Source organism: Gadus morhua, chromosome 8 (assembly GCF_902167405.1).
Source record: "Gadus morhua chromosome 8, gadMor3.0, whole genome shotgun sequence".
In the NCBI taxonomy this organism is placed as follows: domain Eukaryota; kingdom Metazoa; phylum Chordata; class Actinopteri; order Gadiformes; family Gadidae; genus Gadus; species Gadus morhua.
Window position 1 is genome coordinate 17810092 of NC_044055.1, and position 71374 is coordinate 17881465.

The 71374-nt window shown below is 46.6% G+C and overlaps 2 protein-coding genes across 4 annotated transcripts in view; one reads left to right on the forward strand and one right to left on the reverse strand.

Moving 5' to 3' along the window:
• The first annotated feature begins 4640 nt into the window (after positions 1–4640).
• Positions 4641–37299, forward strand: fgf12a (fibroblast growth factor 12a). 3 transcript variants are annotated; one of them, XM_030362933.1, is made up of 6 exons: positions 11839–13017; positions 15143–15190; positions 19694–19804; positions 24731–24834; positions 33706–33904; positions 35785–37299. In XM_030362933.1, the coding sequence occupies exons 1-6, from the start codon at positions 12819–12821 to the stop codon at positions 35898–35900; spliced, it is 777 nt and encodes a 258-aa protein (XP_030218793.1). In that variant the 5' UTR covers positions 11839–12818; the 3' UTR covers positions 35901–37299. The 3 variants fall into 3 exon arrangements, with proteins under 3 accessions (XP_030218795.1, XP_030218793.1, XP_030218794.1); XM_030362935.1 differs by lacking the exons at positions 11839–13017; positions 15143–15190 and adding an exon at positions 4641–5061; XM_030362934.1 differs by lacking the exon at positions 15143–15190.
• A 12073-nt stretch (positions 37300–49372) lies between these two features.
• The window catches only part of LOC115548346 (collagen alpha-5(IV) chain), a 28843-nt gene continuing 6841 nt past the window's right edge, over positions 49373–71374 (reverse strand). Inside the window, exons 12-52 of the mRNA XM_030362892.1 lie at positions 68862–68906; positions 68579–68656; positions 68254–68307; positions 68105–68167; positions 67803–67847; positions 67622–67675; positions 67123–67164; positions 66950–67025; positions 66761–66796; positions 65989–66153; positions 65616–65705; positions 65155–65232; positions 64927–64997; positions 64647–64835; positions 64345–64528; positions 64040–64123; positions 63237–63344; positions 62864–62967; positions 60819–60969; positions 60553–60651; positions 60033–60200; positions 59793–59879; positions 59426–59560; positions 57571–57669; positions 57108–57206; positions 56883–57022; positions 56120–56243; positions 55950–56030; positions 55596–55694; positions 55175–55219; positions 54895–55074; positions 54585–54715; positions 54399–54471; positions 54212–54286; positions 53865–53990; positions 53554–53649; positions 52984–53193; positions 52395–52572; positions 51966–52080; positions 51034–51206; positions 49373–50520 (exon numbers count right to left, since the gene is read on the reverse strand). Coding sequence (XP_030218752.1) covers positions 50430–50520; positions 51034–51206; positions 51966–52080; positions 52395–52572; positions 52984–53193; positions 53554–53649; positions 53865–53990; positions 54212–54286; positions 54399–54471; positions 54585–54715; positions 54895–55074; positions 55175–55219; positions 55596–55694; positions 55950–56030; positions 56120–56243; positions 56883–57022; positions 57108–57206; positions 57571–57669; positions 59426–59560; positions 59793–59879; positions 60033–60200; positions 60553–60651; positions 60819–60969; positions 62864–62967; positions 63237–63344; positions 64040–64123; positions 64345–64528; positions 64647–64835; positions 64927–64997; positions 65155–65232; positions 65616–65705; positions 65989–66153; positions 66761–66796; positions 66950–67025; positions 67123–67164; positions 67622–67675; positions 67803–67847; positions 68105–68167; positions 68254–68307; positions 68579–68656; positions 68862–68906 — 4341 coding nt within the window. The 3' untranslated portion in view covers positions 49373–50429. The remainder of the gene's footprint in view (positions 50521–51033; positions 51207–51965; positions 52081–52394; positions 52573–52983; positions 53194–53553; positions 53650–53864; positions 53991–54211; positions 54287–54398; positions 54472–54584; positions 54716–54894; positions 55075–55174; positions 55220–55595; positions 55695–55949; positions 56031–56119; positions 56244–56882; positions 57023–57107; positions 57207–57570; positions 57670–59425; positions 59561–59792; positions 59880–60032; positions 60201–60552; positions 60652–60818; positions 60970–62863; positions 62968–63236; positions 63345–64039; positions 64124–64344; positions 64529–64646; positions 64836–64926; positions 64998–65154; positions 65233–65615; positions 65706–65988; positions 66154–66760; positions 66797–66949; positions 67026–67122; positions 67165–67621; positions 67676–67802; positions 67848–68104; positions 68168–68253; positions 68308–68578; positions 68657–68861; positions 68907–71374) is intronic.

Below are 71374 nucleotides of genomic sequence, written 5' to 3' on the forward strand. Positions count from 1 at the left end.
ATTGCCCTTAGTTCAACTAGTTTTGACGACGCACTTAGCCTCGTTAAAACCACATCTGTAACCGTATCTTATTGCTGTGTGGCTGTATCCAGAATTCAATCCCATGTTTGCAGACAAGTATATTTTCTTCTGGTTGATTTTTGGCTACTTTGGTAGATGCAAACAGTTACAGTTCGGCAGAGCTTCAAATAGGAAACATATGCTTTGCTCTGCAGGAAACATGAAGAGCCTTTTTTCTGGCACTTCAGCAAATGGGTTTCTCTCTTGCAGCTGTTTTCTGTGTGCCATGCAAACATGAACTGTCAATGTGTTTGTGGTGAAGTGATGTGTGAATGTAGACACTAAGGCCAATTTGAATGTTTGCATCTCAGAAGTGACGTTATGCCAACATCATCCCATCATATGAATGGAAAGGATGGAAAGATAGCTTGATAGCTCGGAGGCTCCAGCGGATTTGACTATTTATCAAGGCCTTCCAGGCTGGGCGTTAAGTTACAAGGTGAACGTTGTATATTGGGCTCTGTTGCTCCTGTTGACACATGGCGAGGTGAAATGGGAGAAGAGGGCTGTGCATGCGTTTGCCCACAATGTCACCACAGAAACACCTTAGTCAGCCCAAAGACACAATGAGCACTGTGACCCAGAGAGCCATGGCCGACACAAACATGTCCGCCGCTAAAACCTATGGAGGCCTCTGTTTTTTTTTCATGTATGGCAAATAAAAGAGATGCATTTCAATACCGGAATAATACCCGGTATTTTACTGCAACGGAGATCATTTAAATTGAAATTATAAAAACAGGTTATACAACTCGCCAATTTTTTTTAAAAGAAGGCTTTCGATTTGATTTGCAAGACATGTCTTTTGGATATGAAATCATGACTACAATGCTGTCAAAGGTAGCATATGTGAAGTAGTTCTACACTATATTTAACATGTGGCAACTCATCAAGTGCATTACTGTAACTATGAACATGAAATGGGTTTTGGCCTGTAGTTATGTATATGTTGAAGTGATTATGACTCTATGCTGGTAAATATTATTGCCAAGGATATTTCAGATGCATGAACATTGTAATGTAGAGCCAATTTGTGGTCATATGTCTGTTTGAAAATAGCTTCCTACACTGTGTCTCTTTATTAATTGTACTTTCCATCCGTCCTCCTATTTATGAATCCATCTGTCTAGATCTCATTCAAAAGCTTCATAAGGAAGGGTGTTTTCAAAGGCATCATTATCAAGTGTGACATTAGGTTCTCCTGACTGAAGCATATTCTGTGTACTCTCTTTATCCTTAAAGAGACATATTTTCTAGTTTGTCCCCACCCATACCTTGATACACAAACACACACACACACACACACACACACACACACACACACACACACACACACACACACACACACACACACACACACACACACACACACACACACACACACACACACACACACACACACACACAAATGCACATGCACATGTGGTTACACACACACACACACACACACACACACACACACACACACACACACACACACACACACACACACACACACACACACACACACACACACACTGTGCACTCTTTATATATTATATGCATTTCAAACGGGATGCGGTTTCTGAATGGGAACATCAGTCTGAGTCAGAGTATCCCTTTCTCTCTTCCTCTCTCTTCCTGCCTCTCTCCACCTCTGTCTCCTCCCCCCCCCTCTCCCTCTCTGTCTCTCTGCTTCCCTCTCTGCCTCCCTCTCTCCCCCTCCCCCCCCCCCTTGGCATAGAGGTGATAGAGGCGCTGCAGTGGGACAATACGGGACTAAGACAAATACAGCAGCACCCCTCTATTCTCCCTCCCCGGCTCTGATGCCAGCTCCTGCCACACCTCCACCTCCTCCTCCTCCTCTCTTTTCTCTCCATCTTCTCTGACCTCTTCCTATTTGCATGAATGCTGTTCCCAAGGTATTTTGCTGACTTCACCCACCCCCCCCTCCCCACGCCTCTCTCTATCTATCTTGATATATGTTTGACATTGTATATGCTATACATTGTGTATGGTTTACATTGTGTATGGTATACATTGTGTATGGTATACATTGTGTATGGTTTACATTGTGTATGGTATACATTGTGTATGGTATACATTGTGTATGGTATACATTGCATCATTGTATATGGTATACATTGTGTATGGTATACATTGTGTATGATATACATTGTGTATGGTATACATTGTGTATGGTATACATTGCATCATTGTATATGGTATACATTGTGTATGGTATTGTGTATGGTATACATTGTGTATGGTATTGTGTATGGTATACATGTGTATGGTATTTTGTATGGTTTACATTCTGTATGGTATACATTGTGTATGGTACTGTATACATTGTATATGGTGTACATTCTGTATGGTATACATTGTGTATGGTACTGTATACATTGTATATGGTGTACATTCTGTATAGTATCGGTATGGTATACATAGTATATGGTATACATTATGACATATTTGACATTGTATATGGTATACATTGTAAATGGTATACATTGTGTATGGTACATTGTATATGGTATACATTGTGCATTGTATACATTGTGAGATGTTTGACATTGTATATGGTATACATTGTGATATGTTTGACATTGTATATAGTATATATTCTGCGGTGGTAATATTCAGAAGTAGAACCACGGTAATGTGAGCCTGAATAGCTTAGAGGTTACCCGGGGGGTCAGCCAGAGACGGATTTGGAGAGAAATACATATTGCATGTCATCACTGTACCTGACCGCTATTGGTTGAGCACAATGCTTTGTTTAAGCCAGGGAAATTTCAGAGCATGAAGAACAATAGATATTTTTTTCAACACCCTTTTATCAACACAACTGGAGGTAATTCATAGTCAAGGTAATTTAAAGTGTAGCTAGTGGGCGCACACACAGGTTCGTAAGCTCACACGCACTCACACGCGCCCGCAAAACCTCTAAATACTGAATGTAAGGGCTCCATCTAGTGTACAAAGTGGAGACATCCTCTCAGCACCATGTATTAACATCATTCACTGCCATAAAGCCATCAATGACAAGAACGACACGGGAATAATCGATAACCACGTTATTACACATCAACCATATAAAGGAGCAGTAGGCCTACAGTCAATTTAAAGGGGAATTGACTGACCTATGAAGGATAAAACCTCACACTTCCTGAACATTTCGTTGAATCAGACTTTTTCTTCAGTCTCAGTGGGCATTATCTCGAATATCTTGTGAAGATATGTCACTGTAAATTCATGGCTGTTTTCAATTGATCCAAACGGTTTACCCCAGAACACAATATATATTCCCAACCATCTCCTCCGTGTCAATGCAACACCTACTGGTTAGGAATGCATCAGTATTGATGGTCGGCTTACAGTACCCAAGTTAAACGCAATCCAACCCAGTGCACCACAGAGCTATTAATAGCCAGGCAGGTAGCCTAGAAAAAGAAAAAAAAACGTTGAAAAAGTTCGAACCTCTTCTTTTACTTTTATTTTATTTTCTTGCTGACGTATGCCCCGTTCAGGTTGGCTAGTTATAGGTGCTCTGCCTATCGTCATCGACAACTCGATGACTCTTTTTTTATGTTGTAGCCTATAACTTTATTTCTCTGGGTGTCGATCGGCTTCTCTGTGGATTGCGCACCGGCGTCTTTAAACACTGTTGCTGCTGCTTCTGACGTAGTGCGCGCGTCGCCCGCGTGCTCACAGTGAATCTGAGGAACAATTGGCCAACGCCGGGGTCCACCACATCTGGGCGATGTGACCGTCAGCTCGAGCAGCCCTGTCGCCTCGGAACGTCAGCAGCAGCAGCAGCAGCAGCAGCAGCAGCAGCAGCAGCAGCAGCATCAGCAGCATCAGCAGCACGCGCCGCATTACCTCACCCGTGGACGGCCCGCCGCCACTTACCCCTGCAGTTTAACTTTCGCGTGCACGCTCCCACCGTAGCGTTCCCCACTCCTAAATCCATAGCTCTCTCCCTCTCTCTCCCTCTCTCTCTCTCTCTCTCTCTCTCTCTCTCTCTCTCTCTCTCTCTCTCTCTCTCTCTCTCTCTCTCTCTCTCTCTCTCTCTCTCTCTCTCTCTCTCTCTCTCTCTCTCTCTCTCTCTCTCTCTCTCTCTCTCTCTCTCTCTATCTCTCGCGCCCTCGCTCTGTTCTCTCCCCCTCCCAGGTCTTTCTCCCCCCCCCCCCCCTCTCTCTCTCTCTCTCTCTCTCTCTCTCTCTCTCTCTCTCTCTCTCTCTCTCTCTCTCTCTCTCTCTCTCTCTCTCTCTCTCTCTCTCTCTCTCTCTCTCTCTCTCTCTCTCTCTCTCTCTCTCTCTCTCTCTCTCTCTCTCTCTCTCTCCCTCTCCCTCTCTCTCTATCCCTCTCTCCTTCTCTGTCTCTGTCTCTCTGTCTCTCCTCTTCTGCTATACGTCCGCTATGCTGGTATACAAGGCGCGGGGACAGGGGATGTACTCCAATTAAAAACACACACACACACACACACACACACACACACACACACACACACACACACACACACACACACACACACACACACACACACACACACACACACACACACACACACACACACACACACACACACACACACACATTCTCTATCGTCCTTGTGTTGTTCCGCCGCGGCGACAGAGAGGAAGTGTGGCGCACGCGAGGGACCGCCGTCTCGGAGAGCGACCAGAGGAACGCGCGAGGAGGAAAACAGTGACACAGAGAGAACAGAAGTCAAGATGCTTCGTTCCAGCGTCATTTGTCCTGCAGACTATGCCCTTCCGGCGTTCTGAGGGCTAGATGAGAGCCTATAGGAAGCGGGCTGCTCCAGTCGAGGTGGCTGCTACGCAATGCTACCTGACCCTGCTGTGTTGTGGTAGCACCGCCGTCCGATTGCTTGGATTGAGGAAGGCTCCCATCAACCCAAATCAATGAGGATTCTGAGGCCATTCCTTCAGAAAGGAGCGCATATGCTGCAGTGTTTCTGTGGACAGCGAGCGAAGTCGTCCAGTATCAACAACGGTGAGAGGCACAGCGCTGTAGCCTGCACGGCTACATGCGCTTGCATGCTGAGAACCCCCCCCCCCAAAAAAAGACCTGTGGTAGTGGTGTGTGTGTGTATGTGTGTGTGTGTGTGTGTGGGGGGGGGGGGGGGGGGGGGGGGTATGTTGGTGTTCGTGTGTTGTGGCTTAGGGTGGAGGGAGGGGGGGGGGGGGGGGGGGGAGGGGGGGGGGGGGGGGGGGGGGGGGGTGTACCTAAGTGTATGGGTAACATCTTCCGAGTATGCAGCAGTGAGGATCTCCTTGTCCTGAGTTTTGTCTTTCGCCGCCGCGGAGAGCGCGGGGCAGTGACGGCACGGCTGTGCGCGAGACTCGTCATTCCTGCACTAATAGAGGGAGAGAGAGAGAGAGAGAGAGAGAGAGAGAGAGAGAGAGAGAGAGAGAGAGAGAGAGAGAGAGAGAGAGAGAGAGAGAGAGAGAGAGAGAGAGAGAGTGAGCGAAAGAGAGAGATAGAGAGATAGAGAGAGATGGCGAGGGAGAGGAAGAGAGAGAGAGAGAGAGAGAAGAGAGAGAGAGAGAGAGAGAGAGAGAGAGAGAGAGAGAGAGAGAGAGAGAGAGAGAGAGAGAGAGAGAGAGAGAGAGAGAGAGAGAGAGAGAGAGAGAGAGAGAGAGAGAGAGAGAGAGAACAAACTCGAATACTTTGCAACAAGGTGCTGAGATATTTGCTGACGAACGGTATTGCAACCGCAAAACGCAGAGATCGAATGAAAACAGTTGCCCCCACACCCCCACACACACCCAAACGTCAGCATAGCTTTCAGCACCACGGATAGCGCTATAACAAGTTGGTACAGCAGCCGGTGCGGACATCATCAACAAAACATATACGCGTGGCCAACGTTTTAACAAACAAATAAATAGTAGTTATATTTGTCTCCCAATGAAACATCTAAACATATTGTGCACACACACGCACACACACACACAGACACACACAGACACACACTCACACACATCCCACAAACACATACACACACAGGCACGCAAACACGCAAACAAGAAACATCAACACCAAGCAGTTCCCTTTCACACTGCCCTGCTGTTTTCTGCCTTGTTTAATCACTTAAGCAGAACCTCCATTAACTTCACTGGAGAAAATTCAGGCCAGGGACAATTAGAGGCTCCATTAAGCCCAGCCGGCTCCTCTGTGGGTTGTTGGACCAAAAGCAGTGTGCGCAATTGGTGCTCTGGGAACCGCATACAGTAAGACTGACACGGCCATCACACCGCTGCCTGGCTCCAGTGCCATGAACCTCATGACCCAATATAGGGTGCACCTCATGACCCCAGACACTGGCCCACGAGGAGGGGAAAGGGAATCTCTGCTTGGTTTCATCTTTCTACTCTCCCATCTTCCCACCTCATCAAACCAGTGTCGGTTCGTGGTATATTTTGTTTCACTTTCCCTGTTGTGTCCCTTTAAGGATCCTCTTTGGAGGTCGGGCTGCTTGAAATACAGTAATGTCAGCGAGCCTTGTGCTGTAACCACATTACACCTTGAAGAGCCTAGCATGGGCAGTGGCCTGCATGCTGAAAGACAGAGTGACAGAAACATCCTGAGTGAAGCTGTTATCTGTAGCCTCTTCACAACTCGCCTGCAGTTGTTTTGATTGTTAAATGGCGTAGTTGTTGACAAATTAGTTATATACAGTGTATCAGTTATAAGCCACTGAATACACCAGTAAATCAAGGCATCCATCTAAAACATCAAACATGAGTTACTCGTCTTCTACAGTCCTCATAACAAAAGGGGATAGAATGCTTTAAAGTTATGCGGGGCGAAGAGACATTATACAGGCTGAAGGCTCTGAAACTCTGAAGCTCTGTACTTTTGGTAATCTAATTTAGCTAGGGTAGGCAATTTGGAGAAAACAGCCAGAGTAAGCTTTTGAAAGTATCTGATTGAAAATAATCCCACCCCTCAGTTCAAGCCAACCGCCCAAGTCATTGCCCCAAATCACATGAATAGCTCGCTAGTGTTAGCAATAGCTCTGCCTAGCCTTGAGGAAGACTCTTGTGGAAGATGGTCATGCACATTGGCTGCAGGGCAGAGTGCCAAGGTAGCCCAATGAAATGATAGGACAGGCTATAATAGGCTTGCCACAGATACAGCCTTTTTGGGAAAGAGGAGCAATAGATTTATTGATTGCTGTCTGGATTTAAAGAGGATTTCACAAATATGACAAGAAAGTGCATTGATAATAAATTGCCTACTGTAGCTTTAATGGACTGCGTTCTGCACTGCCTTTGCGGTACGGGAACAACAGAATATATGTTTCAGACGCAGTGGCACACTGACTTTTCTGGGCATTTCCAAGTCTCTCTCTGGGAAGTAAATGTTTGCACCTGCCGTCTGCTGTAGTGTAAACGCTGGCACACCTGCGTGGGCTTCCTAAAGTTCAGCCATGTTCCCCGGGGACGCAGGGAAGATGAGGATGAGTAATGTGGAGTAGAATCCAAGACAACACATCCCTGGTTAGCATACTGCTCTATGTTGTTATGGTCCTTTGTTGGAATAATGTTTGAATGTTGAATTTTTCGTGGAATATCCAGCCAAAGCAATCTTATATTTTATATATATTGAAGACAGGTAAGCCGAGTGATTTTTTTCAGCCACAACAGATAAACAGATAAAGCACAGGGAGATAGTGGGGAAATACATGTTGATCTTTGTCCTTTTCGACAGCGATATTGTTTTGGGCATTTCCTGAAGTTTAGATTAATCCCTTAAGAAAGTATTTGTTTTACATAAAGGATTTTTATATACTGGTTGGTACACAAAGAAGAATGATTTGAACTGCTGAAGCTGTATATAATATTCATAACACCATTCCTGCTATGCTCCTTTTTTCATGTAATTTATGTAGGCTATTTGTTGCATGATGACTTCTGTCAATCTATTTTTCCTTTTTCCTTTCTTTTTTACGGAGCTTTGTGATTTACCTGAAATGAATCATGCTGTTTTCATGAATAGCTGAGGTTCAATGGGACAAGCAGCATCCATAACAGATTTCTGAACTTGGTGATACAATGTGTATATGTCCACAAGGGGGCAGCAGACATAAAGAAATCAAGCCCTGTCTCGGCGTAGCCTCTAGCGCTCCAAAGGCTGCAGACAGTTTGCTAGTAAACTATCTTTTTGAATTCATTCTCTTGATAGAAAATATTGACATGGTCTAAAGTCGTTTTACACTGCTCCGTCTGTCTTCCACCCATCTTATCCTCAATCCTTAATTATACCTTAAATTATACAATTGGCACATTCAGCCATACAAATCAATCTGAACTAAACACAAAGCACCATTATTGGAATTGGTAGAACCAACACTAGTTGCTATATATTTTTAGCTACAAGAAATGCAATTACTTATTTAAGTTTCTTTCATTGCTTTTATTCAGTTGAGTTGCTTCCATTCTATTCTATGTAAATGCTCAAAGACATCCTCAAATAACAGCATAAATCACGGTGGCAGTAAATAACAGCTTGCTCGGTAGGGGGAAAGTTTCAAAGGAAAGTTTTATCATTTGCTGACGGCTCCGATGGTACAAAGTGGAAGTCGTTTGTCTTGGTTTATATGAAGGACATGGGGCAGGTAGTCGTCAGGGAACAGCTTAACGCTTTCAGACAGAGATGTATGGTCCTTACCCCCGCTGGCTCCTCCCCCCAGTCACCACCCCGGAAGCCCATTCGTGTTTTCCCATGACAATTGGTGCTGCTCCAATGCTAAGGGATCTATGCTGCAATGTATCAATATATCACATTTCATAGGGGAGGATGCTGTTAAAGTGATTGAATGTAGTAGGCACATGGGATTTGTTATCGATTTAATAATTTTCCAGTGATGAAAGGTTCTGATTCTTTTTTCTACATACTTGGGATGAAAATATAGAAGTGGACCTGGAGAGGGCTTGGCATATGGTAGTATAGTACGGCATGGGACTTCAACTAAAGTCATACCCTTTCATTACGCCCCTGTCTGGGTTTCTCCCTCTCTCTCTCTCTCTCTCTCTCTCTCTCTCTCTCTCTCTCTCTCTCTCTCTCTCTCTCTCTCTCTCTCTCTCTCTCTCTCTCTCTCTCTCTCTCTCTCTCTCTCTCTCTCCCTTGCTCTCTCTCTCTCTCTCCCTCTCTATATATTTCTCTATGTCGTTCTCTCTGTCTCTTTCTTGCTTCCTGCTGTCCATCCCACATTTTTCTGTGTCATTGTCTCTTTTGCTCTCTATATCTTTTTCTCTTTCTCTCTCTGCCTCTCTTGAACCCTCTCTCTCTAACACTCATACAGTACACACACACACGCACGCACACACACACACACACACACACACACACACACACACACACACACACACACACACACACACACACACACACACACACACACACACACACACACACACACACACACACACACACACACACATACATGCCATAAAACATAGTTAAAAGGAAAATGCTGGAGTAGAGTGGTGGTACTTGACATGCAACCGTTGCATCCATTACTCTCTAAAGCTTACGTAAGGGCCTGACATGGAGGGGAGAAGGAGAGACAGTGGAGGCAGAGTGACAGGGGAGGCAGAGAGACAGGAGAGGGAGAGACAGAGGAGACAGAGATAGGGGGAGAGCGACATGAGAGGGAGAGTTTCAGTTGGGGGGGAGAGTCTGGGGATGGAGATACAGGGGAAGGTGAGATAGGGGAGGGAGAGAGACAGTAGAGGGAGAGAGAAAGGGGATGACTACACAGGGGTAGGAGAGACGCGAGACAGGGGAGACGGAGACAGGGGGGAGAGAGTAGGTGAGGGAGAGAGAGGGGTTGGAGATACAGAGGAAGGAGGGACAGGAGAGGGAGAGACAGGGGAAAGAGACAGGGGAGGGGGGGGGGAGAGAAACAGAGTGCAGTAGAGGATGTCAGCCTGAGCGCTACGATAATCCCCTAAATGCTTCGTGCTGTTTCATCAGAGGAGAGGAGGCCAGGCACACTGTGTAGACGTCTCACATGCACCTTCTCCCACAGCTTGCACCGTGGAGCGCCTCTGATCCCCCACACCCCGCCTCACACCGCGTGGGTGGGCAGCACCCAGATGGACACACAACACACACACACACACACACACACACATACACACACACACACAAACACGTGTGCACACACGTGCACACTTGCACACACCTTTACACAGACACCTTTTACAGGGACATAAACAGCGTACACACCGACACGCAAACAGACAGTATACTGCTACAGTCGGACACGTGTGCACGCACACACACACACACACACACATTTGCACACGCACGCACACACACTTGCAGAAGCACACACGCACACTCACGCGTGCTTGCATCTAGGCACACACACATAAACACTGCTCAATAGCGAAGGATTATAGGACAAACAAACACACGCTTGCACACGCACACACACACACACACATAAACACTGCTCCATAGAGAAGGATAAGAGGACACACACGCACACGCACATTGGCGCGCACACACACACGTAATGCAGCAAGGTGGGAGCTGCCAGGTCCGGGAGAGGCGCCCGGGCAGCTCTCCAAGCCCCGGGGATGAATGGCGTATCCATGATTACACTTTCTCCCCTCTTTGCTTACAATGGGAACTCAAATAAATGCAACAACAGGAAACACAATCATGCTGATGCATGGGGCAAAACAAATCAAGCAATCTTCTGTGGAGAGGTTGCAGGATGTTTTAGCAGGGGGGGGGGGGGGGGGGGGGGGGGGGGGGGGGGGGGGTGGGGGGGGGGAGAGAGCGCCGTAGCGTTGCTCCGCTTGAGATGACGTCTTTAATGAGTGGAGCGCATTCATATCTTGTCCGTCCTCTGGGCATCGACATTGGCCGCTGTGGTCCGCTGTATCTGGAAGCCGCTGTGCTTTTGAAAGACGGGGGGGGGGGGGCGGGGGGGACTTGTTGATGAACTCCCCAGGGGGGTCCCTGGCTCGGGAACCTGGATGTGTCATTTCAGTCAGAGACCTCCTTCAGTCCGTCCCTCCATGTCTGCTACTTCTCACTGAGAATACGGATCTACTGGTGAACCCCGGAGTAGAAGGACACATCCAGACCACTCTCACGTATTACTGGGAGAGAGAGAGGCAGAGAGAGAGAGAGAGAGAGAGAGAGAGAGAGAGAGAGAGAGAGAGAGAGAGAGAGAGAGAGAGAGAGAGAGAGAGAGAGAGAGGCAGAGAGAAAGAGAGAGGGAGAGAGAGAGAGAGAGAGAGAGAGAGAGAGAGAGAGAGAGAGAGAGAGAGAGAGAGAGAGAGAGAGAGAGAGAGAGAGAGAGAGAGAGAGAGAGAGAGAGAGAGAGAGAGAGAGAGAGAGAGAGAGGGAGAGAGTGGGACAGAGAAAGGGAGAGAGAGGGTGTGAGAGAGAGGGGAAGAGAGAGTATGCAGGGAAAAAGCGGGAGGAGGGGTTAAGAGAGAAAAGCTAAGAGAGAGTAAGGGAGAGAAGAGAGAGAGAGAGAGAGAGAGAGAGAGAGAGAGAGAGAGAGAGAGAGAGAGAGAGAGAGAGGGTGTGAGAGAGATGGGAAGAGAGAGTATGCAGGGAAAAAGCGGGAGGAGGGGTTAAGAGAGAAAAGCTAAGAGAGAGTAAGGGAGAGAAAAGAGAGAGAGAGAGAGAGAGAGAGAGAGAGAGAGAGAGAGAGAGAGAGAGAGAGAGAGAGAGAGAGAGAGAGAGAGAGAGAGAGAGAGAGAGAGAGAGAGAGAGAGAGAGAAAGAGAGAGAGGGAGAGAAGGGAGGGTGGGGAATCGTAGCGGGATAGAGCAAGATTACAACAAAGCTCATTCACACGCTGTCTTGGATAACACCTGACATCATCATCTCGGAGCGCGCTCGTCGGGTGAAGAGTGTTTGATTAGTGTGTGCTGCACACACAATTTAGCAATTTGCTCCTACCCGAGATGGTTTTCTCGCCTGCATTTTGGAGGGAACCTGCATTTTGAAGGAGCAGCTGGCGAGTAACTGCTCCGCTGCTCTAAACGCTGGCCGGTGAGTCGCAGCCTGCGGTCGGCCGTCTGGTGGACCGATCCGTGGGAACGGTTGCAAGAAAGTGAAAAGTTCCTCGTCCATGAACACCCATCGCAGCAATAAAATCGCTACTGGTTTTGAAACAGAGCACCGGATGGTGGCCCGCAACAGAGGATCTGTAGGACGCGAAGGAGTGACGAGTGGTGCGTGACAAGACGCGGCGCCGCTCACCTGAACTACCTGAGACCCACCGCGGCGCGGACACACTCCCGCGGGGCGCGTTCCCTCTGTGGTGCGTCGCCATGGCCCACGTTCCGGCCGATCGGGTGGTGGTATCCCATATATATGTTTGATGTGAAATCAATCGACGGTGATTTGAAGCTTGTGTGCGGGGTGGGGGGAGGGGGGTACCACAGCTGTAAGAACTCTCGGCGTGGTGACTACCTGGTGGAGGTCCGGCTCGCTCTCTCCCGAACAGAAGAGGATGCTGACCGGAGCGTCATTATGCTCGGGACTCGGGAGGACGGTCTCTAAACACGAGGAGCTACCATAATGACATTTGGTTAACAGACGCTGGCCCCTTTATAACACAACCTCGATAATTTCAAATCGGATATATTTTTTATAAAAAATTAAAATAAAATAAATCTCAACGAAGAACCTCCAACCGGACCGACATCCGACCGACGGCAGACGGGTCCTCCATCCTAGGCTCGGTCCGGCCCGCCCGCCGGGGAGATGGCTGCGATCGCCAGCTCCCTGATTCGCCAGAGGCGCGCAGCACGGGAATCGAACAGCGATCGGGTGTCAACCTCTAAACGTCGCCCCAGCCCGAGCAAAGACCCGCGCTCCATATGCGAGAGGCATTTTTTAGGGGTGTTCAGCAAGGTCCGCTTCTGCAGCGGGAAGAAACGACCCGCGCAGCGGAAAAGAACAGGTCAGTGCTGTACTTTGGATTTGGATTTCCCCCCCGTGTGTGTGTGTGTGTGTGTGTGTGTGTGTGTGTGTGTGTGTGTGTGTGTGTGTGTGTGTGTGTGTGTGTGTGTGTGTGTGTGTGTGTGTGTGTGTGTGTGTGTGTGCGTGCGTGCGTGCGTGCGTGCGTGCGTGCGTGCGTGTGTGTGTGTGTGTGTGTGTGTGTGTTTGTGTGAATGTGAGAGTCCACTGAGTTGCTGAACCCCTCTATCAACCCCTTAACCCCCCGTCCTCTTCAGTCAGGGGCTTGCGTTTGAATTGGACCTGGAAGATCTTTTCGTTTATTTTTGTATTTTTCACCGCGGAGAATGCGATGAAAAAAGCCACCTGTTCCATGAGCTCAAGCTGTCTGTCAAACCTCCAACGCGGGAAATAACAGCCCCCCCCCCCCAATCGCCCTGCATCCCACATAACATCATCAGCCTATAGCTGTGGGGAAAATACCATGTAGGATACACCATAACGCTGCACTTTGTTAATGTTAATATTTTTGGAGACTTGTATGCATTGTAACCCCATGAATGCATGCATTCACACCTGAGTCAATGGATGAGGCTATTTAATCTTAAAGAGGCTATCTCAACTGCCTCTGTTTTGAGCCCCCCCTGCCTCCACACACACTGCCCCCCCTGTTCAATAGCCTGACTGAGGCTGCTTTATACCGTCTAACTCGATATTCATACAGATTGCTTCTTGGAGGCGAGTTAAGTTGCACTGCAGTGCACCAAAGCTCTTTTAAGATGAAATGTTTAAATGGTAAATGTTTATTGCGGTGGGGGGGGGGGGGGGGGGGGGGGCTGGGAGTTTTACTGCAGTAAAGGGAGGTAGCTTCGGTGATTAAAAGCTTCTCCGGGTGAATTGATGGGCACAGGTTTGGGGGGCGCGCGTCGTCCGACGCTACAGCGCTCTCTCCCCTCGGCTCCTTGAGCACAGAGGAGCCCAGAGCGAGTCCCACAAATCAGACCCCCCCCCCCCCCCCCCGCCCCGATCCCCCCGCCCTCCCCCCCCCCCCCCCCCCCCCCTTATCCAGACGATCCTGACATCCTGGGTACCGCGACGAGCAGCTATCCCCCCACCGAGCCCAGCATACAAACAGCCGGACAGACGGACAGACAGCTGGACATATGACGAACGGACAGAGACAGACCGGTGCACTGTACACAGATAGGGAGAGAGAGACAGACGCACAGACAGACCAAGGAAAGGACGGACAGATTGATAGACATGGAAGGAACAGACAGAGAGGAAGACAAACAGACAGACACAGCGAGAGAGGCAGAAGCAATGTAAAGCAGTCAGAGAGAGAGAGAGAGAGGGGGAGAGAGAGAGAGAGAGAGAGAGAGAGAGAGAGAGAGAGAGAGAGAGAGAGAGAGAGAGGGAGAGAGAGAGAGAGAGAGAGAGAGAGAGAGAGAGAGGGAGAGAGAGAGGGAGAGAGAGAGAGAGAGAGAGAGAGAGAGAGAGAGAGAGAGAGAGAGAGAGAGAGAGAGGGAGAGAGAGAGAGAGAGAGAGAGAGAGAGAGAGAGAGAGAGAGAGAGAGAGGGAGAGATAAATTGAGGGAGAGAGCGTAAGAGACAGGCAGAGAGCGAGAGAGTGAGAGCGAGAGAGAGAGAGAGAAAGGCAGAGAGAGTGAGAGAAAGAGATCCTGCAGAGTGCCTGCAGGTCGCTGTGCAGCCTCACAGACAGACCAGCTCAGGGAAAAGACAGCAAGGCACCAGGGTACCAGCTCTGACCAGTTCTCACCAGTTATGGGGCAAAGAGAGGCAGGCAGCAATATACACCTACAGACAAACATACAGGCTGTAAAACACACAAGGCCCGAAGCATACGTGTAGATCTTTTTTTTTTTTGGGGGGGGGGGGTTTGGGGGGGGCGGGGGCACGCATTCTTAATACAAGCCGACAACAGGCAGAGACCCTCAAAGACATACAGGTTCTATGTATCCTGTGATTCATCATGGTTTTCCTCACATATATATTACCTGATTCACTTTATATGTGCATATGAAGAAAGCCGATGCACTGGGCATCGAACAATGCATTGTGTCTGTTAAAAGATTGTTGTTTTTCCCCTTTTGTCCCCTTCCGCGTAAGATGCACCCTCCAAACCTCCACAGGTGTCCCGTAAGGGCTGCAGGCTAGGTCAGTAGCTCAGCTTCCATACGTGTGTGGTGTGTTCCTCCTCCTCCACCTCCTCGTCCTCCTCGTTCTCCTTCTCCTCCTCCTCCACTTCCTCCTCCTCCTTCTCCTTCTCCTCCTCCTTTTCCCTCTCCTCTTCTTCGTCCCACACTCCATCCCAACACCCATGTCAATGCTTCTCTCGGCCAGGGGCGGGGGGGGGGGGGGGGGGGGGGGGGGGGGGGGGGAGGGATGGATAGACGCTTGATAATGATGATGATGAAGTTTTGGGGAGTCTGCTGGGGTGCCTGCCCACCCTCTGACCAGCGACAAACCCTCTCCCTTTCCACTCATACTTCGCTTTATTTTTATTCTTCTTTTTGGATTGTGTGCTGGTGCATGCACGTCAGTGTGTGTGTGTGTGTGTGTGTGTGTGTGTGTGTGTGTTTGTGCGTGTGCGTGTGTGTGAGTGTGTGTGTATTTGAAGGGTTGTCTGCGTGTGTCATTTTGGATGGTTTGCTTACTTTCAATTTTGATTCGATTTCTTATTTCCTTTCAATTTCCTTGTAGCTAACAGCTATCCTTATTTACCTCACTTGCCTCTTGCTTCTCTGGAAATCCTGCCATTTAAAGCCCCCTAATAACTTCATATTTACCAGTTAAAGATATGGAAAATTATATGAAAATGTATATACATTTTTATTATAATTATATACAATTATTTGGTAATTACCACTGTAAATATATAGGTTATAACAGAGAACGTACTTCTGAAATACTGCAGAAGTACGTCTTTTATCCATGAACTCAACTAAGTAACGTGTAGCGGTAATCGTTTTGACTGGGTAATGTGTCAGATATAGTTGCATACTTCCTTGGAAAGTAGGCAACTAATTCTTAGAGACACCTCCTCTATTACCTATCAAAGGTTTATGTTGGGTGAACTGTCCAAGTTCAATTATGTATCTAGAAATTAGGATGGTCTTACAATAATTAAAATACAATAAATGTCTCAAAAATGTGTTGTTCATGGCTCCACTTATTCTTAAAGGGTTTATTCGATTTACTGTAGAAACTACAGACTCGTTTTTATTTGAGATGAAGAAATACATCAATAGGCTACTTGGTCACATCCCTCACAGGAAGTTTTCCTCCAGTGTCATGGTTGATCTTTTTAAAAAAAGGGGTACGTTCTGAAATCGGTACTATACTTTTAAAGGAAGCCTTGTTTCTGTCCGTGTTATTGACAGGCTCTCACCAGGTCCCTTGTTACTGGTTATTCCTTTCCCATGGCATAAACATGCCTTTCCAAGACATGAGAATTGACTCAGGAAGTAAGCTGAAACTCTACTGTAAAAGCACTTACCATTAACTGGATCTATCCTTTTCCAGTGAATAAACACAGACTTTTACAAAATAAACAATGCCTCATTTTACAGTTCGGTTCCACCTTACCTACTGAATAAATTGTCAAAACATCTTCAGCAACGTACATAAGAAAGTACCCTGTCTGTAAAAGGCTGTACCCTGACAATGGAGGAAAACTATTGCTGTGGAGGTTGCAAGTATTGATGTTATGCTTCAACTTCCATAGTACACGGTTTCTATGGTTCATCTAATAAACCCTAAATAAATGGGTAGAGCGATGAACAATAACCATTTATGAAAGTGTAATGTATTAGACTCAGTAGACACACAATTATCCGCAAACATTGGATAACAATAATTGTAACATCCATGATGGATAGCCTAGAGGAGGTGTTTCTAAGAATTAGTTGCGATGGGTAATGGTTGAGGTCTTTCTCAATATTTCAGATGTAGTTTCTCTGTATTTATCTAGTTATTTACGATGGTAATTACCCAATGATATGAATTGAATTGACCATACATTTAGCTGGTAAATACTTAGTAATGAGGGGACTGTAAGAGGAAGGGTTGCCACTTATTTTACATCCGTTGCTTCTCCTCTTGGCTCTCCATTCAGTTTTCTCATCGTTCTCTCCGTCAGTTGGTGTCCAGTCGTCTCCTCCCTCCCACCTCTGCTCCAGCAGGGTCCTAGTGGGGCATCTCTGTCTCTTAATGTGTCCTTGAGGGTCTCTATATTGCTGTGTTTTGACATTGTGTGTGTTTTCGTTGTGTTGACTCTATATCCGTGGAGGTGACCATTTAACATTTCACGGTCATAACGCCATTCGTCAGTGTATCTCACTGTGTATGTCCCGATGCGTCAAGTCGAAAAGTATGAAGTCATGTTTTCAGACTTTGTCCATCACGCAACACATATGTGTGTCTGTGAGGTGCCAATAGAAGCCATGTTGGTCAAGCAAAGACACGGTTGGAAATAATGAGTAATGGTAAGAGTTTCACACTAAATGTGCTTAAAAATATATACACAACATTAAAAGTACCATACAAACACGTTCACACACACAACCACACACACACACACACACACGCACACACACACTAAAGCCCCCTCTATCATGCATCACTGACAAGGGTGTGTTTGTGTGGGGGTTGTGTTCAGGCATGTGTTTGAACACACGCACACAGTGTGTGTGTGTTTGCGTGTTTATGTGTTATCAAGCACATGACTAAACCCCCTTCCCCCCCCCACACACACACACACACACAATCACACGCACGCACACACACACATACGCATGCACACACACACACACACACACACACACACACACACACACACACACACACACACACACACACACACACACGCACACACACACACAATCACACGCACGCGCACACACACACACACACACACACACACACACACACACAGACACACACACACACCCACACACACACACACACACACACACACACACACACACACACACACACACACACACACACACACACACACACACACACACACACACACACACACACACACATATCCTTGCCATTGATGCATGATACAGGGGCCTGTCCTATAGGAATTGATGGCTCAGCAGCAGCAGGTGAATTGCAGCCTGATAGCCATATGCTCCAAAGACAAGAGGTGTGAGAAAGCTATCCATCCATCACTCTTAGGAGCTGTATTTCACCCTGGAACATGTACCTGATGCAATTGTTATTTAAGAAATGCCAAATATTGGCGAAAGATTCTGTAAAAAAACATCCCTGTTCAACTCACAAAATCCAATCATCCCCATTATAAGCATTTAAGTGCAAAGTCAACAAATCAATCGGGCCGACCTCGATCACTGTTCACACTTTTAAAAGCACATCTTAGAAAGATAAAATGAAAAAAGCCACAGCGATGGCCCAGGAGATTACTATTCTCTGCTCCAAATAACCTAAACCTTATTCACAAATAGTTTCCATATTTCTTTTCGCCCATCAAACCTTTCTGGTGGAAGGCCTTGGGCTTGCCGGCTCCGGTTGCCAAGATCTAAGTGGTGGTTTCCATCAGCGGTTCCTGAGGTGTTAAGTTCATCTCCCGGCCCTCTGGCCTGACGCCAGGCCTCCATGTTGGAGGTCAGCTCAGGGTTACCAGAGAAATAATGATGCACACTTTGGTTCGGTCTGCTCATGGTCAAACGCTGACTTTGGTGAAGCACCCACTGGAAACGTAGCATCAGGTTATAAATGTACCGGCTCACGGTTTTGTCGGCCCAAAGAGCTATAGATTAATTGGATTGAGAATAATTTGTTGTAGGTGAAAGCAGACAAATCTGTCCAACAAATGTAGCACTTATTAATAGAACTGTAGAGCTGGCAAAGCAACAGAAATCCAATTGATTTAGATTTGACACAGAGCACTTATCAAGAGTCAAGAGTCCATATCCGACAGAGCATTTTTTGGGCCTGTGAGGAAAAAAAAATAGTGTCTCAATATTTTCCTGACTATCAACAAAGCATTCACAACATCACTGCTGGCAACATGACATGGGCAGAGGTGATTCATGGCACACTGCCGGTTAATATTTGTATACCTGGCAGGACTTGTTTCCTGTTTCTTTGGTTTGAAATAAAATGCTTATCCCTCTGACGGTGTGTGACAATTTATTTTCTTATGATTGGTTTCTTTGAAACAGTTGTGTGTGCGTGTGAGACCAGGTAAGGCATAAAGGTGGAATACATGAAGACAGATGTATACGAATATTTTAAGGCCAATATAAAAATGATTTTTTTTCTCTCATACTATAAGAATATATTTCTGATATGGTCTTTGTTGGGGTGGGGCTGTGGCTTGGCCAATGGCCGGTGTGTGTGTGTGTGTGTGTGTGTGTGTGTGTGTGTGTGTGTGTGTGTGTGTGTGTGTGTGTGTGTGTGTGTGTGTGTGTGTGTGTGTGTGTGTGTGTGTGTGTGTGTGTGTGTGTGTGTGTGTGTGTGTGTGTGTACTCATTTGTCTGTCTGTGCGCTTGTTTGTGCATATGTGTGTTTGTGTCTGCGAACATGTGTGTGTGTGTGTGTGTGTATGTGTGTGTGTCTGCGTGTGTGTGTCTGCGTGTGTGTATGTGTGTATGTGTCTGCGTGTTTGTGTGTGTGGTGTTTCAGAGCCACAGCTGAAAGGCATCGTGACACGGCTGTTCAGCCAGCAGGGGTTCTACCTGCAGATGCAGCCAGATGGAACCATCGACGGCAGCAAAGACGAGAACAGCGACAGCAGTGAGTAGGCTGGAGCACGTTATGAAAAATACAACTCCCAGCATGCAATATTGAACAGCAATGACTCACTTGGTTATATAACACATGACCCCATTTTACATGCTGCGGGTTTACAAGGTACCATTTTCAAGTCGATAATGAGAATGGTTAAAGACCATTCTGGAAAGTGCTACACAATCCATTTTCAATGTAATCTTTATTCATAAATATTCAGGATTCTATATTTTATAATTATTATGATGATAAGGATGATGATGATGAGGGTGATGATGATGATTATTATTGTTTTTATAATAATAATTAGTATTATTACTATAACACCTCTCTGTGTTCAACCATGCATGTTTTATAGGTTTACCACACTTGTTAGTAAGAAATAAACAATCAATAAAAAAACGATCAATTAAAAAAAAAGCCATCAAGCTCAACGTTATGAGGCGTTAAAAGATGTGCAGAGTGCAGAATATGTTGTGTCTCCGACTCGCTGACCCAACAGAGTGACTACGTTCTAGAAACAGATGTGGGCTAGAGGACTACAGAGCCCCCAGGGAGTAATGACCAAGCCTCCCCACCTCCTGCACCCCCCCCACCTCCTGCTTCTTCCACCTTGGAGACACGCCAAGCTGAATGAAACCTAGGGAAAAAAAGGAAGGGACATCTCGACCTTCTGTCCGTCTTGAAAGAAGCATTGTGCCGTCGAGGGGGCAGAAGAAGGACTTTGGCAGGCCACAGGAGGTGGATTAGCACATGCTGGGAGGGTGACATTGTTGACATAGCATCTTGGGAGACGTAAATGTGAGTGAAACTAAGAAGGATCAGAAAGGTGAAAGAAATCGGGAAGAACTTGGAGTCGGTACCATTCACACACGGAGTGTGAAAACGAAAAGGAACTAATAGTCCCCGATATAAAGTGTGAGGTGTGTGAGATGGTCTTCCTGGTTTATCTGGGTTCCAGCAGATGTTATAGCAGAGCTCCTGGGGGGGGGAGAGGGCTCAGAGGCTGGGCGGGGCACCCAGCACTGAGTGGGGCCTTGTGTCCTCTTTGGTCACGGAGATATTCTACCGGACTTCACACGAGCGGAGGGTCTCATGAACGCTTTTTAAAAAGTGTGTTTCTTCCTGTCGGCAAACACACACACCTTAACACACAGAGCGCTGCTGGCCCAGTGTTTATTGTTCGTGGCCAATTACCCGCTAACACAACCTGTCTCCGGCGACACGCTTGCTGTGAAAAGTTCTGTGCACCAAGATTTGCTAGTTTGATATCAGACTTTAGATTATTGAGCCAACATCTTATTAATGAGACAAGGTATACGGAAAGCTTTTTGGTGGTTCTTCCTTTTGTGGTCGCGAGGAAGTACTTTCCTTGTAACTTTGGGTTTCCTTAACTCCAGGCAATCCCTCTTGCTAAGCACTCGCCACAGGCCCAAGAAACACAGTGAATAATTCAGCCTAAAGTCACTAAAAATATCCCCATCTCCTCTTACCCAATGAATTATTCTCTGTATCTGATGCCCCATCCTGAAAGGGAGAGGAGAGGGGGGGGGAGGGTACCTAGAGAGCTAGATAACAAGAGATCCAGTGGGAGGATGTAAAAAAGAACACAGAACAGAGAAAAGAGCCAAAGTTAGAAAATGGAACGATCCGACGGAGTGAGCCGAGAGCCGTTGGAGACGTTGACCGGGGAAGAAGAACCGTTGAAGAACGAGGAGAAAGACCCTGGACTGAGACGGTGGAGGCTTAGTATTCAAGCCCGGCCCCCTCGCCTATTGATCGCTGTGCTGTGCGGTGATCAGAATAATAGATGAACCCCGCCCCTCCCTGTCCCCCCACCGTCCCGTCCTGAAAGCATGTGACAGGATCGTTGAGCTCCGAGTCGTGGTAACGGGGGGGGGCGGGCCGGGGGCCACTGTACTGTCTGCATACTAGGTGAGACCTTTCCTCGCTTTAAACCTTAGGTTATTTAGTTCCTCTGTTTACACCGATTCCACACGCTACGTTCACCAGACAACCTGTGCCGAGCAAGCATTACATGAAAAGACAATAAAAATACACTTTGAACCATGCAGTTGTAATGCTCCAAGTGTTATAAATAGATGCATAATCTATGTATAGATATAATGCTGATTAAATGACACGGGTACACGTTTTTTAACAATGCACTGGAACAGAATGTCCCTTGGAACAGCTCAGCTGCAACACATACACAGTCGTAGATTTAATGCTCTACATGGGTACCTGGCACGATTGGCAGTTAATCAAAGGCAGACTTGATGGAACACCATTATATTAATTAACATCCGTGTACAATTTTGAGTCAGCAGCCCATAATTTAATTCTGGTCCGTCGGTTGATCCCCTGCAGTAATCACCTGCACAATATTGAAGCCGTTGGAAGAAAATAAATCCATGGTACATACCGGAAGACTGCCCGGCCAGGGGAAGTTCACGCTCCATTTATGACTCAATGTTTGATGGCGAGAAATTAGGCTCACTCACTCACTTCATTCCCACCATTTACTTAATAACTAGAATCCCCGATTGCAGGAACCTTGTCCTTTACCCTGAAGGAGAAGGAGAGACAATTGGGACACAAACACATGGTGAACACATCCCACACGTGGAGCCATCTCTGCGACCTGGCTGAGAGGTGCCTTTGGCATTTGCAGAATGCCACCGTTTTTCTTTCCAGGCTAAAGCCTCCTGCAAGGGATAAAACGGCTAATCAGGCCACATATATCCCACATCAAGCAGCCCTGCTTTACCTTCAAGAATTCCTCCAAGCCGATTAGCGCTCCTTTGAAGTAATTGGTGTTGAGGGGGGATTTGATGCGGTTTAACACCATTCGTCTGACAAAATAGAATCTCTTAGCTCCGTCCACGTAAGGGGGCTGTGGAGGCAAGTTCTGGGCAATAGACTTGAATTATTATGAAGGACTCGCCCTCTTCCCTCTGAATATTCATCAGCTTAACGACGACTTTTCTCCTGTTCTGCTCACGGCTCCTCCTCCTCAAGTTGATGAACGGCTGGAGCCGCACCATTGAAAGGTCCGGACGTTTGCGGGGTGACCTAGCTGACGGCTCGGGTCCCCTGTCTTCAGTGCATTGACTGGGAACTGTGAAGGGCTTCAATCTCCCCCTGCACAGAGTCGTGCAGTGCATTATGTTTCTGTTTGACTGCGACTCACCCAGAGTGGCCATTACGCCACGCTGTTCTTTGTTGTCCGCTTGACTGGTGAGCTCAGCGGGCTTCATCAATAAAGATGATTTTTCTCTCTGGCGGTGATGTTGTTGCTGCTGCTGCTGCTGTTGTTGTTGTTGTTGTCATAAGGTCGACACCGATTTATTTTTCCAGCTGCCGCAGTACAAATTGCCTTGTGGACTCGCTGAAGAGACGGAGAAATCCACCGGGCGAGAGGCAGAGAGAGAGCAAGAGAGTCTTAGCTGGACGAGCACAGACTGATCGATGACAGAACAGACTCTCATTAATTGATAACAGAATGAGAGATGGCGGTAACGTCCTCATGTACATAAAAGACAACAATAAGGGCAGGGGGTCGGGTGGGCTGGGAAGAAGAAGAACAAAAGAACCAAATAAAAGGTATTAATAGAGCACCATTGAACTCACTGTCCCCTGCCTCAATGCTACATAAGAAGATCTGCGGTAGAAGCAACGCACTCAGAGCTCCACTCCACTCCGCTCACCAGGGGCCAGATTTACAGCCCTCAACATGCCAAAGCGCCACGTCGATATTCATTGCTTAAGAATCGAATTGGCCCTTTGAACCCTGTATCTGACCCCCTTGCTTTCTCACCCCCTCACCGATGTCTGTGAGAGACTGAGATCTGAAGCCCCTGTCCCCCGCGCTCCGTCCTCATCCACCACCGAAGGGGCCGGTGTTCCCACAGCGGCGGCACTATCAGTTCTGTCGGCCCGCCTTGTCACCCCGTAATGAAGAGAACGGGGTGTTACCTCGTGACGGCGCAGTCACCCAACCGCTGACTCCCGCATTCTATCGATTCACTGACACCCGAGACACACATATCAGACTGATGGTGGTTTTGCAAAAACTGTAGTTGAAATGAATGTCTTATCTGCTTCTTGTAACTCTCTGTTGCTATGTGCACTTCCCCTCTGTCTGGTATATGGTTTTGACCGCAAGTTCTCCTGACTGACCCGGGGGTCTCACTCTTCCCCACTCTCTCTATCCCGCTTTCCTTCTCCATCACTATTAATCTCTTCATCTCTCTCTCTCTCTCTCTCTCGCACTCTCTCTCTCTCATTAACCATCACTGCCTCTCTCTGTATCTCATTCTCAAACACTGTCTCTCTTTCCCTCTCTCATTCTTAATCCCTGTCTCTCTTTCTCTCTCTTCCTCCCTCATTATCCATCACTGTCTCTCCCTCCCTCTCTCATTCTTAATCACTGTCTTACTTTCTCCTGATCTCCCACTCTCATTCTCCATCACGGTCTCTCTCTTCCTCCCTCATGCTCTATCGCTGTCTCCCTCTCTGCCTCTCCCTCTCTCATTCTCTATCACTGTCTTTCTCCCCCTGCCTCATTCTCCATCACCGTCTCTCTCTCTCCCTCCCTCATTTTGTATCACTGTCTCTCTCTTTCTCCCCCTCTCATTCTCCATCCCACTCTCTATCTCTCTCATTCCCTCATGCTCTATCACTGTCTATCTCTCTCTCTCTCCCTCCCTTATTCTCCATCACACTCTCTATCTCTCTCCCTCCCTCATGCTCTATCACTGTCTATCTCTCTCTCTCTCCCTCTCTCATTCTCCATCACGGTCTCTATCTCTCTCCTTCCCTCATGCTCTATCACTGTCTCTTTCTCTCTCCCTCTTTCATTATCCATCACGGTCTCTCTCTCTCTCTCTCCTTCCCTCATGCTCTATCACTGTCTCTCGCCAACTGCAGCCCTGTTTAACCTCATCCCTGTGGGTCTGAGAGTCGTGGCCATTCAGGGGCTGAAGAGTGGGTTCTACATCGGCATGAACGGGGAAGGCATGCTCTACAGATCGGTGAGTTGGCTTCATAAAATGTGTGTGTTTGCGTGTAAATGTCTGTGTGTATTTGCATGACATGTGTGCGTCTATGTGTTAATAAGACTATCAGTATAGGTGTGTCTCAGGGTGAAAATGTTAATATACATTTAAAATTATATATATTTCCGTTCTCTCTTAATGTTCCCCTCTGATAACTAACAACCACTGCAATATTACGAACACCCTCTTGTCTCTGAACACAAAGTGTGCTGTGTTTGTGACGATGATGAGGATGATGAGGAGGATGATGATGATGGTCTGCAGTTCTGAACGCAGCAATAATCGCCCACCCCATTGTTCTCTCCCCAGCATTAACTTGTTTGGATTTGACACCAAAGCTAAGCGCTCATGCTATTGAAACAAATCCTCATGTCCACGTTCAGCACAAAAGAGCTACAGGGGACTTTTTTTGTCCACATTATAAGCAGATACCACTCCTGATTCAATTATATTACATTCAATCAGTCTATATTATGTAATGTGAACTCTCCCCTTTACTCTGTATCTCATTTCCTCAAACATGACAGATACCTCCGAGTAAAACAGGAAACGCCGGAAGTTTGAAGGAATGTCATTTGTTCCTTTAAGATCATTTCACAGTTCTTTTTTAGCCATGCTTTGTTGAATCTGCAAATACGTATGGGTAAATGATGGTCCATTTGAAGACGCCAATCCTCATCCGTGTGGTGTCTCTTAGGATAATGGCCTCCAGAAGGCAGAGCCGGGCGGCTAGGGGCTGGGTGGAGGGAGCACGTGGGCTCCTGAGATAGGATATATAATGCTGCCCGCCATAATGACAAGCACATAAAAAGGCCTGCAGCTGCAGAACCTGGAACTGGTTTACATTAATGTGATGCAATGCAAGAGGGGGAGAGGTATTCAGCAGAAAGAGGGGGAGAGAGAGAGAGAGAGAGAGAGAGAGAGAGAGAGAGAGAGAGAGAGAGAGAGAGAGAGAGAGAGAGAGAGAGAGAGAGAGAGAGATAGTGGGAGACGGAGAGAAAGAGAGGAAGAGAGAGATATGATGACGGTGATGAAACAGGGATCATAGAAACAGACTCAGTGGGGAGGTTATGCAACCTCAAGCCTCAGGATCCCTAATCCAGTTACAGACAAGTCACGCTTTTACACAAGTAATACAGGACTGAAAAAAATCCACATTTCGCATAAGGATTTGACAGCAGGGAGCTGCACTAGTGACATAATGATCCCAAGCCAGCTATTGGGGCGGGCTTCAATGAAGCTACAAATCAACCAAAACCCATAACACTTATTGTCAAACGAGCTGTCTCTCTTAAAATAGAAATTAGAATTATTCATAGTGCTGCGAGTTATCAAAGCTGGTCTCGGTGTAAGACTGCGACACGACCGTCGTCAAACATGTCAGAGCAAATTATTTGCTTGCGAATCGGGAGACGTTCAAGCTTGAAAGGCGAGCTACGATTTAAATAACCGTGTTGAAACAATCTCTCAGAAGAGCCAGATCCCCCCACCGAAAGCACAACAAGATATTGGAAATAAACTGGAATGAGTGCAGCGCTGATGAGCTTTCCAAGTCAACAGAGTCGTACTTCACCAAAGGCAAAGTGAATCTACTTTATATTTCTATACCGTTCTGTACAGGGAGAGAATAACTCTCCACCACCCAGTTCTCTCTCATTAAAGTATAATTATTTTAATCGACCAAGCTGAATCACATTTGTGGGTGTAGGAAGTGCTAGGTGTGTCTTGTGTTGTGTTGCATAGCATCCTGACACACTTAAGCACACGGCATAATGTATAGGACTGTTTTTAATTGTATTTATAGGTCTGGCTCAGTCAATAAAACCAAAATGAGTTGTGCCATGTTGGATTGGTCCATTGGTTTATAGCTGGGCACTGCTCCCGGTCAGTGACAAACACCACTGCTATGGTTATGTTTAACTGGTCGGATTATCTATTGTTTGTGGCCTGACTGACTATTTACCCAATTATTGTAATTAGCGTCATTATCATCATCATCATCATCATCATCATCATCATCATCATCATCATCATCATCATCATCATCATCATCAACATCCTCATCATCTTCCTCGTCCACGTCATTTCCATACAGGCCTTAGATTAGAGAAGATCTCTTGAAAATATAAATAGTAAAATAAATAAGCAGAAATAAATACAATATCTATTGATAATTAGTGAAGTAAACAACAATACCTTTATGCATATACCAAAAGCTGTAACACTTGGGGCTTAACTAAATGAAAGATTCAGCCATTGTTGCATGAACTTACCTTGACACATTAGTTCATTTGTGGGTTTCCTTCTAGAGATGAATGTCTGGATTAATGCTCTGCGACCCACTCAGAGTTCTCCACCCACCAGGGGAGAACCCCTGTTCCGGATCATCGTATCGACAGGCAGGACCGGGAAACATTGATTACAAACAGTCAGCATGAGTGAGACAGTAAGATGGATGAGGGACTGTCAAATACACATTTCGTTACTGTGACGTTTCCACAGTAACGGGCCACTTTAATTAAAACCAGGCAGGGTGCGCTCAGCTTAGGGTTCTCAGAGGTGCACCATGGGAAATTAGCAAGCCCTTTCTGGCACGCCACGTGTGGGCGGTGGGACGGGTTTGCAGGGATGGGAGGGGGGTGGGGTGTTGGCTTACCGACCTTGTAGAGACATTAAACAGGTTCCTTTGATATTTAGTTTATCCTTAGCCTATAGTTGACGGTAAAGAGGGAAAACATACTTTATTTTTGCCCTACGTCATCATAATGGTTTTATCTCCTCTACTGATCTTGCTTATACGGTACTTATATTTGCAGCTTTATGTTGATGTCGGCCTTGGGGAGGTTGTCCACATACAGTTCTGTTCTTTTTTTAGCAAGTCCTTTTTGCATAATGTCCGTGTGAAGGTTTGACCATGTGGTGGTTCTCGATGTGGCAGTTGTCCTGTAATACCTCTTCTAACAATGTCATGATCTCACCGCTTGTTCTGCAGCCGGTCTGGTGCTCTCACATCTCCATCTCTCTCTCTCTCGCTGTCTGTGTCCCATGAGAGGTCATTACTGAGGGATATCCTTCCCTTCCACCTCACAGAGCTTATAGACTCTAGGAACAAGCTCTCTCGTGTTTGTTTGTAACTCATGCAGGCAGGGTGCTTTATCCTGAATGCATTATTAAACATAACCTTTTTTGAGTGAAAACATAAATCTGGAGATATGATTTTGTTTCCTTCGGGGATTAAATTTCACTTTGATGTACGCTTCGACAGTTACAAAATAGTGGACTTTGTACATTATCTAACGATAAAGCAGGAGAAAGGACTACAAAACAAGTTGAGTAAATGTTGCGCCCTCGCTGCAGATTGAGTTCCTCACTTAAATCCCAAACACAGAGTAAAACGTTTTGAAGTTTTTCCGTGCCGGTGTTGCAGAGTGGTTCGTGTCTCTCCAGTCACGAACCAGCGGGATGATAACGGATCAGCGATGGGTTTGGAGAGGGAATGCGTGGGGGGGCTCAGCTTCTACTGAAGTCTTCTTCTCCATTATTTATAACACTCGTCTAACCGTGACCTAGTTTACAGCACAGCAGTAACCACTGTTGTGTCTCTCTGTGTCTTTCGCTGTCTCTCTCTTTCTTTCTCTCTGTGTCTCTCTCTCTCTCTCTCTCTCTAGGTCGGTCACTTTCTCTTTCTCTCTCGTTCTCTTTCTCCACTTTGGGGCACAAAACACTAGAATCGAAAAAATCGACAGGGCATGTTACACAAGATTGCCACAAACACACATGGGCACACACGCATACACACACATGCATACACAAAAACACACACTGTGTCACACGCATAAATACACACAAACCAACACACAAACCAACACACACACACAAACACACACACACACACTCACACAGCTGCTTACAACGGCATGTTACTTGGCAACGTGTCCTTAGAGTCACACACACACCTTCAGAAGCAAGTTTTAGTGTACATACACAAAAACACACCGCGTCTCTCACACACACACACACACACACACACACACACACACACACACACACACACACACACACACACACACACACACACACACACACACACACACACACACACACACACACACACACACATATACTTTGCCAAACACACACACCCACAAGATGCAAACCCGTGGTTTTACATTGTCCCTAGAACCCCATGGCCCTGGTTTCTCCCTTTCAATCATGCACTCATTTTGCTGCATCTTTCTGATGTCACTGCTAGAGTGTAACGAGTGGTGCAGTAGGAGCCCTCAGAGCCAGCGATAGGAGGTGTGGAGAGGGGAGGAGCGCAAGAAAGAGGACAGGCGGGAAGGCTGTAAATTACTAGAGGATGGATTTAAAATGCTTTTGGGGTGTGCCAACTGTGTGTGTGGGTTTGTGCTTTCTGTATGTGTGTGTGTGGTTGTGTGTCTATGCATGTGTGTGTGTGCGTCTGTACGTGACGCCGTGTTTGCAAAATAGAAAGGGGACCAAGGGATCAACAGAGAGAAAACGACAGAATGAGAAAGCGGGAGTGGGATTGAAAGAGAGAGAGAGAGCGAGAGCGAGAGCGAGAGCGAGAGCGAGAGCGAGAGAGAGAGAGAGAGAGCGAGAGAGAGAGAGAGAGAGAGAGAGAGAGAGAGAGAGAGAGAGAGAGAGAGAGAGAGAGAGGGGAAAGAAGAGTTTTGTAGTTCAGACAGGAGCTGTCTGAGCCGGGGTCTAGACCTCCTCCAGAATCCTAATGAAGGCTCCTACAGTGTGCGGGTGTCTGGGGGGGACGTTTCCAAACACTAGAAGATTGGACCCAATATTGACAACAGGCTGTGATGGAGCTCTACCAGGAAGCCATGCAGAGAGTACACCAACTGATAGGGATTCCCACTGTTTGCTCTGTTGCTTTTCTGGGGGGGGGGTGTTGTTTTTATTTGTTTTGCTTCATAAGCCTGAAACCATACACCGCCTCCAATTTCAATGTACTAGTCCAACATGCACGCACGCACGCACGCACTCACACACAGACATGCACACGCACACACAAAAAAAACACACACACACACACACAAACACCCACGCACACACAGACATGCACACGCACACATATGCTCACAAACACACATACAGACACATGCACAAACACAGACACACACACACACACACAAACACAAACACACACACTCACACACACACACACCACCAGGCTGTGTATCATTGTGTCATTTGAAGTCAGCGGGCCCCGGCCTCCAGGGCCTCCACCAGCCGTGTTCCTCTAGCCTGACTCAGCAGGAAGCCGTTCTTTAATCATTAGCGGCACTAACGATCCGCGGCCCACCTCCACACCACCTCCTTGTAGCCTCGTTTCAGGTTCGTCCGCCGGTTCAATGCTGGGCTTTTGTTTGCAAAATGGATGACGGATGATGGATGACGTCAAACACGTTGGCAAGGAACCAGCGAAGGTTCCCTCCCAAACAGTCTATCTCTCTCTCTCTCTCTCTCTCTCTCTCTCTCTCTCTCCCTCTCTCTCTCTCTCTCCCTCTCTCTCTCTCTCTCTCTCTCTCTCTCTCTCTCTCTCTCTCTCTCTCTCTCCCTCCCTCTCTCTCTCTCTCTCTCTCTCTCTCTCTCTCTCTCTGCCCCCTAGTCTCTCTCTATGTCGCCCGTCCCCTCCGGGAGCTCCTCACCACAGCCCCCCAGCGCTCCCCGGGGCCCCCACTCCTATATTTGCCTTTCTCCTTCAGATCGCTGAGGAATACAAATCCTCTCCCTTTTAATCTGTTTACCGTGGCTAAGTACATCCCGTTACCTCTGAAAGATGGGCCCACGCCGCCTCCCCCAGCGTTGGGTTGGCAGACAGGGGTCCGCCTCATTACGTATTCCCCTGTTGTGCACACCGCCCTGCCTGCCCTCATGCATACTAGCGTGATCTCTGCACGTGCGTGTTTGGGTCGGACTGCGTCTCCTCCCCTATATGTATCTCCATCATGTCCCATGTGTGTGTGTGTGCGTGTGTGTGTTTGTGTGTGTGTGTGTGTGCGTGTGTGTGTTTGTGTGTGTGTGTGTGTGTGTGTGTGTGTGTGTGTGTGTGTGTGTGCGTGTGTGTGTTCCTATGTTGCAGGCGTGGTCCATTAAGGGCGGTTCATGAATCACAAGTCACTCCGACCCTGTCTCTGGAGGGCCCAGGCCCGCTCAGTCATCAGCCAAACAAGGCACTTTGTCAAAGTCTCCAAAGTCGCTTATATGTTCCTCCCCTCCGTCTCTGCAGGACCACAGCCCTACCCTCTAGCCTCTACACGCACACACCCACCCTCACACACATGCACAAACACACTCACATACAAGTCCTTGTGGGATTGTGTGTGTGTGTGTGTTTGTGTGTCTATCGTGTGTATGAATGATTAAATCTGGGCTCGGTACACACAGAGGAACCTTCAGGTCAATGAAGTACACACCTCTTCATAAATACAACGAAAGGTTAGCACAAGCGTGCAGGGACACACGTGCACAACACACACACACACACACACACACACACACACACACACACACACACACTCACACACACACACACACACACACACACACACACACACACACACAAACACACACACACACACACACACACACACACACACACACACACACACACACACACGCACACACACAAATTCCGACAGGGGGCATGGTGACCCACAGAGAGAGTTAGAGAAAGACAGTAAGAGAGAGAGAATAAATAGACAGGCAGACAGAGAGAAAAGAGAGAGACACACACACACATGCACACACACACACACACACACACACACACACACACACACACACACACACACACACACACACACACACACACACACACACACACACACACACACACACAGAAGGGCAAAGAGAGAGAGAGAGACACGGTGCAGACAGAGAGAGAGACAGAGACAGCAGCTGTGGCGGTGTGTGAGCAAGGCCAGCTACCTGCCGAGGTCCTGGTCACCCCTGCAGACCAGCCTCCACACTGTCAAAGTCCAGACAACCCCCCCCCCCTCCACACCGAGTCCTTCACACAGCCTGCCACACCGTGCTTATTAATGAGCACACCCACGGGTACTGTGACCTGCCCTCCTCATGAAAGTGTCATGAGTGTGTTCACACACATAGCTCCCAAGACACACAGATATTGTTGCGCACAGACGTGACTACACACAGACCCCCAGACAGAGGAATGCAATCTGCCTGCCTGTCTACCTGTCAAATACAGGTTCAAATAGTTTCACTGTTCTCTTTCTCACATGCACAAGCGCACACCTGCACAAACAACCCCCCCCCGAACACACACACACACACACACACACACACACACACACACACACACACACACACACACACACACACACATGCACACACACACACACACACACACACACACACACACACACACACACACACACACACACACACACAAAGGTATGATAAAAAAAGTTACATCGCTCTCAGTGTCACCCACTCTCACTCATGCACAACATCACACATCTCCAGACACACACACATCAAACATATACCCTCGCACATGCTCACACACACACACAAAAACACACACACACACACACACACACACACACACACACACACACACACACACACACACACACACACACACACACACACACACACACACACACACACACACTACACACACCAACACACACACAAGCAAACACCCCACACCTCTTCTATGTCAGTTGACCTTCAGGTGTGTTAACCAAACACTATCAGCAGCCAATCAGAATGCACACAGCAGGAACAGGTGTGTATCTGTGTGTGTCTGTGTGCGTGTCTTGGTTTTCTGATTCTGTGGACGGTGAAACTTTCAGAACAATTGACGAACTCTGTACTTTTCCAAAGTGTTGTCCTCGTTATAAGTTATGTGCCACTCGGATGGATCAGCGCGGCTGCTCAAATGAGATAAATTACCCAAGAGGATTGTCCTGTTGCTATGGCAACAGGATATCTCGGGCCAACAGTTCACCTCCTTTGCTTCCATCAACACAAAAACAAACACTGAAGTGAAAGCTGTCCCTCTCACCCGGTGCTGTCGCTCTCCTCTCTCACTTTCTACTTGGAGACCGATCAGAGATAACGAGAAAGGCCCTCTCGCCCCACTTTCAACTCTTTCTAAACAACCTGGTCATTGGCTCAATTCATTATAGAAAAGCATGTGTGTGCGCGTGTTTGTGTGTGTTCGGTTCTCTGTGTTTGTGTCTGGCGGTGAAGTGGTATGCTGTGACGGGGCGGGACGTTTGGAGGGTTAAGTGCGCGGCTCCCTGCTTCTCCTTATTTTCTTCTCGGAAAGTAATTCTGATCGCACAAACACATTGCACGCAAAGAAATCTGCCGCTGCAATGTGAGGCGTCAACATTTTGTAAACAAAATGTTGTTCATGCGCTTGAAGAGTGGTGTAAATATTTAGGGCTAGCAAATGCATTTCCATAGTCAGTTCATTACAAGTCATTTCCATGAATGTTTTGCCACGATACAGACGTTATGTCACACAAGACCCGGACACTGTTGTGTAACACGTCTGATTCCTTAACGACGGCATGCTCTTTAAAAGCACAGAGAGGGATGGCATTGTGCTGTCTGGTTCTGTGTCGAAAAGCAATAACAGCATAACGCCGGTTCATCTTTGCGGCAATATGGTGGGATCTCTGTGTAATTGGGGCTTACGTCTCTGTGTGCGTTTGTGTTTGAGTGCGTGTGTCGGTGCGGGTGGCGTGATTGGGTGTGTTTGTGTGCGTCTGTGTGGGCTTATCTTCACCACACTATGCCCTCTGCTGCTCTCCCCTCCTCATGTTGCAGGAGGTGTTCACACCAGAGTGCAAGTTCAAGGAGTCGGTGTTTGAGAGCTACTACGTCATCTACTCGTCCACAGTGTACCGGCAGCAGGAGTCGGGCCGTGCCTGGTTCCTGGGCCTCACCAAAGACGGACAGGTCATGAAGGGCAACCGCGCCAAGAAGACCAAGCCCTCCTCACACTTTGTCCCCCGGCCCATTGAAGGTACGGTAGGCCCATTGAAGGTACGGTAGGCCCATTGAAGGTACGGTAGGCCCATTGAAGGTACGGTAGGCCCATTGAAGGTACGGTAGGCCCATGGGGGAAGATTGTCAATCACTGGTTCACTGGGCTGATGATTGAATGATGATTCACTGAGAATGCATGGGCAAGCAAACGGTACAGTTAGAAGCTTTTGAACGCTACTGACCTAAGATATCGACGATTTATTTTGAATGCCAACAACACCTACATACTAGCATTGGCTTCCAAAGACTACAAAAATAACTTTTGGCTTCCAATGACAACTAAAGAGAACTACTGGCTACTATTGGCTACAAAAGATTAGTACTGGATACTAAAGACTACTAAAAAGGACTACTGGCTACTAAAGATTACTAAAGAGAAGTACAGAATACCAATGACCACTTCAGAGTACTGAACTTGCTACTTATGACTACTTATTGGTAATACTGGCTATTAAGGATGATACTAAAGAGGACTGTACTGTTCCAACTATGTGTTGACTTGTTCAGTGTTTACATAACTCAGGCCAGCCAAACTTTGGCATCAGCCAAACTCAATTCATGAGCCAGGAAATGAACGCCTCGCTCCTATAATCAAATATAGTCCAATGATTCTCATGACACGTATGAATACAAAGGTAAAATAAATGTGTTGAACGCAAGGAACTCATACAAACAAAATGAATGCTAATATAAATGTAGTTCTACTAGCTTCTTGATAAAAAATAAAAATAAATAGAAAACTGCTAAACCAGTGAATAACAAAATACACACACAGCTTTTTGAGGCCAAACAAAACCTTCTTGAAAGCCAAATCATTTATGTCACATAAAGTTCCCTGTTATTGAAACTATTTTTGAATGAATCACCAAATAATAAGTACCGGTGATGCTTCTTTAAGCAATTAGAAAATGAACAAAATTTGGTTCAGGTCAGAACTGGCTCCTATGATTACTACTGATCACTGATAAGCATAAGGATTCAACCTAATACTTCCTAACTTGGTAACAATTAATAATAATAAGGATTTTCACGACAAACGACAACTACTAACGCTACTGACTAAGACTGCACCATAGTCTGACTATTAACACTGTTGACGGCAACGTCGATAAAGCCTCTTCAGTATTTACATGGCTGTTTAAAAGGGTTGTTTATGCCTCCCCATGTCCTCTGTGTGTGCCATATGAGTGAGTGCAGTGTCTCAGATGTTTTTGATGATAACAAACGCGCGGCCCGGACAGGACGGGAGATGCGGAGGTGACCGAACACTCGAGTAGTGCTATCTTCAACGCCGCAGCTTAATCACCTCACCTTAATCCTGACCTTGTTTCTGTCTGCCCATCCATCTCCCCAATCTGATCCCCACTGTCCCTACTCTATATTCCCCATCTACTTGTACCTCTGAGTACTTCCTCATCTCCTGACCTCTCGTCTCCTCTCCTCTCCTCTCCTCTCCTCTCCTCTCCTCTCCTCTCCTTCCCCTCTCCTCCTCCCCTCTCCTCCTCCTCCTCCGCTCTCCTCCTCCCCTCTCCTCCCCCCTCCTCGTCCTCCTCCCCTCTCTTCCTCCTCCCCTCTCCTCCTCCCCTCTCCTCCTCCTCCTCCTCCCCTCTCCTCTTCTCCTCCTCCACCTCCCATCTCCTCCTCCTCCCCTCTCCCCCTCCTTCTCCTCCTATCCTCTTCCCTCTCCCCCTCCTCCTCCTCCTCCTCCTCTCCTCCCCCCCCCCCCCTCTCCTCCCCCCTCCTCGTCCTCCTCCCCCCTGCTCGTCCTCCTCCCCTCTCCTCGTCCTCCCCTCTCCTCCCCCTCCTCCTCCTCCCCCCTCCTCCACCTCCTCCTGCTCCTCCTCCCTCTCTCTGCAGTGTGTATGTACCGGGAGCCGTCAATGCATGAGATCGAGGAGAAGCAGCGCTCCAGGAAGAGCTCAGGGACTCCCGCTATGAATGGAGGAAAAGCCGTCAATCAGAACTGTTCATAGCATCAGGGGGCGGGGCTTCCATCGGGGGGAGGTGTGACCTCCTCTTAATTTAAAGGGGAGGAGTCATCACCAAACCCCTTACAAAATACGCACCACTATACCCTCTGTCTAGGGGAGGGGGGAGTTGCCGCGACAACCAGGAGCTTGTACTGTACACCCAACCAATCAAAAAAGAACAGCAACTTAACTGAACTCTTGCCTGTGAAATTCTTTTAGATGAATTATTATTAATCCAGACGATATGAAAGAAACATTTTCAATCAGGATTTGACCTTAACATTTTATGCAAAAAAGAGAAAAAGCTGTGACAAACATAAGAATGGTGGTCTCTCGTCATATAAATACAAATATCTATAGTTTCCAATTTATGCTGTGAAAAATTAGCTTTAAAGACATGTTACAAATGTCATGCATTGGTTAGATATATATTTTTTGGATTGCCGTGACACTTCCACACGCTTAATGGTGTTATTGTTGTCAATAATAACAGTTATTGATTTTGTTTTAATTAATAACGATCAGTACTACTCTGTTGTTACCTCACCAGCTCGGTTAGCGACCACGTCGACTCCGCCTCTTGTTTTTTCTAGAGACTTATCACTAAAGAGAAAGTCGTTTCCACTGCTTGACGGTGAATGTGCTCTCACGCAAACTAGTCAGAGTGTCGGGAGGTCGGACTGAATGTACTGTAATGTCAGAATCTGATTGGTGGAGATATGGGTGTGGGGGTTGGGCCGTGCGATCTGATTTGCTCAGGGTGCTGTACTGTAAGTGCGAGTGATTGGTTGTTTATCCACGGGACAAATCGGATTGTTCCAGAAGCTTCTTGGAAGAATCCCCTCCCCCTCCCTGGCCAGGCAGTGGGACTGTTATAAGCAATACAACTCAGTCAAGAGATGTCTCAAACGAATCTCCAAGCGGCACTAATTGCAATGAGTGTGCGTTCGAACGTCATTGGCTTGTGAAAGATTGATGCACGTTAAAAAGCAGGGTTTTTCAAATTGTCCAGAGAGACAGAGGTTTGCTCAAGGGTCAACGGTAGTCCTCCTAGCAGTTCCTTCAGTAACATGAGAGGAAAAGCAAACTTCTTTTTAAATGGCGTTAAACGGCGCGTTGCTCTCTCTCTCCCAGAGTTCCGAGGGGGCGAGGTAATGGTGGTGATGATGATCACGACCACTGTGATAGCCACGGACGGTTATCCTCATCATTTGCACCTCGAGAATCACAGCTCTCTCTGCTCTGCAATTTGTATGACTGGGGTCTTGACCGCAAAAATCATACAAAAATAAATAAAAAATAAAAAAAACAATCACAACAAAAAAATAATACATATATAGCATTTGTGCTTTCAATATATATGAACAAAACATGATGTCATCTTTGATAAAGAAAAAAAAAAGTCTGGACTGTTCTGGAAGGTTCTGGCCTGAGATGGGGCTTGTTTGTTCTAACGAGTTATTTTGCTGCAGTCTCCTCTCTTTCCTCGCCGTAAATGGTAAACAATAAGCTATTAAATAGATGGGTGGACAGGGTGCAGCATTGTTTAGAAACTAGCTAATTAAGTTTCCTCCTTTAATTCTTTAGAGTGGGGGTAACAGCTAATGGCACCCCACTACCACGGCAGAGGCAGAGCGGGTCAGCCATGTCCGGGATCGAGCGATTTGTCGTTTTTTTCTTCGTTTTTTCGGAAATCATTGACGTAACGTAAAGGGTAATTGTATTCTATTAGTCGGTAAACCATAGACATCGACATAGTCTCCATCCGCCGTTCTTTTTTCGTCTTGGTGATTTAGGAAATGAGTCATGTGTTGCAGCGTTGCGTCAGAGCGGGCTTCTTCTATTTTCATAAGTGCTTGGTGCACCTCCTCTTGCTCCAGCCCCATCCTTCACTGATATTGGATCATCTAACTCAGGAAGTCTTACAATTATCCAATGAACGCCTGTCCTCGTTGTTCGGCACACTATAGAAAAAAGCCTGGCTTTTTTGTTGTGCTTCTCTTGAGCAAGCTCAGAACGCGTAGCAAAACCGATGTTTTGTTACGAGGTGATGAGCGGGCGGTCAGAGGGGGTAGGTCGAGGAAAAGGGATTCACAGGCAACAGATACACACAGGCGATCTACAGTGGAGACTAACACCATTTACTTCATACCACACACACACACACACACACCGATGGCCTCTGTTGTGTGTTTTGACCGGGAAACACAATTTTGTATGCAGTTGTGAGGATCCTGATGGTAGCATCCACCAGCTTATGCATCTCTACTAGTCGTGGTTGAACACTCTTTATCTGTGGTAGATGAACAGCACACGGTCTGCAGTACAGAGCAGATGCCCACGGGTCCCAGTCATGGACCTGTATATGTGTTTCTTTTCTTTCCATTCTAACAAGTCTTCCACCTGGTTCCCAGCTAGCATAGCGAGGCTGGCGCAGGCTGCTTGCGAGAGCTAACGGTAGATTAGTTAACTTTCCATAAGCTCCCAACTACACATATTGAATATGTATATAAGACGAGATGCTAATAAAGGCATAAAGCTTATACCAGCATTAAGCAGCGAGGTGATGTGGATACATGTCGACGAATAGCGCTGTGGAAGGTGTAAAGGCATGGGATGAGAATGAGCGTATACCCAGAAGATGGAGACGGAGATCAAAGGAGAGCACTTTCTGTGAATATGGGATTTATAAAAAGCATAAGGAACTGTCGGGGTTACGTGCGAATATGTAAAGAAAAAAAAAGATTTATGTATTTTATTTTTTTGTTTGCCGATTATTTCACCACATTGGAACTCACTCATATATGCATTATGAATTGTGAGACAAAATAAAAAAAAATATGCATTGATAATACAAAAAAAATCGGAATGACGTTAGTGATTGTTTAAGAATAAAGACGTTATGTTATCAAAAGTGTTCTCCTGCTCTTTGTGTGCTGGCAATAATTATGAGAGACATCTCGACAGCAAGTGCAGGCCTAGCTGGAGGCTCAGAGGCTTGAAGAGACCCGCAAGACAACATGAAACAGCAGTCAGCACATTGCTCATCGCCATAATAACACAAATATCATCAGATTAGTGTAGGAGAGAATGTTACACTTTGATATGGTTGTGTTAAAGCTGCACCACACATAGCTATGTATAGAAAGCTTTATATAAACACGAAAGCCAGGAAAGTTTATTCGATTTGGGTGCAAATAAACAAAAGGAATAAAATTGTTTGACTTTGTCGAAGAGACGAATAAAAAGGAAACAAGAGATGGGACTAAGTCCATTTGGTCCTGTTGTCTCCCAGTACTCTGCATGCTCTCCTTCTGAATGTCACCAAACATTCAATAAGCCACAACAAGGGAACCAGGGGGCCGAGTCAACACACAAACCAAATCCATCACCATGACTCTGACTGCTTTATATGAGCCCAGGAATTCGGGAAATCCAATCTGCCACCGCTATCAACTCAGATGGGCTGATTTATGTTTTCACTCAGGCTAAACCCGCTGCGTTGGTTTGGGACGGCGCTCCTTTCGCTCTTAATTCAGTCGTCGTCATGGAAACAGATCTGCCTCGCCGTCTGCAAGGAGAAAGGTCGGGACGGGGAGGAGGGGGAGGAAGAGGAGCGGGAGGAGGACGAAGGCCTCCCCGACTTTCAGGACGTTGCGGAGGCACAGCAGAAGGGTGCGGAGCCGAGGCAGTTCTTCATTTCCCTTCTTCCGGCTCCTTCCTTCTCTCTGTGCTTCCTGGAGGTCCATCTTGCAGCTTCAAGGGACGACTTTGCTGCAGCCTGTGGACAAACGGCGGCCCCCTTCCTGCTGGGGTGTAGAGAGAGAGCAGGGGGGAGATGGAGGGCGGAGTCCTTGGTGGGGAAGACAGATGAGTCGGTGTGATAAAGGTTAAATCCAATATGCAAAAACAAATGACCGCTGTCATCACCAATCTCACACAGCTTCTTTCCCCTCCTCGAACCCATTGATTGAAAACAGACCGTCTCATCCTTCTCCTGCCATGAAACTCTTCTAGGCATACTTTCGGGAGAACAAGGACAGACACGTGTTGGTACACACGCACACACACACACACACACACACACACACACACACACACACACACACACACACACACACACACACACACACACACACACACACACACACACACACACACACACACGTGTTGGTAAACACCATCACCTGTCTGAGGTTGCTTTGACGCAGGCATAACGCTCAGCCATTCACAGACGGCGAGAGATTTTATGCCTAACTCTCTTCCCAGTATAATTAAGTTAAGATCAAAGACGTGTTCGCTTCTGTTGTTCATTTATTACGATATAGGATAGGTGGGCGGACATAGAGTGAACACATAAATTGATATTAGATAAGTAACATTGAAAATCCCTAGCCTGCTCTCTCTCAATTCACATGCCTTTTAGAGGGCAGGGAAAACAGCCCCAAGGAAACAGCTTTATGTGATCGACATAGAAGCTTGGCTTGCCAGACAGCTTGTGGGCAACATGGGTTCAGGTTCATCTGTTTAGGCAAGTAAGAAGGAGGTTAAGAACCAGTAGAAGCCTGCTGCAAATAACTCTCCTCTCCTCTGCACTCCTTTCTTCTCTTCTGTTCTCTACTCCTCGTCATTCCTCTCTTCTCTCTCCTCTGCACTCCTACTCTACACTAATCTTCTTAGTCGCCTCTACGCTTGTCTCCTCTCGCTCCTTATCTCATCTCTGCCCTGCTCCCCTTTTCTTGTCTCCATCCTCCATTCCTCTTTCCTGTCCTTCCCTTTTACTCTTCTCTCCTCATTCTTATCTTTTGTCCTTCTTTCACACAGCGAAGTATGAATTGTATTTGTTCATACTTGCCCTCGGGATTCACATTGGCCACTTTGAGGTACAGTGATAGGATCATTTTACATGACAAAAATGCTCTGAAATGAATTTATTTAAATGCCATATGTAGCACTAGTAAAATCTTAGTCCCTGCACACATTGGGAGGCATACAGATGTGTGAAAGAAAGATGTTTGCGGCTTTTTTTATATATATTTTTGAGACCATTTATATGCCTTTTCCTACAATCTTTTGTCATATTCACATACTCCCTCATAATTATGGGTTGCATAACAGTCCAATCAAAAGGTACACAAGGTAATATTCTGTCCAAGGTCATGGTTTATATTTAATCAATTTTTTCTCTTTGGTTTGAAATCGGTTTTTGTGTTGCTAGGGGGGGGGGGCCATCATGTCTTGGCTAATTTTCTTTGCGCCTCACATAATTCCTTTTGGGACAGGCATCCCAATCAGACTTAGTAGCTGGAATATTAGTTTTATTATTATTATTATTATTATTATTATTATTATTATTATAATTATTATTATCTAATGAAAACAACCAGATAACCACCTTTAATGAACTTTTTTCTTTCGTTTTTCCAAACACCTATGTACTACTGCAGGAGAAAAGCATCCAGCAGGGTTGCTTTTTTATTTAATATGATTACACAATGCTCCACCACAAAGCTATTGCTGGCATAAATGGTGGATATCTTATTGTTGCAGGCACATTGTTGCAAACTCAGGTGTTGTGCATTAATATATATGCACATAACTTTGATAATGCTGAACTTTCTAAAATACATATTACATAGTCTGTCAACTACATTCAATTTGGTGCATTTTATGCAGTCGACTGATTCTTGCACTTTTTGGGTTATATCTTAATTTTGAAATGCACTAATTGTAAATCGATTTGTAAAATAATAGTCTTTAAGGAACTTATATCTGCTAGCAGCGATTTAGACCAACAATAATGAATCATCCCCTCTCCTTCTCTATTAGACAACGCCTTTGCAAGCATACTTTCTTCCAATTCATACCAAAGATGCAGAACATCTACTACTAGGTTCTCCTTCTTAATAGATTAACATTGAGATAAAGCAGAGTCATTGAATTGTGCATCAATGGAAACACCAGACTGTTTCACTCATTATAACCCAAATATAAAACCCTTTGAATCATTTTACTCCTCCCTTTTTACCTCTGAATGACCTACAGACGAGTTTCTTCCATTGATCCTAATTCTGAAAAATAATTGGACAGTCTGCTATCTCTACAGGAAGTAAGCCATTCAGTTAAGGCTGTAAAATCCAGCCCGAGTTGCAGATTGCTTTCAAATTTAATTTATTTTAAGTTTTGTGACAAACTGGCAACATTAGTTATATCTATATTCAATGAATCATTGAAACGTGGTTCATCACCAATCACTCTAACATAAGCATCAGTTTCACTTCATCTGAAGGATGGATCAAGATGGATCAAGATGCCACCGAACTGCAGTTCATATCGACCATTATCTTAATGCTGACGTCAAAGTGTCGGCAAAAATCATCCCATTTAGAACTTGTGCTGACTCTCTATAAATCGGAAGAACAAAATGGGTTCATTAAACATGCCAGTTATCTTCAGACAGTCTACTTTCTGTCGACTGAATACGAATTTATTCATATTTATGAAATTCCCAGAGGTTGTAATTTCCCTGGATGCTGAGAAACTGTTGGAAAGTAACATTTTGGGGGTAAAGTAGTTTTTTGGATTGGAATTCTCTACAGATACACTCCACCTAACATTCTTACTGAAGTACAGATGATGTCCTCTGATTATGTGGCATTAGAACAAGGTGCCATCAAGAATGTCATTTATCCCCATCCATATTGGCCCATCGGACCATTATCTAGAGTCTACAGGACCCCTCTCTTTCTAGAGGTGCAGTAGGTCAGGGGTTAGAATGAGGGGCACCTCCTCACTTGGACGATCTGCTTTTGTTCGTAACTGACCAGTCAACCTTTCTCTCCAGTATTCTAACTATTATGAAGCATTTTTTGCTTCTTCTCTGGGTGTAAAATAAACCTTAAAAAGAATGAAAGCTATCCAGTTAATACCAGCTGGCCCCACAACTTCAGAAATCAGACTTTTATTAAGGATAGATTCAAAGGTCTAGGTATAAAACTAGGGTAAGCAATAAATGATTGATTTCTTTGGTATAACTTGCATAATTGTTGAAATATACAGACATCAATCAATACATCTAATGCTCTGACAAAAAGAGAAAAAAAATCTGTGGCTATCGCAGGCCTGTAATAAGCTTGTGCAATCATTTAATTCATTAAATGATAGGATGGCTTAGCTGTCTTTCTACCTAACTACCATGCTACTCTGCCCATGCAGTCATTGTTCATGACCAGAGTCTTACGCTAGTCTAGGCAGAGCTACTGCTAAAGCTAGCGGGCTACTCATGTGTTTTGGGGGAGTGGCTTTGGAGCGATGCCTGGAGGGAGAGTTGTGTAACGCGGGTGCCAACAGGTGTTGGCATGACTTGTGACAACAGGCAGGTTGAAACAGAAAGAGTCGTTTTGACTGGAGGCAATGATTCGGTACAGAGGTAGGCAGCAGTAAGCAGGGCAAAGGGGTTGAGGGTTTGAGGTGTGATTGAGAGAGTATATTTAGAAGTTGATAAGGAAGATAACGTAGGAGGGAGAAAGCAAGGAGGGACAGGTTAAAATAATAAAAGCGACGGTGGACGATCACAGCCAGGAAAAACAGTGGCAGGTAGTGACGTATCTGGAACGAGAGGAAAATAAAGCAATACTCGCTGGTTCACCCAACATGGAATGTTGGGTGCACCTTCATGGCCCTGGGGAGCCCTGGGGTCCTCTGGGGCCCTTAAGAGCCGGCTTAACATGTGTAACATGGAATGTTGTGTGAACCTTCATGGCCGTGGGAACCTCGTTCAGGAGTGCTGTGTTGTGTAAAGGGATATGAAAATGTCTACCTTTGTGTTCGACTTCCCGCTCCACACTGGTCCCGGGTGGATAACAACAAACTTTCTGGCCAGCTCAGTATGATAAAGTTTCGGATCTCAATAGTGTAGTCTGGCACTCGGTCTTCTGTCCTGGTGCAGTCCAGTTCATTCTGGGGGCCATCACACGTTCCGGCGAGATGTGTCGGCGCTGACAAGAGCTCCAAGGAGTCAAGAACAGGGGTACCCTCTGTTTCCCTCTGCTGCGGTCCAGGCCTCCGCTGTGCCAGAGAGATGCCAGACGAGATACGCAGCCTTAGTTCGGTCCGTCGTGTAGGAGGCTGCCTGGAGCTCAAAGTGCAGTCCACACTGGGTCAGAAAGGCTCGCCAGTCACTGGAGTTCCCTGAAAAACGTACCGGCCTGGAGAGGTCGGGACGACACAGTTGGAACTGCCATTGCAACATCTGAAACTGATCTGTCCACTGATCTATCCATTGTTTTCTCCTGTCTTTCTGTCATCTCTCTCAATTTCTGACAGATATAGGAACATTGCTCATCCTGTTTGTGTATTCTCTTACTCTGGGCTTGGAGAGCAGCCCACAGCGAGTCAGAGTCTGCTGACTCCATGCTGGCCACTTCACATTTGGGCTCGGAAATCATTATTCTCGCTCTACCTACAACTCCACTCCTGGGCTGCACACACCCAAACAGTGATTAAATGGGATAATCGTCATTCACTTAACAAAACAAAGACGTATGGCAACAGGAATTAGGTCTGAAACTTGATTGTATAGGTACTTAAAATGCTCCAATTAGACTACAGTGTACAATTTTTTATAGTGTACGTTTCTCCAAGTCAAGAATGACCGAATATATCAAGATGTAGATGATAAATAATACATTTGGCAGATGTAAAAACTCTCCTGCCATTTTATTCAAATGTTTTTCCTCTGCTCCAAACTCAAGAGTTTCTGAACTGCTTTCTAGTAAATCATGTCTATGGCACTTACCTTATCCTTGCATCCTTGCATGCCACTTACCTTATCCTTGCATCCCGTCTTGCCAGATGCCTGCTACTGTTTAACTCAAAGGCTGCTAAGGATAACACTATCTCAAACTAGCTAAAAGCAAATATGTTTTGTTTAAATTGAAAAATTCAAATACACTTTTAAAGGTTCCAGCCTAAAGTTATTTAATCAATGGCTGCTATTGATCATTTCACAGAACTACAGACTTTGCCAGAATGAATGAATGAAAACTGTAGTTACCGATAGTACCCATTAGTTAGAGGAACACTTTCTATTCAATCGTTCTAAAGTGACACTGATATACAAACACATCATGCACAAATGCATACACACACACACACACACACACACACACACACACACACACACACACACACACACACACACACACACACACACACACACACACACACACACACACACACACACACACACACGCACACGCACACAATCGAACACACATTCTTAATACAACTATAAAGCCTTCACTGGACACTATGCCTTGCATCAAGTAGATTAAAGTGTGTGAGATGAATGTATGTAACGACGCGGCTTTATTGCCTCGTAGTCTATTGAGCAGATCATTGAGAAACATCACATGCACTGCAGACATTTATCACACAGGGAACGAGGATCCGTAGATCCAAGATGGAGGAGAACAGCCTCCTCTGATGGTCTGGAAGCTGGAGAAGACGGAGGGAGTGACAGAACCGACCCAAACCACAAAGTCAACCACTACAATTTTAGGAAAATGTATATATATAATATACTTTATTGAGTGTCATAAAACATGTTTTAGGATGACAGCCCCCAACTTGATTACAGTAAACAACAGCTCGTTTTCATACTTTGAGAAAACAGAGTAGTAGTAAGCTGGGACAGAAGAGTCTGATGCTTGGCGTTACTCTGCTTTCATGCTCCAAAGAGACTAAGAGTAGGACTTAGTAGAGAGCAAAGCCGCAAGGCAATTGCTGCACTTGGATTTGAACCAGATCAAAGTCTCCAAAAAGATAGTAGCATGAAGGGCTATTTATTGAAGTGCCCTGAATCCTGAACACATATCCTGTACTGCCAAGACGATAACCTTCAGAAGACGAGGACTTTTAGATCCAGGCAGTGGATGATATTGTTAAGGTTTATACACTTAACCCTTCACAGCACTTGGCCTGCTCCAGAACCTAAATTATAAGTACGCTCCAAGGTGTGAGTATACGTTGTCTTCTTGAGCTGCAGAGAGCTTCAGCAGGCCGTCCAGGACTTCCAGTAGAAGATCTTGCAGCCTTCCTTGCGGGTCCTGACTGCTGGGTCTATATAGTCCTCCGGTTCCTTCTTCTTGTCGTCGGGTTCCTTCTTCTTGTCCTCTGGTTCCTTCTTCTTTTCCTCCGGTTCCTGCTTCTTATCCCTCCCCCCGCCTTTTGAGTCATCTCCCTTAAGTTCCTTAGGTTTCTGCGTGTGGCTTAAGGACTGATGAATCAGCCAGAGCAGGGTCGGTCTGGCTGGAGGTGCCTGTGGGAAAGGATGCAGAGAGAAAACATTTAAGAAACCCACAATAATTTATGTTAATTTATGTAAAGCTTTTAGAGCTGGCACTTGCTAAAAACTGGTTTATTATCGTGTTTTTTTTATGAACTTTTATTAGTCCCTCAAGGGCAGAAAGTACAGTTATTAATCATTCCGGCCAATATGATTCGTTATTGCTGGAGCTATTGCATGAATATGAATGTGTAGCTCTTCTAAGAATTAGAGAGGTGGACAGCCCAGGAAACAACACGCAATTAATGGAAAACAATTCAATGGATTATGTTTCCCAGTTTCCCCTAGAGGAAAGTTGTATCCGCCAAAGGAAAAAACATTATTAGTAATTAAGGAACTCGGGGGTTGTAGTTCAATATCTCATAGCACTTATTGTGCAACGACATGAACCATCACTATAGTAACACCTGCCAACACATGAGTCACAGGCTGCAAATGCGAATAGCCAAGGGGAGCAGTTGGTGGTTTGTGTTTACTGTGTGTGTGTGTGTGTGTGTGTGTGTGTGTGTGTGTGTGTGTGTGTGTGTGTGTGTGTGTGTGTGTGTGTGTGTGTGTGTGTGTGTGTGTGTGTGTGTGTGTGTTTGTGTGTGCGCATGTCAGTCTGGTTGTCTGTCTGTCTCTGTTTCTGCGTGTCACAGACCGTATTATTGTATAGAATTAATAATGTTAGCAGAAGAATGTAAAATGCAGTTTTTTACAGTGCTGACAAACAAAAACAAAACATATAAAGTATCTCACCGTTGTGTTTGCCAACCTGTCTCGCTGAAGATCCATCGCATGCAACGGCACCGAGGTTCGGTTTTGTTCAGCTGTAACCAACGCAAATGACACCAGCGCCAAAACACACAAGTTCCCCACCAACTGCATCTTCTCTGTTGCTCGAAAGTGAGAGTGAGCGGAACGAGTGTGTCTCCTGTTGTCCCACAAAAATGTCCCCTGGTTTACGTTTTATGCAGCGGTGTCAATATTCACGTGGCGTCAAACTGTTGCGGCATGTCTTAATAGCAGAGGGCCTCTGTAGTGGAGGGAGAGGGAGTGCTGAGGCTTGTTCACAAAACCCTCCGCAAAACCGGTATTTGTGACGTCTCCCGTTTACCTCGAATTACAATGCAGCAGAGCGGGCGGGACGTCATTCCACTCACGATCACCAGTCGGGATCGTCTATGACAAAATGTCTCAACTCCACACATTCCCACGCAACAGCCTTTGTTCCCCCCCCCCCCCCCAGTGTTTAAGGCAGCCCTGGATGGCTCATGATTACTCACTGCTGCCGCTCGGGTTGAGTGAAGGACGCGGTCCCGGGACCTGAGCGATGACAGAACGCCCCGGGCAACGGGTCAAGTGCCACATGTAGAATAAACCATTATGGGCTGTGACATTAGTGCAACAGTGACCTCATTAACATGTCAACCCAGCCGTAGAGGGCCGACAGCCGGGGGGGCTGGGTGGGTTGAGGGGGGGGGGGGGGGGGGGTATGGACGCCCTGTCCTGGAGACCTCCGGGAGCCTCTGAGGTCACGGTGTGGTGGCGTGGGGCCGGAGTGAGGAGTGAGTTCCCCCCTCCTCGGCTCCTTAATTAGATTTCCGCTCTGTTGGACTTCACAGCTCGACTTACCCCCCCAGGGGTTTGTGATGATATCCATCCACCCTGATCACTCTGTTAGCCGCTGCACGCTAGAGACGCCTGCTGTCTGCTGTCTGTCCGCTGTCTGTCCGCTGTCTGTCCGCTGTCTGTCCGCTGTCTGTCCCCTGTCTGTCCCCTGTCTGTCCACTGTCTGTCCCCTGTCTGTCCGCTGTCTGTCCGCTGTCTGTCCGCTGTCCATCACCTGTCTGTCGGCAGTCTGTCCGCTGTCTGTCCCCTGTCCGTCCCCTGTCTGTCCGCTGTCCGTGTGACGCTGCGTCCTCTTCCCCTTGAAGAAGTGCCTCTCGGCGTCGGCGGTGTCGTTAGTGGTGGGGGGTTGATGTGTGTGAAGGTAGTGTTGGAGCGGTGTGTGGGTATGTGTGGGGGGGATGTTGAGGCGGGCGAGGGTGTTTGCGCGTGGAGGTGTGTGCGTGTGTGTGATAGTGAGTCGGTGAGTGGTTGGGATCGCGGGTTGTTAGTCTGTAACGGTGGGGGTGACGGGTGTGTTTGTGTGTGTGTGATGGTGGGTGGGTCGCGGGGGTGCTGGTGGGGGGGGAGAGGGTGCCAGGGAAGCCGTCGTCCTTTGCTGACACCATGGTAACCTTGGAGCGGGCCGCTGTTTGCAAGAAGAGCGCCGGCGTCCTAACGTGATTAGGACAGAGTTGGGGAAGAGCCTGATGTAGAAGCTGGGAAAACAATTAAACAAGTGCAACCTATGGAGGCAGGGTAATCCGGTTACCTCTGTGTGCCGGCCAGAGCGTTTTCCCGTCCACACGGATGACCATGGCTGAAGCAGGCCGGAACGGAGACGGTAGCCTGGTTAATTCAAGGTTGAGTTCAGGGTTTGCTGGCTGTTCTTATCAGACTGTTTTTTTAATGTCACATTAGGGCGATTCACAGTCCCTGTAATCTTTCCATTAAGCTCTTGCATAATAATGTGCACACATTGTTGTGTATATGTGTGTGTGTGTGTATTATCCCTAGTGATAAACAGTTGACTTTGTAGGTAGGGGACAAAAGTAATAAACAATGTTAGTCACCTGATCCTGGCCATCTGTGTGTTTTAAGTGACGGTATGAAAAAGCTATTAGGCTTTATTATGAACAGCTATAAGGGGATTATGAACCTTTTGAACCTTTTGACCGCAGTGACCGAGTGATTGGAGTGACCTCCAATGATCATTACAGTTCCTCCCATTACAATTATCCAGCTTTGGAAGATGGTCTCTTTCAAATGACTTGTAGAATGAGTTAGATGGCCCTCTGATCCTCTAGACCAGTTCATCATGCAGATGAGGGTGGCTCTCTATACTCCACAAGGTCCATTTCTTTCTCATTATAATGAACTGAAACTAAACTTCTGTGCTTTGGCCTAAATTGACAATCAAAGAATTGGTAGGAAACACAAGATCACAGGGAATGTGAGCATGTGAGAATAAATGCATGAATCATTGTTGAAATCTTTTCTCATTTAGTTTTAATATAAAAAACAAAAACAACAAAAAAGGTTGATTTAATTGTCTTTCCTTTTTATTCCTGCAAATGTGAAAAACAGTGGACAAAAGGAAGCTTGTGTAGGATATGTTTGTTTCAGAAACTCCTTTCCAAGTCTGAACAGTCTTCATATTTCTTCTCTAATCGTAAAAACAGACAACTTGACAATTACACGTTGCAAAGCCTCAATTGTGGTCCATCTGGCTTTGCTTGGAACTCTGGAGCACGAAATTGTGGTTCTCTGTTTTACATAAACGTATGCGTACATTAACAACATGAGTCGTCATTGACAATGGTTTCGGCAGTCTAAAAAAACCGAACATATGGCTGAGCAGCCACATACAATCACATGCCTATAGCTCTTGTATGAGGTTTTAAGAACACTATGCATGTAATGGTTCTCAATGTCCCGATGCTTGTTCTCAGGTATGCGTTTAACTGCATATGTGGTTCTTCTTCCACAAAAGGTGGCACTTGAGTCAGTGTGAAAGTATGGGAGGAGGATAAGCCATTTTACAAGATATTCACAATGGTCGAATGCACTTTAATGTAAGAAAAAAGGGACATATAGGTATGCAATGAAACAGCTGGCGTCTACATTTACTGGCAAATATCCACAAAAAAATGCAATCAAAGCCATGCATCGATCTAATCTCAAAGAATATATGTATTTTTTTGACAAAAACGACAAAAACGATAGTACGACTTTATGTGTCTGTCATCTCTTATTATCCCTTTCATAAATATTCAACATTGAAACATATTCAGAGATAGACCCGGAGCATAAATATGAATATGAATCCAGCATTGCAAACAGTGGGGAAGGAAAATTCATATTTTTTATGAAATCATAAACATCAACAATAAAAACATAAGGCATAACAACAAGACATAAAATTACTTTGTTTTATGTAATCCAGTAAAAGTCGATGCATGATACATTGAGGACCTCTGCAGAGGGCTGTATTGTATACCTGCTGTAGTTCTGGTATTCTGGATCGTTCCCCCCGTGGAGCTCACAGGGACCAGCGTCCCCTTGTGAGGACATCGTTATTGTCCCGTTCCGCCTGGCTATATCCGTTTCCATGGTTTCCGGCAGACGCGACAGCGGCTGATAACGTCCTGCAGGGACTCTCCCTTCACAGTCTGGGGCACAGGCTTACTGTAGAGGAGACACACACACACATTCAGAGACACGCACACGCTCAGAGACACACACACACACACACACACACACACACACACACACACACACACACACACACACACACACACACACACACACACACACAAAACACACACACACACACATGCAAAACACACACACACACACACACACACACACCCACGCAAAGAAACACACATACAGGCACACACACACACACATAAATGCACAGACGCACACATACAGAGACAAACACACACACACACACACACACACACACGTACAGAGACATGCCCACACGCACACAAACACACACACAGACACGTACAGAGACACGCACAAACACACACAAACGCATGTACAGACAGACACACCCACATACATAAGTACAGACACACAGGTATTGAGTACAGATCACACTGTCTTTAGAATATAGTGTGATCATTGGTTCCCCACTTTTGATCTGAATGTTTGAGTTGCAATATTGACATGGAGGGGGGGGGGCTCCACCTGAACATGTGGCGGGTGGGGAGCGAGGCCAGCCAGTAGCTGTAGGAGTCAGGGTAGTAGTTGCAGGTCCCCCTTCCGTGGCACTCTATGAATGGCACCTTGCGGAAGTGTTCCAGACAGGAGCCAGGCGAGACCAGCTGCTGGGAGGAGCCCAGCGCACCAGCCCCTGATTGCTGGGAGAGGGGAGGAGGATGAGGAGGAGGAGGAGGAGGAGGAGGTGGAGGAGGAGGAGGAGGAGGAGGGGAGGGGGGGAGGGGGGGAGGAGGAGGAGGAGGAGGAGGAGGAGGGGGGGGGGGAGGAGGAGGAGGAGGAGGAGGTGGAGGAGGAGGAGGAGGGGGAGGGGGGGGAGGAGGAGGAGGGGGAGGGGGGGGAGGAGGAGGAGGGGGAGGGGGGGGGGAGGGGGAGGAGGAGGGGGAGGAGGGGGAGGGGGAGGAGGAGGAGGTGAAGGAGGAGAAGGAGGGGGAGAGAGGGGAGGAGGAGGAGGAGGAGGAGGAGGAGGAGGAGGAGGAGGAGGAGGAGAGGTGGGATTGACATGAGAGCTTTGATGCATAAAATTGACAAAAATACATAAAATTCATACAAAAATATTGAAAATGATGCATGGATGAATATCTGGAATCTGAATTACACATTAAAAATGTATCAATTTTTGAAATATGAGTGACAAAATGATTGACGGGAGATTATATAGAAAGATAGACCGATGGAAAATAAAATAAACACTATTTAAATATATTCACATCTGCATGAAAGACAAGCAACTGCCTGAACAGGAAAACATGAAAACATTTATTTCATCAGTTAAGAAGGACAAAAATGTGATAATATATAAGTGGAGAGTACAGTACATGCCAGTACTTGACAATACATAGACAAATTATAGGTCATTATTTAGTCCTGAAGTACAGGTCTTAAAAGTGCGGAACCGTTACCATGACGAAAGAGTATCCAGTCCAGAGGGACTCCCAGTTCCCGGGACACGCAGGAACATGGGAACTCTGGCTGTGGACCGCTATCACGTTGGATGTGATCTCACACACTGAACACCTGAAGCACACACACAGACACACATACACACACACACACACAAACACACACACACACAAACAAGAGTCAAATGATTTGCATCAGTGTGTCCAGCACACACAAACACACACGTGTTCATTATACTTCAGTGTGTGTGAGCGTGTGTGTGTGTGTGTGTGTGTGTGTGTGTGTGTGTGTGTGTGTGTGTGTGTGTGTGTGTGTGTGTGTGTGTGTGCGTGCGTGCGTGCGTGTGTGTGTGTGTGCGTGCGTGCGTGCATGCGTGTGTGTGTGTGTGTGTGTGTGTGAAGGTGTTCGGAGTGCGCGTCCCCCCCCACCTGCTGATGTATGTCTCCAGCTCAGCCCCCGTGACGGCTGCCATGCTGGGGGGCACGGGCTGCTCGGTGGACAGCCAATAGGAGTAGTCGTTGCGGGAGGCATAGTGGCAGTTGCTGTTCGTGTCGCAGAAGAGGTAGGGCATGGTGGAGAAGCGTGGAAGGCAGCTGCCCATGGCGCCTACGGGGGGAGGGGCAAGGACAAACGGTGTAATTTGCCTCATACAGGTTCTGTGAGATGCAAGGTTCAAAAGAAAAACTTGTGAACAAAAGCGGCCTGCGTTGTCAATTGTGTGAACGGTACTTGTGAATTTTGATCAAAAGCTGCTGGCATTGTCAATCCTAACAGTTAAACCACAGAGGTTTCGGTTTGAAGATTTCCTTGTATAACGTGGGCGGAGTCACTAACAATGGCAGTGTAAGTTGGGACTACTTTCTGCAAATCAGGAAGAGCGACTGCCACAACGGGTGCTTTCCCCGCGACGGGGCCGTCTGAGGCTGGGTTAAATGAATCATTCGTATTTCGTTCAGCGTGGAAAACGCAAAAACATGAAACTGCGACATCATGGCATAGAAACAGCTCTGCTCCCACCGAGGTCTTGACCGTGCGCCTTCTCGTTGGCGTTGATGAAGAGGAGGGAGTAGCCTGCGTAGATGAAGCTGGCGCCGGGGGGGCAGGAGGGCACGCTGGCGCTCTGACTGTGTTTGGCGATCAGGAAGCTGTCCGCCACCCTGGGACCACCGGTGCCCGGGACCCCACGAGGACCTCTTTGACCGGGGTCTCCAGCATAGCCTGTGGGACCTGCAACCCCCCCACCACACCCGATGCAATCAGAGCCCACCCCGGGGTGCAACAGGAGGTAGAAGAACAGATGATAAGGTTTTTTTTAATGGAGGCCGCAAACCCTGAGAGTGTACCAGCAGAATATGATCATCAATCACGGATATTGTATCTCGCCTGAACACCGCTTACACACACAAAGGACACACACACACACGCACACACGCACACACACACACACACACACACACACACACACACACACACACACACACACACACACACACACACACACACACACACACACACACACACACACACACAGACCCACACACACACACGCACACACACAAGCACACGGGCACACACACATGCACACACCTGCATTTCCTGGCCGACCCTTCTCTCCTTTGAGACCTGTGAACCCAGGCAGGCCATGTGGACTCAGACCCGGGGGTCCGACAGAGCCCGGGGGACCTGCACGGGGCCAGCACAACGTTCACATGGTTGAACCTCACAGGGCCACAACAAATACTTCCAGTGGGGGAAAACAGAGCGCATCGAGTTACTTCAGATCAAGCTCAATACTGGCGCAATTGAACATGATCATGAAAATACAATCATTGAAACGATTGAAACCATTTGTCAGTAGGGCATGCAACATGATCCGTTTGGATGGAGAGATAGAAGACCTGTGATGCCATGGGGTCCTGGCAATCCGGTGAATCCAGGGTTTCCTCTGTTACCGTCACGACCGGGGGAACCGCCATAACCGGGATCCACAAGGGTGTCCATGTTTATCCTCGCTCCCTTGGGGCCTGTGTGGATGAAGCAGGAGTCATTTTTTGGGTGGGGAGGTTTTACCCACAGTCAGTGCTTGGAGACAAATGGACAGACACTGTATTAAAGTCATAGTCAACTGAAATATACGCCTTCAAGATTCATTGCTTCTAAAGTTCTATGAGTCGCTTTTTATATGTCTGTATGTGGTGGCAGTGGTGCTTTTTCTAAATGAGTGGGAGGTTTAAAAGGTGCTTACCGCTGTGGCCAGGGTTCCCTTTGATTCCCCTTGGACCTCTCGGGCCCAGCTCATAGCCTGGTTCCCCAATGGCTCCTAAAACAAAGCTTATTAGAAAAACCTGAAAAGGCCTGTTCTTTGTGGCGACAGATCCTGTTTATGAGTGGATGAGTACGATTAACGGATCTAAGCTCTTAGTTAGAATCACCAGGGGGTCCTTGGTATCCAGGACGACCAGGATCACCGATGGGCCCCGGGGGGCCTGGTCTGTCACCTGGACCCTTTGGGAAAATATTGATTTACCAAAGGTAACAATGACTGTAGGTGTCAACACACGCTAATAGGAAGTGGTTCAGCAGGTCAGCCTCTGGTAAGACTTCTCTGCTTTACTCACTGGAGGGCCAGCGGGGCCCGGATCGCCATGGCTGCCAGATGGACCCCAGAGGCCAGAAGGACCTGGGTCTCCTCTATCCCCCTTCAGGGCTAGGCTAGTGGGCCCTGGGAGGCCACGCACACCCTTCAACCCTGCAGGCACGATCCATACAAAGATGGTTATTGTGGGAGTCAGACGTAAAATAAATAGCAAAATAACAGCGTATCAGAATATCAGAAGTATGAGTAATGTATAACTATTTATGTGGGATTTTATCATGTCAACATGTTGCCTCTCTAAAGCCCCCTAACGTCTCCTCAGAGCCTCCCACCTGGAGGACCACAGTTGCCGGGGATACCAGGGTCTCCTTCTGGCCCAGGAACACATATTCCCGCTCCGGGCGGCCCTGGTGGTCCGCAGGGCCCCGGTGGCCCCAGCGGTCCCCTGTCTCCGTCATGTCCCCGGGGTCCTGTGGCAGGGCGGCCGGGAGGGCCGGGGTCTCCCGCTGGGCCTGGGGGCGGCAGCATGCGCCCATTACAGCAACCGATGAAGCAAACGCAGGAGGAGAGTCTCCAAAATAAAAGCGCAATGCCAACATGATGCATGATTACCTGGTTGACCATTCTCACCAGGCCTCCCAGGGGTTGGTGAAGGGCCTAAAAGGGGCAGAGAGGACATGTGTAGTAGACATGTAATGGATCAGTTGACACCAGAGTAGCTTTAGCCCCAATCCCATTTCTACCCCTAACCCCTTACCCTTACCCCTCCCCTTGCTTCCCCTTATGCCTTACCCTTTCCCCTTCCCCTTCCCCCTTCAAAACAAGGGGGAGGGGTAAGGGGTTAAGGGGTAAGGGGTTAAGGGGTAGAATGGGATTGGGCCTTAGTAAAAAAAAACTATAATATATAGAACAACACAGAGCGGAGAAGCAAACACAGAGGGAGAACAAATATAACGCAATAACATTCGCATTTTTGGCATCAAAAAATAATACGATGTCTACCGGATTAACACATTGAGGATGTTGTCCCTACCACTATCCCCCTTCTGTCCTGGCGGCCCGGGTATACCGTCCTGGGCCTGGTTCCCCTTTGGACCGAGTATGCCTTCGATACCAGGCCATCCTGGGTCTCCTATGGCCAGGGGAGGACGGAAAAGACCCGGGTCAATGTTACTGAGAAACACTTATCATCCTGCTCGGGTCATTTTAATAGTGAAACGTGCACTTAAAATCGACCACCCTTGAGTCAAAGTCAATAGTGTGATAAAGAAAAGCATTCTGAGGGCACAATTGGGGCAGAGTCAGCAAAGCCCAGCAATTTGTGGTCAGGCTCGGTGAACCCCTCAGAGAGGTGAGAGGTGCCATGAGGTGGTCTTAGGTTCAGTGCCTGTAGGTCCGCTGGGTCCTGGTCCTCCGTTGCGTCCTCTGGGTCCATGTTGGCCCCTGGGGCCCATTGCACCAGGAGGACCTGGATCAGAAAACATGGATTACTCCTGATAAAAATGAAACTTTTCCCATTCTTTCCCTGAGGAGATTGATGCGCTGAGTGGCGGGTACCGATGTGCCCTTGTCCAGGGTTCCCTTTGGCTCCGCGTACCCCAGGAGGCCCCAGGAGGCCCCTCAAACCAGGCCCTCCTTTCTGGCACTGCGGCGGATGGGAGCAGTTTAACGCTGGCTCCCCCTACGGAAAGGGTTGGTGGGGTAGGTATTAAAAGGGGGAGGTGAGGGAGAGAGGGAGGGACCGAGAGTAGGTGAGGTAGCCTCACACCACACAAAGGATCTGCTACCTTCAAGGTATGAAACGTTCTCATTTGATGTCTGATGCTAGTGCCCGCCCACCCCAACATCAATCACATTTTGTTTTTGTCTCCGTTACATACAGTGATTAAAAGATGCTTGTGCGTGAATGTGTATGGTGTGTGAATGATGTGTGTCAGCATTGTTGTGGCTCGCCTTCATGTTGTGGTTGTAAACATGATGAAAGCTGTAGTTACACAGGATTTTATTCGGCCTGCACATTTTCACTCGTTATGACACCCTTTATGATTTTAGTACACTTTTTATGTATTCCTGTCAAGGAAGTGCTGATATAATTGAGCAAACTGCTAGATGGGGTGTAATCTATCTCCTCTCTTTCAGGGACATTTCTTATATGTTTACAGTCCCTGACAAAACAAACACACTCATAAAAGAGACAAATGGAGAACAGTCTGCATATTTTTAATCTCTGTGGTCTCACTCGATTAAATCGAGGGGAAAACTTTGCCTCAGGCCAGCTAAATACTTTCTTGAAATATTGCATTAGTAAAATAATCAGAACCTTCTGTCCAGTGGGCCCCGGAGGTCCGGGCCCAATATAACTCGGCTCTCCTTTTAATCCTCTGCGACCCATTGGTCCCAAAAAACCAGTTGCTCCGGCCTGCCCAGCGAGACCTTCATCTCCCTTCGTTCCTCTTGGCCCTGGGAAGTCACAACAGAAACGGGGCCTAGAAGTCATCCTCCACACAGTCCACGACCTGTACCAGTGTGTTAGAAGGTACTTTACCTGAAAACCCTAAGAACCCTGTTGGACCTGGAGGGCCGGGGGGCCCCGCGCGGCCGTCGGTGTCCCCCGGTCCATCAGCACCAGGGTCACCACATAGACCTGGGCACACAGAAAAAAACACATTTGTTTCTATTCGTTTAACATTACCTGACCTTTATCTCTGCTTCGCTGTATGCTAGCTACCTTGATATGAATGCTCCCTTTGAGAAAGTAACTGCGCTATGCATAAATGCTGATGCATACTGCCGATGCACATACAGCGTATAAAGTAGTCAGAAGTTGAGTAAACTCAAAAATCGGTTTTCATCATACAGCCTTGGTAATTTCTTTATAGTGTGTGATAAGGTCTGTACAAATTCATCATACTTGACTGTCCATGGCATCTGTAGAAGCACCTTGAAGAAACCTTGTTGCTCTATTCACACATGGGTGAGACTACAGACACCCCCCCCGTCCCCCGCACCTCTCTGGCCAGGGGGGCCCGGCCGGCCCCCGGCTCCTCTCTGTCCTTTGTACCCGAATGCTCCTGTGTCTCCAGGGACTCCATCAGAACCAGGCCGACCTGGTGGAGGACAACCGTGGTTAACATCTCAGCTCCGTCGCTGCACTTTGGAGCGGTGACACCCCAGGGGTCTGGTTGGGAACCGTTGCAAATGCACAAAATGGGGTCTTATAGGGCGGTGCGCCAGTTCCCTCGCAACGCGAGGTATCTGTAAAAACAAACTTGGACGTGAGGATGTGCGCACCTGCACGTAAACTCTGACCCATGAGTACAAACGTTTTGGTGACGGGGGGAATGGGCGACGGAGAGGGTGAGGGGGTGATTTGAAACCAGAGTGGGATGCCTCCCGCAAATTGAATTTCCCTTTGTATCAAACGTTTATTATAGATGCCTCCCCCTCACATTTAGCCCATCATTGGTTCAGGAAATCCAAGATTGCACCAAATAGCTTAAAAGACGTACAGAGCAGAGGTAAAATTGATTTTTTTTTACAATATCTTCGATTACTGTGCATGCATCAGCACGTACATGCAAGTGGGTTTATAGTTTTAGTGTGGAAAGTCTCGACCGTGCTGTCAGGCGCAGTTGCTGCACTGACCGCAGAGGCAACGTGATGCCACTGGCTGCATTTTCTTTTGTTTGCGAACCGGGTCAGAAATAGTGGGGTCTCTAGGCTGTATAATTCGGGGCTAAAGCCCCGGATATTATTTAATAGCCCCGAATCTTATTAAAAAATAATAATAATAATAATAATCCTTTTTTTTTTTTCTTTGCTTCCTTTAAACTAGAAACAGACATGGGGATTCCAAGGGCATCTCAAAGTAGCCTAGTCCTTCTAGTCCTTCTGGCAAGAGGATAAACGATTTAAAAACATAACCACACTGTTTACAACCTCAAGTGAATTAACATATATATATATATATATGTAAGGTCTGTCTCACTTGTATTCATTTTACTCTGAAATAACTTGAATGGAACTTTAGATGAAAAAAACATCTAAAACAAATTAATTTATTCTCATAATGGTACTGTTTGACCTTGTATTGTGTTTTTGTCTTTCTGTTTTACTGTGTGTTGCCTGCATGGAGAAGACCAATTCAAATTCATAGTATCTGTATACATGGCGAAATAAAGTTGAATTGAATGTCTGGGGATAAGCAGCACAGCAGTCAGGAAGCAATTTAAAGTTATAATAAAGTATTTTTTATATTTATGTAAAGCATTATGAAAAGATTTGCATGCGCAATAAAGCATATGAACAAAATGGCCATTTTCCCTTTCCCTCTGGGCTAAGCCCCGGATAATTCAGAAACCTAGAAACGCCCCTGCCCAGAAATAAGTAAATAAATAGGTGATTTCTGACCTCCACCTCACCCACAAGCCCCGCTATTTCGGTGCCGTCTTCCTCTCGGTTGTTGCTATGATTCACCGTGACGTACCGCTGATCGTCAGGCACATTGATGTGCATCACCATTCGGCGAAATATGAGGCTGATCTACGTGCCCGCATTTGGTGGTAAACTGTAATTTATACAACCAATTCTTATTTTGGTGCATGTTATTTTCGGCTTTAGTGCGCACGTAAACTTCAAGTATGGATCCTATGCAAGTGCGTATGCAGGTATATTTTATGAATGAGACTCGGGTTCAGTGTTAAAACCAAAACAAACCTTTAACCGGCAATTAGTTTTACCTGTTGTTTATCTCTTTTAGCTTGAGTTGTAGCTATGGTTGGTTGGGGGCAAAAGTGGACCACGTTTTGTTTTTGAGAAACTTTGTAGTTCAACACAAAACCAAATATACTGTATTTTACATACCAGGACTACCAGGTTCCCCTGGAACCCGGTAATCTGAGGGAACGGAGGGCGGCCCAGGAGGGCCACTGAAACCTTTCTCTCCATCTGAACCCTGAAGCCCCTGAAAGCCTTTGGCGCCATCTGGTCCTGGGTTGCCTGTAAAGTCAGGGCAATAAATACATCGATAATACCCAGAATGGAGTCGACCAATCAGGTATGACCTCTGGATGATAAACCTTATTGAGGGTAACCATTGGTCCATGTTGAGTTGTGTCATTGCAGCAACTGGTCTTATTCCAATTTGTATACACTTGTCAAAACTTTATCCATATTCCAAAATCCTAATCATTGTATAAATTGACTTGAAGTGTGTGTTAGTGTGTTTTACCGATTGATCCTGGAGCACCGACTGGACCAGGTGCTCCTTTTAGTCCGTACCCAGGCAGCCCATCTGGCCCAGGGTCTCCTCTGAAACCTGCACACGTTAAGTCACATCACAATCCCCACTTCTCGTCAATAAGCTCCAAAATAAATGCAGCCGCTGCAGAAAACATGAAAGGTTGGGCTGACAGTGGCTCATCACTACACCTACTCATGTGTCATGGGGAGAACTAAACATGGATCCTACCTGGGGTACCGGGCTGCCCTGGACTCCCGCTGGGGCCCGAGGTCCCTGGTCTCCCCCTGGGGCCCGAGGTACCGGCGAGGCCCGGGGAGCCAGGCTCCCCCGCAGGCCCCGGCAAACCCACGGCGGGCTGGCCCTGGTGGCCCCTCTCCCCGGCGAGGCCGTCAGCACCTGGGGGCCATGAGAGAGCAAAGGGAGGCTGAGTGAATGAAGTGGTCGGAGGGGAGCAGTGCGCTGGTGTAGAGGAGGCTCCATAAAGGATGATAAGAAATGTCGATTCAATCAGACTTTGAATTATGCACAGGAGTCAACATTAGAAGTGTGATCTCCTTTTTACGACTCCTGCTCAGGGAACGGGAGTTCAACAAACAAGTCTCTAACGTCATGGCACGCCTGGCAGTAAACTGTTTTCACCATCCCATCGGTCTGATAAGGACGGCTGTAAGTTGTACAGGTGGACCCAGAAATGCCACATCTCCCACCAGATGGTCACTCATACTTCTGGTTTCACCGACTGACTGACCTGGGTGTCCGGGTTGGCCGTCGGGCCCGGGCGGTCCGCGTGCGGGGGCACATACTTTATCACCGCCGATTCCCTTTTGTCCCACCGCACCTTTCCCTCCTGCCAATCACCGACATCAACACACCAAAACTCTTGTTATGGTGTTACCTGACAGTTTTGTATACATACTCATTGTTCATGTTGTTGATGCTGTTCTCGATCCTGTCTATGTGGGACTTCTCTGCCCACTCGTGCTCCTCTGAGTGAAAGGTGTGATGTGGAGGTACCCTTTTCTCCTTGAGGGCCCTGGAATCCGAACAGCCCCGGGTCCCCACGCCGACCGGGGGGGCCAGGGTCCCCGGGCAGCCCCGTCTCTCCGCTTTCTCCCAGATTCCCCAGGGGGCCATCGGGGCCCGCATACTCGGGACCACCGTCGCCCTGACAACCATTCCAGGGTTAAAGGGTCACATTCAGTCGCTGTTACGATACTAGGAATGGGGTTCGTTTTGGGTGCTTAGGGTTAGGGTCAGTACTGGCGTCACACAGAGGGGGCGGTGTTGAGGTTCTCATCACAGTTAAGTAGTTAACAGCTGAGTGGGCAGGAAACTCTCAGAGTTGAAAGAGAGTAACCCAATGGACATACGTTGCTCGGCGACTTCGATGAGAGCACCTTTTGGATACACGGTGAATTAAAAGACTGGCTCAAGGCGCGGGCTGGTCAGCGGAACTGAGAGGTCACCCAACCCGGACGAGGAGCCGGTGCGGAGTGTGAGTGTGAGAGACGGAGCTGTTCGCCGACGGTGGTTGTGGACCTCTGGTAAGTACCTCGCACCTAACCCCCTAGATAGGATAGATTGCACTCACCCAAGGAAAGATTAGGAACAATACTACAAGTTCAGCCCACCACGTAGGGACAGACATAGGATACAGGCTGTCTACCCGGGTATTAACGAGCACTGTCGGTTGGAATCATAACGGTCACCCACATGCTTCTTGATGTGATTCTCTGCAGCGTTATTTCAGATTGTTAAATGACAAGGAGGTATATTGGAATATGCTTCTGTTTTAAGGCAGCTGTTTCCCTTGCATTTATGTTGTAGTAAAAGAATGTCATCATGTTTCATTTTAATTCCTTTTATCCAAACCCCGGCCAGTTCCCCCACAGGAGAGCGGGAGCCATCTGTGGCGCTGAATGAGCTCCCTGTCTCTGGAATAACAGCACTTTTGTTACCATTACAAAACACTCTCCCAGCCTTCTGATCCAATTAGTTTAGTGGGGAAGAAAATCCTTTTGCAATCTGTGCAGACGTTTAATAAGTATCACACATAAAGTCTTTGACAGCTTAAATTTTTCTTGCTCTCCGTTGTTTGTGTAAAAACATCCCAATGCATATCTAATCATCCCATGCTGTTGTCTTTCATTGAGTATTCTGAACTACTCACATACAATTTAGTTCTGGTATGCTGGTTTTATTGCTCTTTTGACATAATCAAATTATAATAGAGTAAATATTTTTTTTCACAGTATAGTATCTCTACAGTATAGTTGCTTTCGTCAATACTATCGTATCTCAAGTCACACTAGTCCAGGGGTCACTAACCTTTAGAACATGAGAGCTACTTCAAGGGTACTGAGTAATATGAACTTGTTCAATACAAACTTCCTGAAGAACAAAGTTGCACGGTTCCCCTTTAATGATACGAATAATGAATAAAAAATATAGTTGTTGCCATCCAATCGATCAAAGTGTTATATAGACAGACCAGGTGCCCGCAGGCACTGTTTGGGCTACCCCTGTACTAGACGTATTCATGGTGTAACCTACTCATACTAGACTATAGATGTATTCATGGTTTAACATACTCATACTAGACAATAGATGTATTCATGGTGTAACATACTCATACTAGACTACAGACATATTCATGGTATAGCATACATAACATACTCATACTAGACTATAGATGTATTCATAGTGTAACATACTCATACTTGACTAGAGATGTATTCATTGTGTAACATACTCATACTAGACTGTAGATGTTGGTCGATGTATTCATGGTGTAACATACTCATACTAGACTACAGATATATTCATGGTGTAAGATACTCATACTAGACTATTGATGCATTCATGTTGTAACATACTCATACTAGACTATAGATGTTTGTATTCATGGTGTAAGATACTCATACTAGACTATAGATGTTGGTATTCATCTATAGTGAATACCAACATACTCATGTAAAATACTCATACTAGACTATAGATGGATTCATGGTGTAACACACTCATACTAGACTATAGATGTTGGTATTCATGGTGCTAACCTTTTCTCCAGCAGGGCCTGGAGGTCCTGTTGCCCCAGGTCTGCCTGGTCTGCCTGATGGGCCCGTACCTGGGATACCCGGGACACCTGAGGGGCCCCTTTCCCCTGTGAAAGACATAGTATAAATGACACTATATATATATTACAATATCTATCTATAGATATATATATCTATAGATGTATATTGTATATCTATAGATTCTATAGATAGATATGCTACAATACAAAGGAAATAGCAGCACAGAGATTGGTAGAGTTGAATTGACTTTCCGAAGAGAGATTGTAGCGGTGAAGTCTGAAAATCAACTTTTTATCGATCAACGGAAGCCCAAACTTCTTGCCTGTCAATTAACTTGACAGGCAACATTGATTACCTTTCATTCCTGGGGGTCCTGGCAATCGAGGGAAGCCCAGAGATCCCTTGTCTCCCTTTTGTCCGGACAACCCTGTAGATCCGGGGCTACCTAGACCCCCTGGGAAGCCTAGGGGTTGTATAGAGTGGGCCATGAATAATAAGCTGACATCTAACACAAACGTCTATCTCCTCAGTTATCTCTGGTCCTGAACTTCCTCGGTCCACGTCGGTCCCCAGTATTGGGGGTCAGTCGCTACACAGTATTGGGGGGTCAGGTGGTACAGATTGGGTGGTCATCCGGTACACAGTATTGGCGGTCATTTGGTCCACAGTATTGGGGGGTCAGTCGGTAAACAGTATTGGGGGTCAGTCGGTACAGAATGGGGGGTCCGTCGGTACACAGTATTGGGGGTCAGTCGGGACACAGTATTGGGGGTCAGTCGGGACACAGTATTGGGGGTCAGTCGGGACACAGTATTGGGGGTCAGTCGGTACACAGTATTGGGGGTCAGTCGGTACACAGTATTGGGGGTCAGTCGGGACCCAGTATTGGGGGGTCAGTCGGTACACAGTATTGGGGGTCAGTCGGTACACAGTATTGGGGGTCAGTCGGGACCCAGTATTGGGGGGTCAGTCGGTACACAGTATTGGGGGTCAGTCGGTACACAGTATTGTGGGTCAGTCGGTACACAGTATTGTGGGTCAGTCGGTACAGAATGGGGGGTCCGTCGGTGCACAGTATTGGGGGGTCAGTCGGGACACAGTATTTGGGGGTCAGTTGGTACACAGTATTGGGTGGGGGGGGGGGGGTTGGGTGCTGACCTGGAGTCCCTGGTCCTCCTGCTTGACCATTATGCCCTGCCGGGCCGGGGATGGGGTGGCAGTAACTGGGCTCCCCTTTCTGGCCTGCCAGTGGAAGACCGGGACGTAGGATTAGATGATGACACTCAGTAGAGACTGCACATTCTACTTTGTGTGCGTATGCAAAAACAATGTGAACATTTTTGACTAGCGTGGTTCTTCCTCACTAGCATTGGTCCTTGTTGATGTGGGAGCGAGGGGCTTGTGTGTATGTGTCGAGGCTTGTGTGACTCTGTATAAATGTAAGTTATCAGTGCATTTCTTACCTGAGAGTCCAGGAACTCCGCGCAAACCCGGTACCCCAGGGTCTCCCTTATCTCCTTCGGACCCCACCGACCCTACCTCCGAAGGACCCTCGGATCCAACGGGTCCCGGTGTCCCTGGAAACCCAGGTCTACCCAGGTAACCACGGGCTCCCTCTGCACTCCGAGAGGATTCTGAAAGGGGGTGCTGGGAAAGAACAAAACATGTCTTTTATCTGTATACTTTAAGAAGCAAAAAGAGTTTGGTAGAACATCTGTGTTCAACATGATACATGAACATTGCTAATGTTTGTAAAATGGCTCACCGAGTCTCCCTTGGGACCGGGGAGCCCTTTGCCTCCATTTCGGCCCCGGCCGCCTTGCCTCCCATCCGGCCCCGTCCTGCCCGGCTGCCCCCGGGCGCCCTGCTCTCCTTTCACCCCGTCTGGGGTGTAGGAGCCGGAGTCTCCCCTTGGACCCTGGAGGCCTGGCATGCCCGATGCCCCAGGGTCGCCCTGTCAGAGAGGAGGGACGCTATAGAGACCGTACCGGTAGGGGTGTTGGATAATGGGAAAACTGTTTTTTTAATTGAAAAGCTTTTCTTACAGGGGGTCCGGGTAATCCTCCGTGTCCTGGGAAGCCCTGGTCCCCGGGGGCGCCCGGTCCCTGATCGTTACCTGAGCAACATGAGATCCCACTTCACAGTCAGTATTTACCGTGACTTACCGCAAGCTGAACGCAGATGAGAGACGAGGACACCGAGACAAGACAATCCTAAGAAAGACCAGGTGAGCATTGCTTCTATTTGGCTTTGCATGAGGTGTGTGTTTTCACCATGCATTCCCGGGGGTCCGGGGGGACCTCTTGGTCCTGGCTGTCCTGTACACGTATAACATATGTTGCCCTTCTCTCCTGCAGGAAACACAGCCAAAGACACCACACACACACACACACACACATGGTGATGCTCACCACTAGACGTTTAGACTGTGCTGAGGCTGTTTCAAATATAAGTACTTCAGCTCAAATCTGAATCGTCTTTTTTTCCGCTATATGCACTGAAATGCTGTACAAAATACAGCTTATTTGAGATATTACATAGTTCTTTATTTATTTATGTTTGCATGAATATTAAGGACTGTAATTGCTATGCAGAATTGTACACTATTCGTGCCTACTGCAGTGACTCATTTCATTTCGTAACTGCTCTAACCAGTAGTGGAAGTGATGACTAATGCTACGAGCATTCCTCCTGTGCGCCTGATGTACAGGATGTTTTGATTTGAGGCCCTCACCTTTCCTCCCGTGGCCACCCTTGTATCCAGGCAGGCCCAGCAGTCCCTTCATCCCCTTCATCCCTGGAGGGCCTTGAGTCACCTTCTTGGCTGCAATCAACACCATTGTCATGGCGGGTTATTGAGATAATTTACTTCAATGAAACCACAAATAGAGCCTGCTGTACTAGCCAAGAATCCACGATTGAACCTAACTTTATTCATATGTGGTCGAGATTTTAAATTATACGCAAATCTGCATTCAGATTCCTACCTGAGAGGCACATTTTTGATTAAATAAAATGAAAAGGAGACATTCTTTTACTATTCTACAGAACGCAGAAATAGTTCTAAAGAAGGCTTTAAGATAATCAACGCTAAAGCGAGCTCCTACCTCTGTCTTCAGGTGGTCCAGGTGGCCCCCGGTCCCCAGGTAGTCCTTGGCCTCCTGGGTCCCCATCTGGCCCCGGGGGCGCTGTGTAATCGTCCCCAGGGTCTCCAGGATCCCCCTTAGAGCCAGGAAAACCTGGGGGACCTTCCGACCCATGAAAAGCACCACCTGCATGAAGGGGATGGGTGAGAGTGAGTAAGTGAGTGAGAATATGTTCCATGATGCTTGACTTTGCAAAGATGACATGCCCTAAGCCCTATATTAACCCTTGTCCATTTGAAGAAATACATATTGTAAAAGTCTTTCTCTCACTAACATGGTGGATTCTGTGCTGCACTCATTGGTCTCCAGCCTGAGTCTGAAGAGAGCGATGCAGCACCAAGGACAGCGGGTTTCAGACAAGTAAAGGGTGACCAACAGAGAAGTACACCTCAAAGCCTGTGCTGAGTGAAGCGAAAAGTCTGCCCTTGTTGGTCCTCTTATCAGATACAAGGCGAGCATCAAGTTACCTATTGTGTGAACTACCCTTAGTATTTGAGGTTTGACAGCTTGTCGCTATGATCAGAAGAGGGATGACAGTGGATAATTTATGAGGACCCTTGTACAATCAATTTGAACAAATCCCTTCTTTGCTAGTTTTCCAATGTGTGCTACAGTTCAAAGAAAAGTGCTTGGTTGAAGGACCTCACTCATTCACACATTCAGTCAGAAGCTACAGAATCATCCCATTCACAGAAGCACAGCTATTATCAGAAGAGGTCCGTTCAGTGCGTACCTGGAAGCCCTCTTGCTCCAGGAAACCCCATTACACCTTGAGAAGGATGAAAATATGTGTTGGGGTTATTCAATGAGTTTTATTATATGGTATTATTATTGAGCCATTACCTTATTTCAACTAATACACTCACACGCCTTAGTTTTAACACTTTCGCATTTATTATTTCAGAAGACACCTTTAGGATACCTTGAGGTCCGCGGCTTCCAGGGGGGCCGGGGAAACCACTGTCTCCTTGAAACCCTTTCATCCCAGAACCAATGACCTGGCCAGACAGGAATGACACGTGAGCTCATGACACACACACACACACACACACACACAGGCGTAGTAGTCAGTAGATCAACGCAAGAGAAACTCACCTCTCCTGGTGGCCCAGTAGGGCCCTGGTTTCCCTTTTCACCCTGTGGAGGATCAAATCTTTATGAAATCTCTGACCAATCTATAAACATACCTTTTTAATTGACCGTCCATTTAAACCAGTAGTGTGTTTACTGTGTTGTGCATTGTTGAAGCTTCTTAAGTGTATCTCTATGATTCCAATATTTATTTAATTGAATATGATTCCTCTTTCCCGTCTTGTTTTGAGGGCCGGACCCCACGGCGGCTTTAGATCCCTCAGGTCGTCTGATCAAATGCTGCTGTCTGATCGGCGGCCTCCATTGAAGCTTAAAGCAGTTGAATCAACACTGATGGTTTTTATTTGTGCACGATGAATAGATTTGATTTGATTGTAATTGTTTTCCTTGTTAAGCCAAACACTTTGTACAAAAAGGAATAGCGTTGGTCGATTGTTGACTGAATACAAGACCTATCCAAATTTAAGATGCATGGTGGATTTAGCTCGTACAAGTCACTGACCTGTCCCCCCAGCGTTCCTGGAAACCCTGCGCGCCCTTTGACCCCACCGCTGCCCTGGAGAGAACAAAAGTATTAAAAACATCCGGACATATCTGACATATCCGGACATATCTGTGGGCACACATAGGCACACTTGAATTCATACACTTTCAAAAACACATAGACACTAACGGAACCATACCTCAGGTCCGTCTCGTCCGCGTTCACCCTCTTTCCCGAGCTTCCCCTGGACAAAGGGGTATTCAAATTGATTAACATCATCGATATATTACATCATACCAGGGTCTTTTAAAACATCCATGAAATTTGGGCTGCATTCAAGTCATGCATTTATGTCTCCTGTGAGCTGTTTTTTGATGTGATGCATTCAGCCCTGTAGCAGCTAAGTTGGATCAGAGTGGCAAACTAGAACATATTTTGCGTTGCATTTTTACTGGATATATATTGGCGCCACCTTCAGGTTAAAATGAGAATCACTCTTACCTCAGGTCCTTCATATCCTTGGTCTCCCTTTGCACCTTTAAAGAAGCTGAAACCTGGGTCTCCCTGGAGACATTCACAGGGATTTAGTGTAAAACAACGGCTTTTAACTTTGTAATGAATGGAGTCATAGGCCTGTGATTGAAACCTACGGTTGAACCCTTGCAACCTTTCGCTCCAAAATCTCCCTCGTCTCCTATTTCTCCCTAGAATTTAAAAGTAAAAGAAAACAAAGGTCATGGCTATACCTTCATATTAAAGTTCATCTTAAATCGTCTGATAACAAAATGGTGTCTGATTCCGTTCAGTGTCCACTCCCATCAGGACTCTGGTCATTGTCAAAGTCAAAATGTCAACTGACAAATTATCAAAATAACAGACGAAACATCCGAAATGTCAATGATGTGAATTTGAAGTAGTTGATTCCTTATTGTGTAAGGGAGGGGGCCCATCAGTGAGTGTGACCTGATGTGGTACCTTCAGCTCTTTAGCCCCAGAGACGTAGTCTCTAACCCGGCCTGGTCGACCCGGTTGCCCTAGAGGTCCCGTTTCACCCTAAAATTAGCAGAAATGAAGCAATCAATCAATAAATAAACACTGTTCAAAAAAATCTGGAAAAAGCATGAGGTTGAGGTAAAACTGTTTAGAACCAGGAAACAGGTAACTCTATGGGTATCCTATCTGTAGCACTGTGATCTTATGCTGTGCTCCGACTGTGAGTGTGATGTGTTGTTGTGTCTTCAATGAAGCAGTCTGGTACCCTCCTGCCGGGCGGTCCACGCGCCCCACTGCTCCCTCCTTGTCCCTGTGGGAGGGAGCACAGCACTATTATAGCATCAGCAAGGTGACTTCTCTCCCTCTGTCTCGTTCTCTCTCTGTCTGCCTCTCTCTCTCTCTCTCTCTCTCTCTCTCTCTCTCTCTCTCTCTCTCTCTCTCTCTCTCTCTCTCTCTCTCTCTCTCTCTCTCTCTCTCTATCCATCTCGCTCCCTCTCTCTGATAGAGTAACAGCATCATTCTGATAAAGTAACATTCTTGTCACTCACACGTACTGTATTTTATGCATGACAGACAGCTCTCCCCTTTGCACTTTAGGTTTTCACAGACTTTCAATTTGTGATATTTTTCGCTTCAGGTCAGATGCAACAGGCTATATAAAGCCATTATAGGCTGTATAGTATAAGAGTGCATGTTCTTGAAGTCTCTATTCTTTCCCATAAGTTATCTCCGATCTACCTCTGCTCCATTGTCAGGAGTTTGGCCATGTGGCTATAAGGAAGTCCTTGACGGTCCTTTATCTCTGTACGGAGTGTGTTAAGTGCCAGCGGGAGGGGGGTTTTCTGAGGAAGATACTGTCTGTTTCTCTTCCTTTGTCATTGTGTGTTTGATTCCCCCCCAAGATGCATGAGACTTGGCAAAGCTGAAGAAGAGAAGAGAAGGAAGGAAAATTATAATAATGGAAACCAATTCCAGAAACTATTATTTAATTGAAATTCATTAATTTTACCTGGTTAGTAAATACTATTGCATGAAACTAAACAGTTGAAAGTAGGCAATGGATTAACTGCAAATAATGTCAACTTATTAGTACGCTATATAGAACTTACAAAATATCAATGCCAGGTGAAGCGCGGAGTCAAACTATTATAGCTACTGGAGTTTCCGCGCCGGCGTTGCGCACGCTCAACCACTAGTTGTAATTAAACCCATAGCAATAATGTGGAAACTCCTGTCGATAATGTAACAAAGGCGGAATAAGTGTGGCCGCTGTCACTGTAGTTTGTTTTGATTCGACCATAGACAAAATGGAGGCAGAACAGGCAGAACTCATCGTGATTATCTTAAATGTTGCTAAAACGATGCATCATATATTCCGTTGCATCCAAAAAATCTGAAGCATCGATCGATGAAAGATTGGAGCATGAGTAAGAGACAAATAGAAGGAACGACAAAGAAGAAAGGCATCGCGAACGACTGCGTTACCGGAGAAAGAGAGCGTATTTTTTTGCTTAATTTCACATATAACTATCACTTGGACAAATGTAGTTGATTTCTGTGTTTAACTGAGAAAACAGGGAATGGAAGGACGAGACCCTATAATGTTCAGCTGACTGTTGTAAGTAATAATAACAAAAAAAAACTTTTCTATACACATGCAGCTGTGAACTCATTTATTGTAATTTATTGTATGATCTGTACTTTTAGGGTTATGATAAGACCTATCTTTTAGCGTTCACCACAAATGACTCAAACAGATTTTTTAACCATTTAGCGAACAAAAGGCAACAGGTTGATTATCACTTAGGGGCTACTCAATGACATGCAGAGGCGTTACCAACACGCCCACTGAAGTGGTGTGAGAAATACCGACTTTCTACTCATTCAATTTACATTTTCAGGGTACAATTGTCAGGATGTAGTTCACACATACGGCCCATCAGGAGAATATCAGGACTTATACGTGTGTCTGAGAGTGTAGTGAGTGTAGTGTGTGAGCATTTGATACATTATAAATGAGTCAATTTATGTAATTGTTCAATGGAAAGTGTGGTATACTATGCATGCAAATCAATTATTAAATATCTTTCACTTTTATTCAGGGATGAAAAGTGCATTGACATTTTAAAATGCATGGCAACTACTATTGGTTTGTTAAAAATAATAATCATCATTGAGATTAAACATCTCTTCAAGTGTCCTCGCCAAGACAGGCAGCAGTAGCCTAGAAGCACACATAGCATACACAGAAAACATAAGAAAAATAAATCAACTAAAGCAGTCTGCAGGGGGGAGGGGGGGATATCAATATCGCAAGATATTTCGGGAGGCTCAAGGAAGAGTGTAATATTAAGTTTGAGCAACAAAGTGTAAAGACATTTCGGAAGGCTCAAGGAGGAGGGTAATATTACATTTGAGCAACAAAGTGTAGTCTTGTGGTGGACCTGACAGACATAATCACCATACTGTGCACTGTATTGACATGATTTTGTTCTGTGTTCTAGGGACGCTGTCTCCTTAAGATCACGTGACTTGTGTGTTGATATGCCGGTCTGCGCGATGTTTGAATTTAACGTTTTTTATCTGACAAAATGAATGACTTGGCGTTGCTTGTCGAGGTGAAAAATTGTCTCTTCACTTCTTTAGCACAATTTCTACAGACTCTAGACAGAATGCATTACCGGGGAGAGTTTGTCGATGGCGACGCCGTTAAAACAGACGGAAGGGTGGAGGGGGGGGGATACCAATATCGCAAGACTTTGCGGGATGTGGGATCGA

What these genes read in the sequence shown, in the direction of transcription:
- fgf12a (XM_030362933.1), top strand. Translation starts at nt 12,819, where the DNA reads ATGGCTGCGATCGCCAGCTCCCTGATTCGCCAGAGGCGCGCAGCACGG. An exon ending in CCGTAAGGGCTGCAGGCTAG is followed by an intron (nt 15,191 to 19,693) that starts GTCAGTAGCTCA and finishes GTGGTGTTTCAG; the next exon opens with AGCCACAGCTGAAAGGCATC. An exon ending in AAGGCATGCTCTACAGATCG is followed by an intron (nt 24,835 to 33,705) that starts GTGAGTTGGCTT and finishes CTCATGTTGCAG; the next exon opens with GAGGTGTTCACACCAGAGTG.